The sequence below is a fragment of the Schistocerca americana genome, chromosome 11 (assembly GCF_021461395.2).
Source record: "Schistocerca americana isolate TAMUIC-IGC-003095 chromosome 11, iqSchAmer2.1, whole genome shotgun sequence".
Lineage (NCBI taxonomy): Eukaryota > Metazoa > Arthropoda > Insecta > Orthoptera > Acrididae > Schistocerca > Schistocerca americana.
The window spans coordinates 68650894-68722982 of record NC_060129.1 but is presented as its reverse complement, the minus strand read 5'-3'; the positions used below and the strand labels follow the sequence as shown (position 1 = coordinate 68722982).

Below are 72089 nucleotides of genomic sequence, written 5' to 3'. Positions count from 1 at the left end.
TCTGCAATACTGATTGGAAAATTTTCATCACTTGCATGATCCAAGCAAACCGATTCTTTTTTGGAAAAATGTTTTATACAAATGAATCCAAAAATTAGGTCTTCATTTTCCACTTGTAAATATTTACAATTTTGAGAAGTACAAAAAATATGAAGCTATTATTCATTGTATTCTTTATGATCTCTTTTTTTTTTCAAATGAGAAGAGTTTCATGCAGATGAACACTTACGATAAAAGCAGAAGGCCTACTTCTCGTAGTTTTCAAGCTTTTCTGACAGTCCCATTGCCTACTTACCAGATCTTTTTATTTCAATTATTCAAGGCACTAATAAACATTTATTAGGCATAATAAAAGGTTTCAGGTATAATTTGAGTGCCAGAAAAATGTGTTCAAACTTCAAGTGTGCCTCTTTGATGATGCTACTTTTTGGGGCCTTATATGCTTGCATTTCAAAACCAAATCCACTTTTCTAGATAGTTTAGAATATGTTCTTTCTAATGACCATAGTTTAGAAGAGTTTGGAGAAAACACTTTTTTGAAAAATTTGACTAAATATACCCATTTTAGCACTTTTTGAAAAATCGTCAAATTCACCCTAGATTTGTGAAATAATGGAAAGCAATAGGAGAATGAAATTTTATATTCTAAGACCTTGTGTTAGTGAGTTATGGTGTGCAAAGTTTCATGTACATCCCACAATTACTTTTGGAGATATAAAAAACTAAATTTCGCATTTTTTTTTAAACAGCTATTTTTTTGCCTAACTTTGCTTCAAATTATCTATATGAAAATTGCTCAGAAATCCTTTTCTTAATATTTTACTTTAAAGACCTCTGAAAGTTGTATAAGATGTTTCTTTCATGCAAACACTTACAGAGATATCTCATCTCAAAGTTGCTGAAAATTCAAGGACGCACTATAGAAAGCTGTGCTATGGTCTTAAACAAGTGACTGTATCTCCGAGAGTATTGAATTTCTGAAACTGAAACTTTACCAGTGTTCATTGAGAACATGTGTGAATGTCCATACAAAATTTCATCAAAATCCATGATGTTCATGTGGGAACGTTTCTCGATATTAAACCACTTGGCACGGAATGGCCCTTAAGTGTCACATTTTTTGAACATCTGACAATACCCAGGTAGTTAACAAACACCGCGAATTCCAACAGCGTTTCCCTATCCTAGACTTTTTTCTTTGAAATCGTGAGAAACTGCGTGATTTTCCAAACCTTTTGGAAAATATTTCTGCATATAGCTCTATAACTATTGAAGCTAGATAGTTAACTCTTGTCAATTGAAAGCACCTGAACTATGCGTTAATTACTGTGAGATTAAATTTTCCTTGCAAAAACTGAAGACAAAATCTATTTGAAAATCTCAAAAACACACTTTTTATTTGTCTAAGAAAAATGTATTGCTGCCGTATTTCTGTTTGCCTTTGATAAAATTTGAAGGTGAGGAGAGGATGAGTAGAAAGGGGAATTGATTTTTAAATGCACAAGTCTACTGCACTACATTGATTTTCCTTAAGTTACAAAGGATCATCAATAATGAGGAGTGGAAGTTTTGGTGTAGCTTCTATTCTACTTTTAGATGATAGTTACGCTGTTATGTTATTGGAGAAATTTTTTGGAAATTTGTGGTAAAGTCTTATGAGACCAAACTGCTGAGGTCATGGTTCCCTAATGTTATTAAGGGGCAATCAGTTTTCTTATGATACAAGATGACTCACAAGTTCTCATAACATATAATTTTGCTGAAAATTACGCATTTGTGCTTTGATGTATGAAATTCAGTCTTACAGGTGGACTGTCGGCCAATCCACAATGTGTCCTTCGGTTGCATACTGTAATGAGGATAATACTGAACTCGGATACATGTATTACACATAGACATTTTAGAATGCGTAAAATGCAACACAGTGATATTTAATGTTTTCCATTCAACAGCCTATCTTAAAATGGCAGCATTCACTAGACTTCAACAATAATGAAGCAGAATTCACTGTCTTCTCATAACAAATCGTAAAAGTGCTTATAGCGTATTTATGGGCCAGTGACAACAGACTTTCTGCTAATGCGGTGTTGATTTGAAAATGAAATTATGACACACCAACAGCTGTGCAATAATAGCTCAAGAAACCATTGTCGGAATCTGATTTGAACAAAGGAATACCGTCAGAACCAAGCGATTCAGAAATCATCCCAGGGACTTCCCTCTCTCATTCCAATGTGTTAATTTTAGGTTGCATTTAAGCCATATGCTGTGAATGATAAATCAGGTCACAGACCATAGACCATTCCTAAACAGAAGACCTCTACAGAAAATGTGTCATTGAACCTCGATTGATTGCATCTGCTTGAACCAAGATGAGCCCACCATTTTTCAAAGTTGATGGTATGTTGCTTGCAAACATTCAAAGAAATTAAAAGTTAGTGTTCTGTGCCCAAAAGGATCAGCTGCTTCATTGCTTTTCCTTATCTATATCTGGAAGTATCTTACACATCTTAACTGGTTGTATTCTAGGGTAAGCTGAGCCCAGTACGGCCACTGGGAGAGTCTGTACTTTGATGTTTGATAAAGTATCATAATAACCACTTTGTTTGTTCTTGTTTACAATTTGTTGTAAAATCCAAACAAAAGGCATCTTACAAATGAGACTTTAGGTAACATAGCTCAAGTGACTGCTTTGTGTAATCTTATTTTATTCATTTTTATTCTCTTGTGGGAGAAAAGGATTGCTTAAACCTTTCCAAACAAAATGCAAATGATGTTCATTAAAGTCATCATTAGCCTTTGTTTCTACGGTGGGTAACTTTTATTACTTAAATACATCATCATATTCATACTATATATAGGATTGATAAACATGTAGTTCAGTTCTTAGTAAGACTGATACCATAGCTTTGCTTCTGGAGGAAAGTTGTTGGTTTGTCGATTTGGGAGAGGGGACCAAACAGTGAGGTTATCAGTCCTGAAGAAAAGCCATCATTTCACGGCTTGTTACTTAAACAACTTCAAATGTACATAATAGAATGGTCTTAACATTGTATTTCAAATACCCTTGCTTTCTTTATCTTGAAATTTAACCCATTGTATGTAAACAAAAGGACTGTTTTTGACACTTACCAAACTTTTTTAAAAAAAATAAAAAATTGAGCATCACTTTAGATTTCTAATCAAAGCTCAAACCTAGACATTTACATTATTTATGTTGATGGTAATTGACAACTGTTTGAAATTAATTCGCTAAATAGGAATAACTTGGTGCCATTGTATTAGGTACAGATGTTGTACCTTCTGGTGTTATATGGAAATATGTGACAGACTGGGACTCGAACCCGGATTTCCCGCTTATCGCAAGGAGTCCTCTTACCATTAGGCTATCTGTTCATACCTCCTGGACCGATCCAAACACTGCGTTGCTATACTGTAGTCTTACTTTCATCACTGAATGCCTGCAGCTTAATTCTGTATGCCTGCATTAGTGGGAATAAGACTGTATAGAATAGAGACCTATTCATTATAATCTAGGGCCTGCACCAATATGGAGTATTACATTAATAATGATTAACAGCCACTTGAATTCAGATCAAAATAAATTAACTGAATGTGAATTACTTGGTGTCAGCTATTTTAGGTACTAATGTTTTACCTGTTAGTGACATTTGAAAATTTGCACCGGACTGGTACTCGAACCCAGATACCCTGCTTATCGTGAGCGGTTGCCTTAGAATGAAGCTATCTGTGCACACCTCTTGGATCGACACAAACTTCTATACATTACGTTGTCTTCATCCCGACACCATAGGTGCTGGTCGGTCTGGGAGGCAAGTACAGACAGCCTAATCCTGAGGCGAGCACATGTGATAAGTGGGAAAACTGGGTTCGAGTCTCCGTTGGGCACAAATTATCACGTGACCATCTGGTAGGACATCCGTATTGTAACAACTGATGTCAAGTTACTTGGATTCGGTGAATTTATTTCGATCTAAGTCATTTATGTTAACATCACTTTCAGATTTCTAGCAACAGTAGTTTTGAAGTTTCATGGCAATCTCAAAAAATGCTTCTCTTGTTATTTGAAAAACAAATAACCTGTGCTTCAACAGAATATTAAATTTATTAGGCCTACTTTTTGTTTACTCTGTGGGTATATACTGTAAATAAAAAATAATAAATACCTGACACTCTGGTGTCAAAATCTTTTGGCGATTTGATATAAACTAGCCCACAGGTACCAGAAGCACAGGTGATAATTTCCACGTTATCCATATTGGTATCATATATCACGTTTAATAATGATTACGATAAGATATGTAATAATAGTCCTAAGCCTCGATAGTACTAAGAAGAGGAATTGACATTTTGTATTAAATAGTAACAAGGGGACAAGATCACAATAAAGTGATGGACAGCACTAGATCTGCTGTTCCAAAAAGCTGACAAAACAGAATGGGGAAAAATAGCACTGTATTGCACCACATGATCAAATAGTGTTCACTCAGTGACAAACCCCATTGCAGTATCCTTGCTAATCAGTGAAATTACATTTTCACCTGTCAGCACCAAACACACACACACACACATTGATTACATTTTGTGTAATGTAGAATGGAGTATATGGGAAGCGGTCTGTTCTTTTCAGTAATCACAAAGTTTTTCATGCTCAAATTGTAAACATTCTTAGTGTGGTATCCACATTTGTAGTGTCTCTCAACTTATCTTCAACCATGTTGTTGCTATTTGACCTGACTTATATCCCTAGCTGTATTGCTTAGCAATCTCCCACCACAATCAAGATTTCAGGTGAGAAAGAGTGCCTTAGTGTTGGCAGTAATAACTCGCATTTAGAGGGGTGCATAAACATTTTCAGGAAGCTGTTTCTAGGAGTTCTATGTGACACGGTGGGGGTGGGTGGGACTAGTGAATACAAAAGGGGGGGGACCCAAAATCACTGGAATTTCTTTGTAGAAAACATTTACTTTATTGTTTTTCAAACACAACCTTGACCTCCTTCTAAGTAAACTCCATTAGCATTAATGCACTTGTCCAAATGTTCATTCCAGCGTTGGCAATACCTTTTAAAATCGTCCTCTTTGTGAAGTGCTAATACCTTCGTGACACTGTGTCTTACATCTTTGATATCGGCGGAAAACTTCCCTTTCAAGTCTCTTTTTATCCTCGGGAACAGGAAGAAGTCAGAGGCTGGTAAATATGGCGAATAAGGCAGGGGGTCAAGGTAGTCAACTTTGCTGAGGACAAAAACTGGTGAACACTGATAGCTGTGTGTGTGTGTGTTAGTGTTGACAAGATGCAGGGACCAATTGCTGGAATCCCACAAAGTTGGACGTTTTCACACCAAACTCTTGTGCAGACTTTTCATAACTTCCATATAGAATTGGTGTTCACTGTATGGTCTTGAGGGACAAATTATGAGTGTGAAATCCGTTTGATGTAAAAAAAAAAAATAAATAAAAAAAGTGACAGTGTCTTCACGTTCGATTTCACTTGCCGAGCTTTTTCTGGACAATGTGGGCCAGTTAACTTCCACAGAATTGACTATAGCGTACTATCTGGATCATACCGATAGCACTGTTGCTCATCACCTGTGATGATTTTGCTGAAAAAGTTTAGATCGTCTTTGAATGTATCCTTCAGTTTGTGACAGGCTCAAACGTGATGATCCTTTTGATCTGTGGTGATAATTTTCAGCACAAACTTTGCTGCCTCTTTACACCTCCCCAAATCAACAGTCAAAATGCACTGAATTGAGCTCCAGGACAACCCTAGCATGTCTTCAAATTGGTCAGTTGCCTGCATAGATCTTTGTTAATCAGATCACGCATTTTGCTCACAATGTCCTCGCTTCGAGCAGTCGAGGGGCGATTGGAATGAGGCAGATCTTCAGTGGCCATTTCTCTGATTTTGAACTGAGAAAATTGTTTATACACTTGAGTTTTACTGAGAGCATGTTGTTTGTGCGTTGTTTTAATCATCACATCTGTTTCCGTTACTTGTCAAGAACATAGCGGAAACAGCTATGATGATGCAAACAGCTCACAAACAACATGCTCTCCGTAAGACTCAAGTGGTTATGTGAATTTTGAAAATAAAATGAAAATGATAGTAATGATGAGGAAAATAATAAGAAATGATAATAGCAAGAAAAAAAATGCATATGTTTACCTTATGTATCAGGAACGTATGCCTTTTAAAAAGCAGACATAATTAACATGAAAGTTTAAGTAAAAGGAATTGAAGAAAGTATGTTTAAGGTCAGAAACTGATTATTTTCCTTGACTTCAGTAAGTGTGGTAAAACTGCAATAAGCCTGATCTAAACTATTTGTACTGACATTGTTTCACTACTTCTGTGGACTACACTGCAAAGAGAGCCAATTAGCTGTTAGCATGTCTTGCTTAATCATTAATCTATGAATATAATAGATGGAAACATTCCACGTGGGAAAAATATATCTAAAAACAAAGATGATGTGACTTACCAAACAAAAGTACTGGGAGGTCGATAGACACACAAACAAACACAAACATACACACAAAATTCAAGCTTTCGCAACCAACCGTTGCTTCATCAGGAAAGAGGGAAGGAGAGGGAAAGACGGAAGGATGTGGGTTTTAAGGGAGAGGGTAAGGAGTCATTCCAATCCCGGGAGCGGAAAGACTTACCTTAGGGGGAAAAAAGGACAGGTATACACTCACACACACACACATATCCATCCACACATACACAGACACAAGCAGACATTTGTAAAGGCAAAGAGTTTGGGCAGAGATGTCAGTCGAGGCGGAAGTACAGAGGCAAAGATGATGTTGAAAGACAGGTGAGGTATGAGCGGCGGAAAATTGAAATTAGAATTTAGAAATTAGAATTAGAAATTAGGCCTTTACAAATGTTTGCTTGTGTCTGTGTATGTGCGGATGGATATGTGTGCGTGTGCGCGAGTGTATACCCATCCTTTTTTCCCCCTAAGGTAAGTCTTTCCGCTCCCGGGATTGGAATGACTCCTTACCCTCTCCCTTAAAACCCACATCCTTCCGTCTTTCCCTCTCCTTCCCTCTTTCCTGACGAACCAACGGTTGGTTGCGAAAGTTTGAATTTTGTGTGTATGTTTGTGTTTGTTTGTGTGTCTATCGACCTGCCAGCACTTTCGTTTGGTAAGTCACATCATCTTTGTTTTTAGATATATTAATCATTAATCCTTTAGTTAAACCAGGTTAAGCAATTAATGTAACTACGTGAAGTAAGTTAAATTAACCTCCCCCGAAAATCCATACCAATTAATATTACTGCCACCCAGTATAAAACAGTATAAACCCAGTTTTGTCATGTAGCAGATGAAATATACAAAACCCATTTTAACTTATACAACATAAGAACTTCTTATGTAATTTGTTGTTGGAGAGACCTAATCATTTATTCACATAATAACCTTAACCTACACTTGTTAAGGCACCAACATCAGTAAATTATAACTACCTCTCATAGATGACTTAGAGGATGTTCCTTTTCTTCAAGCATTTTGATTACTGTTAGCATTACCATTTCTGGAGGATACTCCCTTCTGAGCAATTCCAGCCAAAAACTAGCCAGTGTCTGTAGCAGGGGGAAAAAAGGAAAAGAATTGTGTCTCTTCAGAGAAAAAAGGGTTTAATTACTATTAGATACATGGGTAAGTCAATTGTTATCCACAATTTAGTTATATTTTTGTTTATTTTGGTAGTACCGTCATTTTATGTTGATGACGCATGCTTTGTTCATTGGCTGCTCCGCTGTCTATTTGCACCAAAGAAGAGCAACATTCAGTGATGCGTTTTTTGTGGTCAGAAGGCGTATTGAGCCGAAATTCATCGAAGTCTTTCAGTGCAGTACGGGAATAGTGTTTTGCCACAACGGAGTGTCTAGGAATGGATTGAAAAAATTCTGAAATGGTCGCACAAGTGTTACACACGATGAAGGAGCCGAACAACCGTTTACCGCCACAAATGAAGAAACCACTGAGCGTTCATGTGAAATGATTCTCTTAGATGGACGATTAACTATTGATGACGTGGGACATCGTCTACAAATTAGTCACAGTTCTGCCTATGTAATCATCCACAACAGACTTGTGTTTCATAAAGTTTGTGCAAGATGGGTCCCAAATTAACTCACACAGTTGCATAAACGAATGCGCTTGGACACCTGCAAAAAATATTTGGATTGCTATGGTAATGAAGGGAACAACTTCTTAGACAAGACCATTATTGGTGATGAAACATGGATGCATCATTACAAGCCGGAAAGTAAACAGCAGAGTATGGAATGGAAACAACCAAATTCGCCATGCAAGAAAAAGTTCAAGAGACAACCGTCCGCAGGAAAACTGATGCTTACTGTTTTTTTCGACGCACAAGGCCCAATACTGGAACATTATGGGGAAAGCGGCACAACAATAAACAATGTACGTTATAGTGAGATGTTTACTGCCAGGCTAAAGCCTGCAGTTCGAAGCAAATGCCCAAATGCTGAGGACTGCTGTCAAAAGGTGTTGTGTTGTTGCACGACAAAACCCTTCTGAATACTGCTGCCCACACTGCTGAAACGCTCCAGAAACTCAAATTTGAAGTACTGGATCATCCTCCATATAATCCTGATCTTGCCTGTTCTGACTATCACTTGTTTGGTCCAATCTAACAGGCATTAAGGGGCCGTCGATTTGCCTCGGATGAAACAGTGAAAGAAGCGGTGCATTCCCGGTTCACAGCTCAACTGAGAACCTTCTTTTATGGGGGAATCAGGAGGCTTATACAACAATGGACCAAGTGTGTTGAAACGCAAGGAGGCCATGTCGAAAAATGATGTTCTTGTTAAGTTTCCTGTTTGATTACAATAAAATTTTGTAATTACTTTGTGTATAATAATTAACTTACCCTCGTAGGTTCTTCCTTGTAGCAAGGGGAGAAAGATTTCGCACTACATTAATCTACACCAGGTAGGTGCTCACCCCCTCCATCCTTTTTTAATGAAAAGAAGGAAGAAGAAACATTACTTGACCACAATACTAATGTTAAGATTCGTCATGAATTTTTACATCATTTTGTTCATCATAATAGACCCTAACAAATGGTACCTTCTAATCAGGGTACAAAGTTCTTAGGCCACCATCCAGTCACACTTATACAGGGTGTAAATGATAGAAGCTGCCATAATTATATAGCAAGTACATGTCATTGTGCTTGACAAAAAAAATCTATTGAGGTATCACTGTATCACATTCTTTATTTTTGTATTACTAAAAGGCAGATATTTGTGGGTTTGATAGTTGATGCACTTCTGTTTACATTGTCATCTAACGGCATACAGCGTTTCTTGTCTATTACAGACATTGACACAGTGGTGAGAGAAAGGTAATGGATGAACCAGAGCAATGTAAGCATTGGACGTGTACAAGAATGCTGCGTGGTGTCTAGGTATTAAAATACTACTGAAACAAGCAGTTTAAACAGTCACTGGGTGGTTGACAACGTATAATCCATTTTACATAATCAATGAATTAAGTACAACCAGATTTTTCTCTTTTACAACATTACCGTAAAGGAGGTCATGGTAGTAAAGAAAAGCTACATAAAATAAAATGTGTTTCCCGTAGTACAAAATGAACAAATTATTATTTGTTGTGCATTAATTACAATCAACTGTTTTCTCTTTTTACAATAAAACTGCAATGAAAATTAAATGCAGGTTGTTTCCCTTTGCTACAATAGTACTGTAATGAAACCCACATTACTTTGTTTAGTGTTACACCAGTGTTCAAAATGCCCGCCATTCATTTCAACACATGCTTCATGATGGTGAACCCAGTCTTGTCACACTCATTCACACGTGTGCTCATTTGCCTTCACGGTATTGGCAGCATCGAAAATCCTCTGTGTAAGTTCATCCACACTATTTACTTTCTGGACATAAGTAATTCCCTTCACAGGGCCCGAAAAGGAAAAAAATCCAGTGGATTTAAATCAGGACTGCATGCTGGCCATCAATGTGCACAAAAACATCCTATCCATTGTCCTAGAAATCGTCCATTCACAACCTCCATACTGTGTGACCAGTGTGGGGTGGAGCACCACCATGGGGGAACCATGTGTTGTGACATATGGCTAATGGAACATTTTCCAATGAAGTTGTTAGCAATGTCTCCTCTAGATAGTTTCGGTAATTGTTAGGAATCCATCATGCAGGTAAAACGTAAGGCCCAATAATTAAATCATCGATTATACCTGCCCGTACATTTACAGAAAAGTGGTACTGAAAATGTGTTGCTGCTACTTGGCATGGATTGTGTTCATTCCTCTTGTGCACATTATTAAAATTAGTTATTCTGTCGTGAGTCAAACACGGTTCAATCTGTGATGAGTATTTTGTTTACCATGTGATCTGTTGTTGCCTACCTGTTTCCGATTCACTCTTGCTATATCTTTATGCGCAGGGGCAGGGGTGATCCTAGAAGTCGGTCAAGGGGGGTTTTGGGGGAATGGAATATCACTTAACTAAACGAGAGTTGGGATCCTCCACCTACCAATTGTTAAAATTTGGTGTTGCTTAAAGTAGTTTTTGGTAATAGTTTTTGGTAACATGTCTACAGAATGTGTGTGCTCGTGAAAATAATACGATTTGTCCCAGATGTCCGGCAATTTCGAAGTTTTTTGTCTGGGGTCAGCAGTTTGTGTTGGTAGGCATACCCAGCATAGGCCTATTTAGCTTCCTTGATTATTGTAAGTGGTATTCGTACATTAATATTCATCCAGTGTATATTAATAAATAATAAGATGCCCTTTTTAAGTTAAATGATATTGATTGGTTTAGATAGTAAGCTATTTGCTACTCTTATTCTTTTGTTGAAATGTGTTTGAAATACATTGCAACCTATATTGCTATATAATCATAAAAATGGTTGAATCTGTTGAAGTTATGTATTTGCTGATTTCTGAAGCCATTTTATCCAGTGTAACATGATACCCCATCGGGGGGGGGGGCTATAGCCCCATAGCTAACCCCTTGCCACCGCCCCTGCACAGCAGTAAATAATGCGAACCGATTAGTTACATAAGCATACCTGTGTTGGAGGATGTGTGGGACAGGCTCCCTTAGTTTTTGATTCTCTTTAATGGATTCTTCCAGTCTACTACGCATAATGTTTCCACAAGTCACATCTAATCCATGTGCGCTGTCCAGTGTCAACTTTTCCAAAAACATTGTCCTGAGTCGAACACTTTTTTTTTTTTTTCCTGGAACATTTGTAGGAAATGGACAAACATTTTACTAGATGTTTTAAATCATTTGGTTGTGATTTACTAACATGATTTTTTTTTGGCAGCTTATACCAATTACATCTTGTATGTCAGTTCGTATATGCCTAAAATACTTTTCCTTAACTTTCTGCCAGTTATCATCTTGTTCCCATTGTGATAATCTAACTACTTCTCATCTTGTAGCAGACTCTTACAGTTAATGAGACAAATGTATTGTCATCTATGAAACTTCCAAAATAAATATAATCTTAAACCATTGCAGTGCCAGATGTTTTATCTGCCAAGTGCCTAAACCTAGTCTGAAGAGCCAGTAGTTACTCAGATACCCTGAATTTTGAAACTACGTTTTGGTCAGTTGATAAGACTGTCAGGTTTTCCATGATAATAGCTTACCCTTACTCTTTGTAGGAAGGTTCTCCCACAAATTGATGTTATTTTATTCCTTATTTGTCTTCCACATGTACACTACTGGCCATTAAAATTGCTACACCAAGAAGAAATGAAGATGATAAATGGGTATTCATTGGACAAATATATTATACTACAACTGACGTGATTACATTTTCACGCAATTTGGGTGCATAGATCCTGAGAAATCAGTACCCAGAACAACCACCTCTGGCTGTAATAACAGCCTTGATACGCCTGGGCATTGAGTGAAACAGAGCTTGGATGGCGTGTACAGGTACAGCTGCCCATGCAGCTTCAACATGATACCACAATTCATTAAGAGTAGTGACTGGCGAATTGTGACGAGCCAGTTGCTCGGCCAACATTGACCAGAAGTTTTCAGTTAGTGAGAGATCTGGAGAATGCGCTGGCCAGGGCAGCAGTCGAACATTTTCTGTATCCAGAAAGGCTCGTACAGGACCTGCAACATGTGGTCGTGCATTATCCTGCTGAAATGTAGCGTTTCGCAGGGATCGAATGAAGGGTAGAGCCACGGGTCGTGAAACATCTGAAATGTAACATCCACTGTTCAAAGTGCCGTCAGTGTGAACAAGAGGTGACAGACACTTGTAACCAATGGCACCCTATACCATCACGCCGGGTGATACGCCAGTATGGCGATGACGAATACATGCTTCCAATGTGCGTTCACTGCAATGTCGCCAAACACGGATGTGACCATCATGATGCTGTAAACAGAACCTGGATGCATCCGAAAAAATGACATTTTGCCATTTGTGCACCCAGGTTCGTCATTGAGTACACCATTGCAGGCGCTCCTGCTTGTGATGCAGCATCAAGGGTAACCAGAGCCGTGGTCTCCGAGCTGATAGTCCATGCTGCTGCGTCGAACTGTTTGTGCAGATGGTTGTTGTCATGGAAATATCACCATCTGTTGACTCGGGGATCGAGACGTGGCTGCACGATCCGCTACAGCCATGCGGATAAGATGCCTGTCATGTCGACTGGTAGTGATACGAGGCCGTTGGGATCCAGCACGGCGTTCTGTATTACCCTGCTGAACCAATCGATTCCATATTCTGCTAACAGTCATTGGATCTCGACCAACGCGAGCAGCAGTGTCGCGATACGATAAACAGCAATCGCGATAGGCTACAATTTGACCTTTATCAAAGCCGGAAACGTGATGGTATGTAATTCTCCTCCTTACACGAGGCATCACAACAATGTTTTACCAGGCAACGCCAGTCAACTGCTGTTTGTGTATGAGAAATCGGTTGGCGGCGTTCCTCATGTCAGCACGCTGTAGGTGTCGCCACCGTCGTCAACCTTATGTGAATGCTCTGAATAGCTAATCATTTGCGTATCACAGCATCTTCTTCCGGTTGATTAAATTTTGCGCCTGTACCACGTCATCTATGTGATGTAGCAATTTTAATGGCCAGTGGTGTAATAAAATAATCTTCAGTCTTGATAAATTTGCTACAGGATCAAAGTCCATACAGAAAAGGGTAATAAATTCCTGTAGTAATTTCTTGATGCAAATACTTAGCCTCCTCATGTATTATAAGTTTCAGTACAGTCCAGATATCTAACTCCAAGGCATGAGATGACAAAAATATAGTAAATTTTGATTACAAATATGTGTAGCAAGTTGTTAGTAATTATTTCTATTTTAACTGTCAAACCAAATTTCTTCCATTCCAGATTCATGTTACACTCCAGGACTGCCATGTGAGAGAGTCTGCTGTATGTAAAATCCATTAAAATTTTGTTACTCATAAAGTATTTTCCTTTTCACTATATTCTTTACTATTATTTATCATTATTATTTATTCCTTCATACTGGGAAATAGTTATCAACAGAATTAGATAACAGAGTACCTTGTTATATGCTACCCCTGTATATACATCAGAGCAACTTTTAGTACTCACTGTCAGCTTTTCTGTACAAGTTTTTACAGAAGCATTTTTGCGTGTAGCTTTCATTGACAGTGTTAGATATCTCTTACTCTGAGGCGCTCCTTAAGACATCCATGTAGAGTTGGAACCTCTGTCGTGTACTTGGTGTGACATAAAGGCATTTGCTGACAAATTTCTAATGCCACACATCGCCCAAGGAATACCTCAAATAAACAATAATACAACACAAACAAAATATGTGTACTAATATGTAACAATACATGCAAAATGTGGGCCTATGTGCCTTACATTATTAATAAACTGCACAATCCCTCATTTTTAGAGTTCCCTATCTCAGCTGATAAAAATGGAACCCATACAAGATCACTATGTTATCCGTCCGTCTGTCTGCCTATCCATGCGGCCATTTTTATTTTATTTATTTATGCGTCAAGTTCTGTAAAACCAAATTGAGGAGCAAATCTCCAAGGTCCTGGAACATGTCAGTACATGACATTACAACATAAAAGTAATAACAGATAAAAATAAAATGTGTATGAACCTGAGAAACGTCAAGCCATAAGTTTCAGTAAACCCAGTCAGCAATATAACGTAAGAATCAGCTTAATTTTTAAGGAACTCCTCAACATAATAGGAGGAGTGACCCATGAGGAAACTCTTTAGTTTAGATTTGAAAGCGCATGGATTACTGCTAGATTTTTGAATTCTAGTGGTAACTTCTTGAAAATGGTTGCAGCGGTATACTGCACACCTTTCTGCACTAGAGTTAAGGGAGTCCAATCCAAATGCGGGTTTGATTTCTGCCGAGTATTAACTGAGTGAAAGCTGCTTATTCTTGGAAATAAGCTAGTATTGTTAACAACAAATGATAGTAAGGAATATATATATTGAGAGGCCAATGTCGAAATACCCAGACCTGTGAACAGGGGTCTACAAGAGGTTCGTTAACTTACACGACTTATTGCTCGAACCACCTGTTTCTAAGCCAAAACTATCCTTTTAGAATGGGAATAGTTACCCCAAAAACATAATACCATACGACATAAGTGAATGAAGAGCAGAGGAGTCTAATTTTCATGTTGGGCGATGACTCAGTTCAGATTGCATTCGAATCGTAAAAATTGCAGCATTAAGTCTTTGAACAAGATCCTGAGCGTGCGCTTTCCACGACAGTTTACTATCTATGTGAACACCTAGAAATCTGAACTGTTCAGTTTCACTAATCACATTCTGTGAAATTAAAATGTCAGGTTTTGTGGAATTGTGTTAGAAACTGTTAAAACTGAGTCTTACTGTGATTTAGCGTTAGTTTATTTTCTACAGGCCAAGAACTTATGTCATGAACTGCACTATTTGAAACCAAGCCAATGTTGCGCGCAACATCCTTTACTACCAAGCTAGTGTTATCAGGTACAGAAATATTTTAGAGTTACCCGTAATTATTTATTTATTTACATAGTTTATGCCCACATTGGAGCACTAAAATCAAACATAATACAACAGAGTCTACAGTGATTAAATTTAGGTCTTAGCAGTCAGCAATTCCTTCGTTTTCCAAAACTTCTTCATTCACAGGGATCTGGCTGCTCGTTCTTCTGCAGGTATGACATATTTCTTCCATTCTGATGGTTTGAATCTCAGCCGTGTGTATTTGTTCTTCAGAAGCAGTTTCTCTTCACTTTGTTGAATTTGGTGTGTGGTGATGTTTGGTTCATCCAGATCACTTTGTACTTCTTTAAACCAGATGTTTTTGGTTTTACTGTTCCAGAAGTAGTCAAAAAGTTGCTTCAGGATTCTAGTATTTGGAAGGTGAGATATGTGGCCGAAAAATTCAATCATTGTTTTTTTCATTTTATAAAAAATGGATTCACTTTGTTTATACACTACTGAATTTGGCAAAAGTCTCCTCTGCCCATTAACTTGATGTTTCTTACTGATAATTGTTAGGAGTATTCTTATCTCAACTTTCTGCAATTTGTCAGTTGCTTGAGTATTTAGTCGGAATAGTGTTTCACTTGCATATGTGTCTTCCAGTTTAACGATGGAGGAGTAATGTCGAAATTTAGCATTTATTGAGAGAGATTGTTTTCAGTAGGTGGCCACGTTGTTCTCTGCGCTCACTGAAGTTCTAATGTTCTACTATCTACTGATGCTCTTCTGATAATCTCACCAAGATATTTAAACTTTATTTTAATTTTTTGATCATTATGGAGTATGATATGGGATGTGTCAACCGAGAAAGCTGGGCATCATTTCTGTTTTCTCAAACGAAATTTGCAATCCGATCTTTGCCGCTAGTCGTTCTATTTCTTCTGTCTGAATCTTTGCTTCATTAATATTGCTTGCTAACAGTGCCAAATCATCTGCAAATGCAAGGCAGTTAAGTCGAATCTTTCATCCAGTCTTAACAGGTGGTGGACATATCTTGTTCCATTTACACATGATTTTATCCAGCACCCAATAGAACAATAATTGAGACAATCCATTGCCTTGTCATAGGCCAGTATGGATCTCAAAAGGTTTAGAGAATTCATTTCTGAACCTTACTCTAGCTTTAGTATTTTGAAGGGTGACTGCAACGAGGTTGACACGTTTCTGATGTAAACCAAATTCTTTAAGAATTGACAGTAGAGATTCACGATGAATACTATCGTAGGCCTTTTTAAAATCGACAAACGTGATCACTAGTTTCTTGTCCCTGACCCTTCGCTGTTTCATTATCCATATGAGACTAATAATTTGATCAGGACAGCTTCGTCCTGGATCAAAGCCTCCTTGATATTCGCCTAGTTCACCATCAAGCTCTTAATGAATTCTGAAATACAGAACCTTGGCAGAAATTTTATAAGTAATATCCAGCCGGGATATACCCCTATAATTATTTAGATCCAATCTATCTCCTTTTTTGTGTAGTGGATGGATTATCCCAACATTCCATTCCTCTGGTAACTTCTCAGTATTCCAAATGTCAGTAAGATGTTTGTGTAAGTTCAGGTTAATTTGTACATTTGCATATTTCCAAAGTTCTGCCACTAGTTGGTTCTCACCTGCTGCTTTATAATTCCGAAGTGAGTTAATCACTGCTTGTACTTCATCTGGAAATGGTGGTATAAGTCTTTCTAAATGTGTTTTGTTTCTTGGATAGGGGTCAGATTCAGAATGATGTTCAGGTTCCAAACTATTTAGTAACTGTTTGAAATATTTAGCCAATATCATTGATTTGTCATAATTGTTGTGTGCTGCCTTTCCGTTTGTATCCTTCATCATGAGAGTAGGTGGAGTGTATTTCGACTGGTACTGTTTGAATGTCTGTTAGTAATGTCTGGTTTTGTGGTGATTGAAAGCACCCTCAATAGATTTTTAGCAATTCCTTATGAAATTTCCTTTTAACCCAACTGATTTCTTTGGCAGTTGATTATCTAGCATTTATTAATTCCTCCTTGGAGCTTTCAGTTCTCTTTTGTTGGTAATTTAACCAGGTCTTACATTTAGATTGAATCACTACATCGCATTCCTCATTCCACCAACCATGTTTCTTGCGTTTCCTTACAGGAGCTACTTCTTCAGCTAAGGCTTTTAATCAATTGACAGTGGCTTCTAGATTGTCACTTAAAGGTATTCTTGATCTCTCGTAATATATTTGATTATTAATATTATGACTAGGATCATATGTTCTCTTTGTATGTAACTTTTGAGGTTTGCTTTTTCTTTTAGGTGTCAGTTAGATTTTAATTTTAGAAATGTGGTGGTCTGAATAAACATCAACGCCATGCAGCACTTAAAATAGACTTCCTTATGGTATTTCTGATCCATGGCCACATCTATCTGGAACTCTACTAGCTTGACGTTAGGACATTTCCCTGTCATTAACTTATGTGATCTTCTCTTAAACCTTGTTGTCTTCAACACCAATCCATTTGTAGAATAAAATTCAATTAACCGTTCCCCATTCCTGTTCATAAGTTTATGAGCTGGCCATCGCCCCACCACACCTCGAAATTTCTTCTCTCGTCTTGTCTTCGCATTACAGTCTCCAAGCAGAATTTTAATGTTAGTTTCTAGTATGGTCCTTACTAGTTGATCAAGTTCATCCCAGAATTTTTCTGTTCCATCCTTGTCAGTTCTATTTTTAACATTAGTTGGAGCATGAATATTTATCAGTGTGTATCTTTTGTTTTCCACCTTAATAATGCCATTCTTGAGGAATTGGACGAAAGATCGTCAATGGAATCAAATATTCTATTGTGTACCAAGAAACCCACACCAAATTGGGGAAGATTTTCTATTACCCTTTCTCCTGGTGGTCCCTTATAAATTCGATATCCCCCTGATTCGATAGTGTCTCGGTTAACTCTTGAAGGGCTGTGATAACTATGTTCTGTTGATCTAAGACACCTGTTAAATGTTTCAATTTATCAACTTTCCTTAAAGAATTAATTTTAGCACCTTCTTATGTGGAATATGTTGCTTGTTTGTTCATTCAGTGCATTGCTAGGTGCTCAGACTCCCCTTTGTACGCTACGTGACACCCCACCGTATCCGAATGGTGTCTTCGCCTGGATAATCTCTACGTGACTGTCCAAACCGGTGGATTCTTTTAATAGAAGACTCCTCATATTTGTTCGATTATCTGATCAATGATTAAGTGTCTGACCAAGGTCAGGGTTTACAATTCCAGTTACCCGTAATACTAGAGGGAATATCATTTATATAAATAAGGAACAGGAGTGGCCCCAACATTGATCCATCTGTTGAGACTCCTTTTTTCTGGGAATGGGTACAGGTATCAAGTGTACCAAGTTGAAATTTTTTGTCAGCTACTATGGTTCCTTGGCAATGTAAAATATTTAAGCTTCTCCAAGTCAGTGCAGTATGGCCACTTATTTCGCATATTTGACACCCACAAACCCACTCGTCAAATCCTATAGCGTGCATTACATTGACTTACAATAGTAAAATTTAGCAAGAAGCACGGTTTCACAGTACAAGTAAAGGAATAAAATCCAGAAACTGTTGAGTTCTTACTATGTCACATAAAACAATATTTTTTTGCTATTTATTGGCCCCAGTCTGCTGTTCGCCTGCCTGTCAAGACACCTTTTCCTCAGGAGCAGGTATAGGTATGACAATGAAAGTTATGTCAAGTACTAAGCTCTATGGTTCCTTGAGTGTGTAAATAATTTAAGTTTCTAATTAATTGCAATCAAAAGATATCACCATATATGTCACATTTTATATATATATATATATTTGCTATCTGTAGGTGAACTATCCAAGTACATGTTGGACCTGGTGGTTTAATGGTAAAGTGCATGCCTAAAAACCAAGAGGTGTGGGATCGAATCTCAGTTGAATAATGGCTTTTTCAGTCTTCATTTTAAAATAGCCTTCACCTCCCAACAATGTGAGAAGTCTCCAGAAAGCCCCATATCTAACTACAGTCGGGAATAAATCCAAGATTCAACAGTGGGACTGGATTGTGTACATAGCATACACTTATGACACCACTTCCAGCTGGTTCATACCAACTTGTGTCAAAAATATACACAAAGACAAAAATGGTGAACAGTTTAGAGTCAGAAAGGAAAAAGTTGCACAAAAATACCACACTCAGTTTCCATGAAAACAGTTGGAATTTATGGATCTGCTATGTGATATAAGGCATGCGCATATGTAGTGTATGTGTGTTCGCAAAATGACTGGACAGAATTCACACCCACACTCAGAAATACACCTCCTATTGTTGTAGTCTTTCCAGGATTGGAAGGTAACTGTTGATGGTGAATACTTTGGAACACCAGCTCCACGCCAGACAGCACTAGCCTCCTCCTGCAAACCCTACAAATGCTATCGGTCGACTCCTCGATTTCAAGAATTCCGAACTGCTTTCACCCGATCGATTTAAGCAACAGAATTCAGGCATTTCCATTGCCTGTTATTGACACCCACTAACAACACGTACTGCTCAGTAATTCGTGGAACGTATATCGAAGAGACATTGATAAGAATATTTTCTCTATTGAGTTTTAATTAGAGTGTGATGATGAAGTTGTCTGGTCCTGTATAAGGACCAGACATGCCTCGGGCATGGATGTGTGTGATGTCTTTAGGTTAGATAGTTTGACCACTGCGCGGTCCCTCATATGGAAGATACAATAACAGATACACTACTGCTAATTAATTTCAGTACACCCAAGAAATGACATCTAGATTCTGTAGATAAGGTCTAATACCTTGGGTACGGTTGATGAAGCAAACGAATAGTACAACAGTTGTACACATGTCATGATTTTTGTTTGTGGTCATAGAGATACAACAGTATCCAACAAACAATGTTGTATAAATAAATATTATGTACCTATCTGATATGTTTGTTTACCTATTTGGTGACAGATGCCGCATTTAGTGGACCTGCATTTTCCCTGTAGTGATGTGATGTCCGCAGTGAATGGCAAGCGTTGCTAAGATACATAACATGTGGTTCCTGCATTTCAGTTCCTTCGTGACATTGAAGTGTGCACACTGCTAGTATGGCTTCACGAGTGGAGATGTCCGTAGAAAAACTGGCTGGTATTGTAGCACTTAGCCAAGCAGGTTTCTCTATTCGCCAAATTGTGAAACAGTGTAGTGTGTCTGTAGGGGGAGTGCAATACACCTTTCACTGCCAGGAGACAATAGGTAGCAATAAGGACATACCATGACCAGGACGACCTCGTAAAACAACTAAAAGTGAGATAAATATATCAGAATTACCAGTAAGAGAAACAGATTCAAAACAGCACCCCAAATTCATGCAGAATTGGTAGAAGTGAACACGACAGCAATATCTGTTGCAATAGTAAAAAGGAGACTGACTGAAATGGGTTTGAAAGGATATTTCACAGTAAGGAAACCCCTTCTAAGGCCCATAGATAAACAGAAGAGATTTGAATGGACTAGAAAACACCGTAGTTGGACACTGGAAGAGTGGCTGAAGGTGTTATTCACCGATGAATCAGAGTTAGAGATTTTTGGAACCAGAAGGATAATATTTGTTCGCCAATTTGTAGGGCAAACGGTAGCCCAGAAGTGTGTTCTACCTACAGTTAAACACGGTGGAGGTTCTATTATGGTTTGGGGATGTTTTGCTGTGGATAGAGTTGGTGACGTAGTGAAAATAGAGGGGTGTATGGATCAGAAGCAGTACCACCGCATACTTCAGTATCGGGCAATATGAAGTGGATTGCACTTAATAGGGAAGGGGTTCACCTTAAAACAGGATAATGACCCAAAACATTGGTCAGCATACTGTAGAACTACATTGCATCAAGGGAAGAACAGAAAGTACTGAATGATATGGTATGTCTGTCTCAAAGCCCTGATTGTAATCCCACTGAAATAGTCTGGGATGAAGTGTACAGATATATCATGCAAGTTAATATATCCAGCAAGGAATATCTCTGGAGTACTGTTAAGGATGTGTGGAATCATATAGATCCACGATACCTACAAAAACTGATTGACCGCATGCTTCGACTTTGTGAGACATTCATTAAATCCAAAGGAGGGTACTTTAATGAAAGTAAAATATAATGATTGCGATTGTATTATATATGTGGAAGTTAATATAATAATATTTTGTGAAGAATAATGTTCGATTTGTGTTGTAAATATGAAATAGCACGGTGTATCGAAAATAATGAGCGGTAGTGTACCTCTGGCATAGAGAAACAAGGGAAACAGCTGAAAACAAGTGTCGCCAGGTTGGTTTCAAAGAGTACTCTATGGCATTGGTCCTGTACTTAGCTTGCATTTAGCTTGAATCTCCTGCCCAACTCAAAGTCCATAGTGAGTGGAAAAAAGCGTAAAGGGCTCCTGTATGTAAGAAAGGTTGAAGGACCGGTCCACAAAATTACAGACTAATATCTTTAACATTGATTTGCTACAGAGTTCCTGAATGTAATTTCAATTCAAATGTAATAAATTTCCTGAATACTGAAATGCTTCTGTCCTTCAGTCAGCACAGTTTTAGAAAGCATCACTCATGTGTCATGTGAAACTTGGCTTTTCCTTTTCCCATATGACATCCTTTGAACTGTGGATGAAGGGCAGGATGTAGATTCCATATTCCTGGATTTCTAAAAAAACATTTGACACAGTGCCTCACTACAGACTGTTAACTGAGATACGAGCATATGGAATAGGTTCTCAAATATATGAGTGGCTCGTAAGTAACAGAACACAGTATCTTGTTCTCGATGGTGAGCGTGTCATCAGGAGTGACCCAGGGAAGTGTAATAGGAGCTATGTTATTTTCTGTATACAAAAATGATCTGGCAGATAGGGTGAGCAGCAATCTGTGGCTGTTAGCAGATGATACTGTAGTGTATGGGATAGTATCATCACTGAGTGACTGTAGGAGGATACAGTATGACTTAGACTATATTTCTAGTTGGTGTGATGAAAAGCAGCTACCTCTAAAAGTAGAAATATATGAGTTAATGTAAATGAGCAAGAAAAACAAACATGTAATGTTTGATTATATTATTAGTAGTGCATTGCTTGACAGTCATGTTGTTTAAATATCGAGGTGTAACATTGCAAAGTGATCTGAAATAGAATGAGCATGTAAGGATTGTAGTAGGAAAGGCAAATGCTTGACTCGAGTTTATAGAGAGAATTTTGGGAAAGTGTGGTTCATCTGTAAAGGCGACAGCATATAGGACACTAGTGCGATCTGTTCTTGAGTAACCTATTCTAGAGTGCCAGGGATGTGCACCAGGGAGAATTAAATGAATACATTGGAGCAATGCAGATGTGGGCTGCTAGATTTGTTACTAGTAGGTTCGATCAGCCTGCAAGTGTTATGGAGATGTTTCGGGAACTCGAACTCAAATGGGAATCCCTGGAGGGAAGGTGACACGCTTTTCGAGGAACACTGTTGAGAATATTTAGAGGACCGGCATCTGAAGCTGACTGCAGATTGATCCTACTGCCACAAATGTACATTTCACGTAAGGACCACGAAGATAAGAGAAATTAGGACCCTTAAGGAGGCATGTGGACAGTCATTTTTCCCTCGCTCTGCTTGTACATGTAGAAGGGTTATGGATATCTCACCCCTCTCCCTGCGGAACCGTATCCCCTATCGCCAGAATACCAGAAACCTAGTGTAGCACCCACAATGGCGAACACGACAAGGACACGTATGTGGCCAGGAAATGATACGCAACAAGGCTTTTTGCTACTGCGTGTTTCTTAAATATGAAAAGGTTTTTGGAATACTGCTACCAGTCACAAAATTTGTTTGGCTACTGAAATTATTTAATTAGCAACATACTTTGAGGTTAGGCATCATCATTGAGCTGCAGTGGCAGTAGAAAAATATTTAGCGCAAGGGTGCGTAGATGTTAAAGTTTATGTGTGTAGTCTTGGCAGCTGCTGTGGGCATCCTGCAGAGAAACAGAAGGATAGCTTAATAAGAGGCGATGCCTCTTTGTTTGTTGGTCTGCTGTTCACATGGAAAAATTTTAAATAACAACTCACTTTGTTCATCTGAAGTGGCTCTCTTCTTACGGTGTGTTCAGCAACCTCCATTTCTATGAACATTTCTATGAATTTGTTAGCCATCATTGACAAATTGCTGAAGGTAACTCGAAACACGATATCGCAAAAGAACTTGACTCTGGAACAAAGCAACATGGCAGTCAGAACAGACTGTGTTTTGATCTACCTATCAGTATGTCTACCCGGCTGTTGGCAGTCACTTGCGATGCATTCTACATATTATACTGTCACATCACTGATATTTCTCGACAACATATATTACAGAATGGGAGACTGTGATAATTTTATTGTAGAAATGACACTATAAAATTTTATTTTAAAGAATTTCAAAGGTGTTGCTGGGACCTAGGTTTGTATATGATCTTAATGTGTATATGTTTTCTATTGAATTGAAGTTGGTCAAGAAATGTGAGTTCTTAAACTCCACTGTTTCATTTACGATCTTGTTTTTCAACTTTTAACGTGGATGACTCATCCATTTCCTCCGAGATTGCCATTTTCCAGCTCTTTTTGAAATTATGCTGTAGCAACACTGTGGCCTGTTTTGTCCATGTGTTTTGCTGTGGCTGACTTCTTAGGTTCATCAAGTCTGAAACGGTCAACAAGTTCTTTAAAATGGGTTTTAAAATTTCTGTCCATTTGATCATTGTAGTATTACAGTAGTTGCAATGACTGCATATAGCTCTGTAAGTTTGTAATTTGCTCAGTTCTTCTGTTGATTGTGAGATGTCATGAACCAGTTAAGTTGTTGTTGGCAGAAGTGATCCTGATACCTCTGCTTTCGAACAGGTTGGCTGTTTTGTATAAAATGGCTCTGAATTGTGGTATAGTTACACAGTTGGGTTTTTGTATGTTGGCTGATGGCCCTGTCAGTTTGTTTGCTTTTGTTTTCTGGTATGTGTTTTGATAGCGCACCTAGTTCATATTCATCATAGCCATTGTTTTGTGAAATCTATTTGATTGTGTGTGTTTGTGGGTCATTGTCGCCAGCACGAATTAGGAATTTCTGTATTCTGTTTAAGAAAGCAGTGAATGCAGATTGTTTTGCATGTGTTGGTGTGTGTGTGTGTGTGTGTGTTGGGGGGATTTGCAGTGACAGTGATTGTTTGTGTTGGTTTCTGTGCACATTGATGTTCAGGGTCTGCTTTGTATTTGTTATTGTCATGTGAAAGAAGTTTATATTGTTATCTTTCTAGTGTTCTCTCTGTGTGAAATGGCTGTTCTTACGAAAGCTGTTGAATCTACATAACAACATTTCTATTTGCTCTTCAATTTGATTATATGTTCTGAATGTGCCATCTACATATCTGCTGATTTTTTTACTGTTAAGTCAGGTATATGTACAGTGCTTAAGTTGCAACATAAGCAGTAACAGCATGCACTAATAAGTACCCCATGTGCATACCAAAGGAACCAACTTTACTTCCCCACCAAAGGGGTGACTGAACAACCTAATGAGTAGCAGAAAGTTCATCTACGGAGGGGAGTGGTTGTCCACCATTGCAGTTATGTCCTTAAGTGCACATTTTAATTTTAAACAAGTAGCCAATGAAATACAGTCAGTGAATTTTTAAAAAATACATTGAGTGATATATTTAAAAAGCTGGAATCAGGGCAAATCTGATGAATGTAAACAAGACTTTTGAAACACTTGATTTATTCACAATATTTCAGATTTCGAGCTCTAACACCTAGACACAGAATTCGTTGACACCAAATATAAAATGAAAGATGAGATCTTATGATATCGAGATGCTGGAACTTGTTCAATATTATAACAAGAACAAATGAAATAGGCCAAATGGCTTACAGTCTTTGGATAAACTATATACGTGAATCTAAAAAAAAAGTTAAGTCGTGCACAAAAGGATGCCATCTACTGATATCTCAGAACCACTGAACGAAACACTGATATGTTTCAGTTTGAACATTAAAACATTAACTTCCAAAATTCTTTACTCAACACTCGTGCACGAGTAGCATTTTGCTGCCTAAACAACATTACCAGATTGGCGTCCACTGACAAAAGACCCCAAAACACCTCACATGCTCTCGGCTCAGCAAGTCACCTGAGCAAACTGCCCTAGTCAGAAGTCCACTGTGGTCAACCACATTTGGTAGCAAAAAGTCATTTATGCTTAACATTTAAATTATAGACTATTGAAAATTATTAATTACAAATATTGAAACGTCCTTTCCTTTCATGCATAATTGTTATAAAACTCTCTTATTTTTTTATATCATTACATCACTGGAATACACACAGTAGACAAAACTCTTACTTTAAAAATGAATTAAAAACAGTTTCGACCGCAATAAAACATTTGTTTACAATGTTTATCAGTTTCGGTTGCAATGTGACCATCTTCAAAAGATTTATACCACGATGCTAGGTAGTGGCAGTGAATGGAGCTGGTGTTATTACTCCATGAATGTCAAAAACTCACTTTGTGGAGTCATAACACCTGTCCCATTCAGCACTGCGCCATCGCCTACCGTCGCCATATAAATGGTCTGAAGATGGTCACAATCTGACTGAAACCGGTAACACTTTTAAATAAATGTTTTATTGTGGTTGAGACAGTTTTTTATCCATTCTTGAAGCACTGTTAGCCAGTCTGATGTTTCTCCATGAGAATTGTTCTCAAAAATTTGTAGTAGTCTTTACTAAGTTTACTCCTACCATTTCCAAACTGTGTTATTCAAATATTATCTTTATCTTTATCATACCAATTTCCAAATTTTTGTTCAATAAACATACAGTCAAATCTTGTCAGGATTAGTGCAGAACTGCAACTGTTTCTTGGTGGATGACTTGTCTCGGCACTTAAGTTTCGAAATCAGTTTCCTCTTCTCTTCTCGGAAAATTCTCAGTAAAATTCATGCACATTACACAGGGTCAGTGGACAGCAATGCCACAACTATGATAGCTTTGCTATCTTGTTACACTTACAGAGTCACTTTCTAAAAACGGATATTGAATTAAATTAAAATTTAGGTTCTGTAGGGAGTAATTCAACTCTTAGAAAATGGCTTTTCGTGACTGCTTCACGAATTACAGCTCTGTGGTACTGACAATGGGGAGATTGAGTCACTAATTAAATTGCCAAAGACTAAGGATTTCCGTGGATTAAAATGGGATGTGTAGCAGAATATGTAAATGCTGTGGCACATATGTTAGCCCATTAATCAGCCACATTTGTAATTTTTGCTTTGGGAATGGTCAGTTGTATGAACTGCTCTATGAGAAAAGGATAATGTAGGGAATTTTAGACCCATTCCTATGCTATCTGTGTTCTCTGAAGTTTTTAAAAAGGATGTGACAAACAGCACTTGATTTTCAGTGAGCTTTAAGAGCACGGAGGGAACTCACAGGCTGTGAGTTTGTGAATGGGTGCAGAGGCTACTATGACCATCACTAGGAGGATAGGAAATGGGGGGCTGGGTAAACATCATTGAAAATTCCAATATTATCAGGGTTGACACAGATTATGGAAATCAGTGAATATCAGGGAATTTCAAACACATGAGGGAAATATGAAAAAAACACTGGAAATATTTGGATTTTGTCTCAGAAAATGAAATGGTTTGTTTACTGAGGTGTCGTGCATCATCGCGGCTGGGTGCAGCCGAGTGTGTGCGCCGCTTCCTTACTTCCTCATTCCCACTGCTTCTTCCCTTCCTACCACTCCCCTCAGCTTGCAGTCAGTGCTGCCACCACTTCTTGCCCCTAGCCTAGCAGCTGCCAACGAGAGCCAAGGAGGCAAGAGTAGTAGTTTGTTTGGATCTGATTCTCAGAAACTGCAGATGCCGTGGCCGGAGACAGAGGTTATGTGTGACTGAGTTGTGTCTGAGTGGAGAGAGAGAGAGAGAGAGAGAGAGAGAGAGAGAGAGAGTGAGTGAGTGAGTGAGTGAGTGAGTGAGTGTGTGTGTGTGTGTGTGTGTGTGTGTGTGTGTGTGTGTGTGCGCTCTCATTTTGTGTCAAATACTTAGGATGAACATTTAGTTGTGAGAGTGTGATTGTTTTTTCTACATGTCTGTCTGAGCCTCAGCAATCATCATTATGGTGAGTTACCGTAGTACCTATCCTCATTATTATTGATTCTCAGAGTATTTGAGCAAGTTACCTATTGCACGGATTGATCACCATGGTCTCATTTCTTCAACTAGCTGTCTGTTGCTCGTGAAGAGCTGGCCGTGCGCAGGATTTCCGAGGTGGGCCAAAAGTGCAGGCTGCTCCTGTGGGTATCTGTAACAGATCGGGCCTGCCGACCTAAAGCCATTTGGTTCCCACTGAGGTGCAGGCCCTGCCTGTCGGATCTAGTCTCACCGACCTGCCCGCAGGCTGGTTCTGTTTGTGTGTGACGTAATGCAGCAGATTTTCACGGTTTATCCGTGGGCCCAGGACTGTGGTGTTCCCCGGCAGGCCAGAGGCCGTGGGCGATGGACTTCAGGAATTACAACTGTCTCGTCATAAGTATGTTGTACAGAGTGGCATTTTATAGACATTTTATTTGTTATAGTTCATTTTGGCACTTAAAAGTACTGTATATGTTAGAAAGCGTGGAAAATAAGAAGAAAAAGATTATGCCAGTTGCTGGCGGTTTGTGCTTATATATTTCTCGAAAGAAAAATCCCTGAATACCTGTAAAATAATAGATATAGCACAGTGGGTAATAACCGACAATAATGAACATTGTAGAATCGATATTTCATTGGGGGTCCCCTGCAGTGTTGCTTTACACAATTCTTTCCCACCTTATACACTTCTTTCAAAAGGCCAGCTTTTTCCTGAGGTTATTTCTGAAATCAGTGTAGGTATTTTAAATCTGTCTTGCAACTCCAAGGAAATATGCATTTTTATCACAATGTGTGTTTTGTTTTATTGAAGTAAAATAATATCAGTGGGCCAAATGAAACACACATACTATTTGGCTTGGTTTCCCGATCTAAAAACAGTTCATTACAAAAGAGTTTGATGTTAGTACTTAAGACTTTTGCTCACATCAGGAAACCCCATCTGATTGCTAGATTTTTAAAATATTTCCTCATTTGCACTATTGTACCATACCTGCAAAGACAGATTGTCAACTTACGTCTTAACGTACCTTTGAGATCTCAAAATTTGTCATGGAAAAGTGCTAAAACTTGTCCGGAAATCAGGGAAATATCTTGGAAATTTGTGGCAACCCTGATTATTGTCTTTTAGAATTTGGGGCTGATGTATTGCACTTTTAGTTACAGGTATGGAGAATGTTCTAGAAGTGTTGAAATGTAGAAGCTTTTTTCTTTCTTTCTTTTTTTGTTTTGTGGTATTTTCTGAGAAATTGTTCATCTTCCTAAACACAAAGAGGCACAGGCAAACCTCCATTTATACTGCATCTAGTTGATACAGGGTCTGTGTTAAACAAGAAACTATAATCAAGTGGGGAAGTTGGTTTATTTGAAAAACTATATGGTGTGTCCTCAGATGGAAAACCAGTCCTAAGCAAAGAGGGGAAAGCTGAAAGGTGGAGGAGTATGTATAAGGTCTCTACAAGAGAGGTGAACTTGAAGGCAATATTACAGAAATAGAAAATGACGTAGATCAGATGAGATGGGAGATACTATACTATGAGAAGAATTCGACAGAGCACTGAAATACCTAATTCGAAACAAGGTCCTGGGAGTAGATGAGATCCAACTACTGGTAGCCTTGGGGGAGCCACACCTGACAAAACTCTATCTGGAGTGCAAGATGTATGCAACAGGCAAAATAACCTCAGACTCCAAGTAGAATGTAATAATTGCAGTTCCAAAGAATGTAGCTACTGACAGGAGCGAAAATTATCAAAATATCATTTAATAAGTAATAGTTGTAAAATGCTAACAGGAATTATTTGCAGTAGAATGGGGAATCTGGTAGAAGCCAACATCGGGGAGGATCAGTTTGGATTTCGGAGAAATGTAGGCACACACGAGGCAATACTGACCCTATAACTTATCTTAGAAGGTAGGTTAAGGAAAGTCAGACATACATTTATAGCATTTGTAGATTTAGACAGTGTTGACTGGAATACTCCCTTTGAAATTCTGAAGGTAGTGGTGATAAAATACAGGCAGCAAAGGGCTATTTACAACTTATACAGAAAACCAGAGAGCAATTACAAAAGTCTAGGGGCATCAAAGGGAAGGAGTAGCTGGGAAGGGAGTGAGACAATGTTGTAGCCTACCCTTGATGTTATTTAGTCTGTACATTGAACAAGCAGTAAAGAAAACCATAGAAAAATTGGGAGTAGGAATTACAAGTCCAAGGAGAAGAAGTAAAGACCTTGAACTTTGTCAATGAGATTGCAATTCTGTCAGAAACAGGAAAGTACTTGGAAGAGGAGCTTAACGAAATGAGTGGAATATACAATGAACAGCAACAAAAGCAAAACAAGGATAGTGGAATATGATCAAATTAAATCAGGCAATTGTGAGGAAATTAAATGTAGTCAAATTAAATCAGGTGATGGTGAGAAAATTAGATTAGGAAACTGGACACTGAAAGTAGTAAATAAGTTTTGCTATTTAGGCAGAAAAATGACTGAAGATTGTCATAGTAGAGGGGATATAAAATGTTGGCTGGCAATGTCAAGAAAAGCTTTTCTGAAGAAGATTATGAAAAGAAAAGTTGCTACTCACCACATAGTGGAGATGCTGAGTCACAAATAGGCACAAAAAAAAGACTGTCACAAGTAAATAAAGCATATCTAATATATGGTAAGTAGCAACTTTGCTTTTCATAATATTGTTACATTCCATCCTGGATTTTCCATTGTTGAATTTTCTGAAAAAGAGAAATTTGTTAACATCGAATACAGATTTAAGTGTTAGGAAATCTTTTCTGAAAATATTTGTCTCGAGTGTAGCCATGCAGGGCAGTGAAAAATGAACTGTAAACAGTTTAGACAAGTATAGAAGCTTTTGAAATGTGGTGCTACACATGAATGCTTAAGATTAGATGCGTAAATGATGTAACTAATGAGGAGGTACTGGGGAGAAAAGAAGTTTGTGGCACAACTTGACAGAAAGGCACAATTTGACTGAAAGAAGGGATCAGTTGAGGGGACTCATTCTGAGACATCAAAGGATCACTAAAGTGTGGTGGGTAAAAATCATAGAGGGAGACCGAGAGAGGAATACAGTAAGCAGGTTCAGAAAGATGTAGGCTGCAGTAGTTAGTATGAGATGAAGAGGCTTGCACAGGATAAAGTAGCATGGAGATGTCCATCAGACCAGTGTCGAGATTGATGACTCCGAGAGCAACGTGTTGCTTCTGTAAAATTAAATTTGCCCAAAAATTTATGTATTCTTCTCCCAGAGAGGAAGCTAAAAGTACTGTTTATAGTCAGGTTTTATGTTACAGTGCATTGAGCGTGTAAAATATGTTGCTTTATAATTGGTAGACAGTACTTGTACTTTTCAAAATTTGTTTAATAGAGGACTTGCATAAATAAATAACTGTGCAGTTGTGAGTAATCAGCTGGCTTGTTATGAGAATGATAAGCCTTGCCTTAGATATGCCAGTGCCTTTATCAGAGCAACTAAAATATTCAGTCCTGTAAGTTCAGGATTTTTAGTGTAAAATGAGATGGAAGAAACCTATGCAATATAAGAAGAATATTTCAACAATTAAATGCTGCCAATCAGACTACTAGGTGTCGTACTTGTCATTGACATCTACATCAACATCTACACTCTGCATACCACTGTGAGGTGCATGACAGAGGGCATGTCCCATTGTATCAGTTGTTAGGGTTTCTTCCTGTTCCATTCACATAAGTAGCATGGGAAGAATGGCTGTTTGAATGCCTCTGTGCATGCAGTAATTATTCTAATCTTATCCTCACAATCCCTGTGTGAGCAATACATAGTGGGTTGTAGTATATCCCTAGAGTTATCATTTAAAGCTGGTTCTTGAAGCATACTTAATAGATTTTCTTGGGATAGTTGATGTATATCCTCAAGAGTCTGCCATTTCAGTTCCTTATGCCTGTGTCTCTGTGACACACTCCCGTGGATTAAACAAATCTGTGACCATTTGTGCTGCCCTTCTCTGTGCACATTCATTATCCCTCGTTAGTCCTTTCTGGTACGGGCCCCACACACTTGATCAATATTCTAGAACCAGTTGCACGAGTGATTTGCAAGCAATTTCCTTTGTAGACTGATTAACTTCCACAGGATCCTGTCATCTGCTTTACCCGTGACTGAACCTTTGTGATTATTCCATTTCATATCCGTACAAAGTGTTGCACCCAGGTATTTGTATGAGCTGGCTGATTCCCGACGGTGACTCAATGATGTTATAGTCGTAGGATTCTACATTTTTTTCATTTAGTGAAGTGCAAAATTTTACACTTCTGAACCTTTAAAGCAAGTTTCCAATCTTTGCACCTCTTTGAAATCTCGTCAAGATCTCACTGAATATTTATGCAGCTTCTTTCAGACAGTACTCCAACATAGGTAACTGCAGCATCTGCAAAAGTCTGATGTTACTATTAATATTTCCTACTCACCAAATGGCGGCAGGGGAACACACACACAAAAGGATTTGACTTTTGCAAGCTTTCAGAGCCAGTGGCATTACATTGTATTATCAATAATTGATTATTTCCATTGTTATATTAATATTGTCTAAAAGGTCATTAATGTACAACACATATAGCAAGGGTCCCTACAAACTTCCCTGGGGCATACCCGAAGTTACTTTACATCTGGCGATGACTCTCCATCCAAGATCATACGCTATGTTCTCCCTACCAAAAAGTCCTCAATCCAGTCTCAAGTTTCACTTTATACACCATATGATCATACTTTTGACAATAACAACAGTCATTCTTATCCACTGTACCCATTGAACACTGTGTAAGAGAATTTGTAACTTCATGTCTAAATGCCCTTATAATATTGTGTAATGTTGATTTTTTTTTTTAAAGAAAGGGGAAAAAAAAGAACAACAAAACCGTTTGTAAGATGGCTGTACGAATAAAACTAATTTAAAGGGAAAAAAAAAGAGGAAATAAAGAAAAGAGGATAGATAATTGAGTGACCCTTTTTTTCCGCTTTCAGATACCTGGCCAGTGAGATGGAGTTGTACCACTTCTATCAGTCCAGACATTTGTCAAAGAAGTGCAGTTTGTAAGTATTCTGAAACATTGACTGTCGAGTATGCACTGCAGTAATGTGAATATTGACTGAATTCTGTCATGTTGAGAACTTGGATGATGCAGTCTGTGTTTTGTGAGGGGGAAAAAGCTTTCATTAGCAAAGATCACATAAGTTAGTCTGTATTGTTGACAGACGGTTTCAACAGTTGGAGCTGTCGTTTTCTGGTCTTAAGAAATTTCTGTGATGAAACATGTGCCATTGTGAATTTGTAGCTTATGGATAAAACCCAGCACATAGGTTTTTCAAAAACACAACCATTTACAGTTAAAAAAGCAGCTTGTGCACACGAGCATGTTCACATACATAGCACTCACAGAGGCTCGTTAAGTCTTAAAATGTACAGTATACATCAAACTGTAGTTGCACCATATACTTCGGCTGAGGTGTGGATCCACAATGTGTGGAACATTTCTGCAAACATAAACAGATGTGCATTTTGCTGTATATCATGTGCTTCAAGAATTAACAAGCCTCTGTGAGCACTACTTATGCAAACGTGCTCGTATGTACGAGGTGCTTTTTAACTGTAAATGGTTTTATTTTTGGACAATATTATGTATAATATCCTGCATTTTAAGCAGTGTGGCATAAGGTACAAGCTCACAGTGGAACATGTTTCATAACAAACTTTTTTTGAAGACCAGAGGATGACAGAACTGTCAAAACTGGTTGTCCACAATAAAGACTAATTTATGCAATATTGGGTATTGAAAGTTTTGCTCAAGGAATAAATATTACTTCTGTTCCTTATAGCTATCGCAGAGAAGCTGTATGGATGCAGTTTCATATCATATCTGCTACAGTGAAAGACTGAAGTTGAAACAAGGCTGCTGGATAGACATGGGGTGTATATACCCCAGGCTAACTGGGAAATCTGGGGAGAACACAGGAATCTTTAAGATTTCTGATAATTTTTCATTGTTTTAGTTTCCAGTTAAATTCTTGTAATTTTGACGAGTAAGAGCTGATATTCGTAACAAAAATTTTACTTTGGCCCACTAAAGCAGGATAATATTGCAGAAAGAAAACATAAATGAGAGAATAACACCAAAATAAAATTTTAGTTGCAAAGAAAGTGCACCATTTACTACAAAACAAAGTGCACACACAAGTGTCTGCCAACAGCAAAATGTGTTGAAGGCTTTAGGATGAAGACTGTGTTATATTTTGTAACAACAAACTGCTTTCAATGAGTATGATGTCACAAAAGATTACTTTTATAACAGGTCATGGGAAAATATTGAGGATGGCGGTTTGAGAAGCGTTATTTACGAAGTAAATTTCCTATTATGCAAGATGACTTACGTCACATGTGAGAATCTGTGATTAATTTCTTAAATCACAGAACGTTTGACTGTCACTCAAAACTTAACACTTTGAGGGACAGCCGTGTAGAAAAAATTTGGATCTAGAAGACCAGCCATTTATGCCATTATTTAAATATTTCCAGCATATTAGACTGAGTAACTCCTTACAGTGGTTAGCACACTGGTCTCCCATTCGGCAGGACGACAGTTCAGGCCTGCGTCTGGCCATTCTGATTTAGGTTTTCCATAAAAAAAAACTCTCCGAACAGGCCTCGGAAGGCTCAATGGTACCGAACGGCCGCCGTGCCATCCTCAGCCCACAGGCGTCACTGGATGCGGATATGGAGGGGCACGTGGTCAGCACACCGCTCTCCTGGCCGTATATCAGTTTACGAGATGGAAGCCAGTACTTCTCAATCAAGTAGCTCCTCAGTTTGCCTCACAAGGGCTGAGTGCGCCTCGCTTGCCCACAGGGCTTGGCAGACCAGATGGTCACCCATCCGAGTACTAGCCAAGCCCGAAAGCGCTTAACTTCGGTGACCTGACGGGAACCGTTGTTAACGACTGGAGCAAGGCCATTGGCTAGGTTTCCCATGATTTCCCTAAATCGCTTCAGGCAGATGCTGGGATGGTTCCTTATAAAAGGGCATGGCCGACTTCCCCACCCTTCACCTATCCGATGGGACTGATGATCTCGCTGTTTGGTCCCTTCCCCCTAACCAACCAACCAGCCAACCAACCAACCAATCAACCAATCAGCGTATTTGTGTTTGATATATCTTGAAAGGTAACACACTAAAAAAGGACAAGCTTAGTTTTTCATATCTGTTTTATTTCTGTCATAGATTACAAATTATGCAATAACGGTGGCAAAAAGTAAAATTATCCTTCAAAAGCAGTTCGAGGTGAAATCTTGAGCAATTTTCCATGTAATTGGCTTTTCTATGGAAAAGTTGGAGTGCTTGTCAAAGGATCCATAGCATCCTTAAAAAAAAAAAAAAATGGCAAAAAGCTTCCGATGACTGGTATATTGTAGGTGATAGCTTATCTTTTCATGTAGCTATACTGAATGGATGTTAATTTAAACCATTAACTTTTCCTATTTGCATATTCGCTCTACTTAACAGTGATGTTGCTATTGGCCGACTACAACACAAGTCCTGTGCTCTGAATATCTGCTGTCATTGGCTGGGGAGTACTGTAACTTGAGCTATGATTGGTGGCAATGGCACATCGCAATCTCGTTTTCGGTGCTTCGAAAGATACCGTGCTTTAATTGGTGGAATTCGTATTTATACTTTTGTAATTTGAAAATATGCGCTGTACATGATGCTGTGCATAAAATATTTTTCCAAAACAAGTTATTTTTTGCTGAAGTACCGGCAGATCAAAACTGTGCGCTGGACCAGAGCTCAAACCAGAGATCTTTGCCATTCTCAGAGCTTTACCTCTGCCAGTATATCTCCTACCTTCCAAGCTTCTCATTCAAAACCTGTGGGACTAACACTTCTGGAAGAAAGGATGTTGAAGAGACATTGTTTAGCCACAGCCTTACTCAGGAAGTTTCGTAATGGCATACACTCCGCTACAGAGTGAAAATTTTTTCTGGTTAATAATTCATGATATTGTCACAAATAATTTACAGAAGAATGGAAAAATTGGTAGAAACCGATCCCAGGGAAGGTAAGTGCAGGTTGTGGAGAAATGTAGCGGTATGTGAGGAAAAAATTATCCTGTGATTTATATTAGAAGATTGGTTAAAGAAAGGGAAACCTGGATTTATAGCATTTGCAGATTCGGAGAATGCTTTTTACAATGTTGACTGGAATATACTCTTAGAAATTCTGTAGATAACAGGTATAAATTATAGTGACCAAACAGGTATCTGCAACTATTACAGAAATCAGACGGCAGTCACAAAGAGTTGAATGACGTGAGAGGGAGATAGTGGTTGTTAATGGAGTGAGGCAGGGTTGTAGCCTATCCTCGATGTGTTTCAATATGTACGTAGAGCATGCAGTAAAGGTAACCAAGGAGAAATTCTTAAATGAAATTAAAGTTCAGAAAGAAGAAATAAAAACTGAGGTTTGCCGAAGACACTGTAATTTTTTCAGAGTCGACAAATTAATTAGAAGAGCAGTGTGGTGTGGGATGTGTAATATCTTCATCAGAGGCTGTAAGATGAACACCATCGAAGGTAAAACAAGGTCAGTGGAAGGTAGATGAATCATGATGTTGAGGGAGTTAGATTAGGAAATGAAATGTGTTTTTCTATCTGGGCAACAAAAAGCTGATGATGCTCAGTGAAGGAGAATATAAAATGCAGACTGTTAGTAGCAAGAAAAGTGTTTTGAGAAAAGAGAAATTTGTTAATATCAAACTAAAAGTATAAGTGTTTGGAAGTCCTTTCTTAGGGTATTTGTCTTGTGTGTAGACTGGTACTGAAATAAAACATGGTTGATAAACAATTCAGATAAGAAGAGAATAGAAACATTTGAAATGTGGTGCTGTGGAATGATGCTGTAGATCAGGTGGATAGATGGAGTAACTAATCAGATTCGCGAAAAAAGAGTTTTGTGGCTCAGTTTCACTAAAAGAAGGGTATGGTTAATAATACTCATACTGAGCAATCACCAGTTTGGTAATGGGAAAGTAACTGGGGTGGGGGGGGGGAGGGGGGGTTAATAATTGGAGATAATGACCAAGGTTTGGCTACTGCTAGCAGGTTGTAATGGATGTAGGTTGCAGTATCATGCATAGATGAAGAGGCTTGCTCAGCATGGACTAGCATGGAGATTTGCATCAAACCAACCTTTGGACTGAAGGCTACATCATCAACAACAACACACTTAATATTGAGGAAATTTAGAAACCACACATTATAATAACGGCAGAGTCTTCTTTTTATTTTTGTTTCACCCGACTTTGCGATATGTTAAATTAATCACTTTTTAATGTTTTGTGCCTATCTGTTAGCAGCTCAGTATTGTTTCATTCTTTTGATCTTGCTTTCCTATCTTCATCAGAGATGTGGATGTTCGTTTGGATTTGATTTTGGAACCTACCCCCCCCCCCCCCGCAACCTCTCCTTCCCTCCCTCTCTCCCATTGTGTTCTTCTCCTCCTCTCTCTTTTTCTCCATTTTATTTTTGAACATAGCTCTTGTGATTTGGGGTTATCTGAAGTCCTTTTCCATTTCAGTAATCCATTTTTTTCCTGCAGAAGTAGTCATAATTTATTCAGTTGATCTATTTTCATTCAGAATGAAGATGTATCCATAAAAATGAATTCTTTTTGTCCTAATTGTGTCTGAGAGTTTTTCGGTAGTTTGGTAAAGGGTTTCATTTTTGGTGCGGATTAATTGTTGTGAAATCTGGGGTCAAGAAATGTTTCTAATATCTTTGTTTCTTCTATCTCCAGTCTTTCAACTAGGCCATGGTTGGTGATAGTGTTTCAGCTGCATACAGGGCTTCTGGTTTGACTACTACACTGTTACAATGCTTATTTTTGTGTGCTGTGAGAGGGACCTTTTGTTGTATGTGTTTTTTGCGAGATAGAAGACCAGATCAACTTTACTTCTAATTTCCATTGCCTTTTTCTCGAGCCCATTCCAGCCGATGGATTCTCCAAGGTATTTGAGTTCTTTTATTATCTCTACTTTTTGTTGTTCCATTTTAAAATGTTGTGATGGGTTTTTTATGTTTGTTGTTACATTGGTCTTTTTGAGGGTTTTGAGATCTGTTTTTTCTGTTCAAGGGTCTGTTCTTTGGCTATTTCCCAGGTCTAAGCTAGTAGGGTTATATCATCTGCAAAGGCTAGATAGTTGGCTTTGATGCCTTTTGTTTTGTGCTCCTAGGCAGATTCCGCTATCTCTGTGTTCCAGTCTCCAACAAGTTTTTCTTTGGAGCACTTAACTAGCAGTGGGGGATTCCATCTCCTTAGCTTATACCAGTTTTTATTTCAAAAGGGGTAGTGTTCTCCCATGAATTTGGCTTTGGAATATGTGGTGATAAGGGTCTCTGTGATTGGATTTATATTTTTTGTTATCTAGGGCTAATTCTTTTAGTATATATAAGGGATTCCTGGTGTATTGAGTTGCATGATTTTAAAAACTCAATGAAAGTCATAACATATCATTTTGCTCTTCATTTTTGGTATGTCATGAAGTTTTTGAGGTTTAGTGTTTGTTTTGGGCAGGCTCTTCCTTTCCTGAAGCCAATTTCATATACTTCAAGTTAATTGTCTAACTGGGATTTTGCTCTGTTTAGTAAGACTATGGAGAGTATCTTGTATGTTATGTCTAGGGGGAGATTCCTCCATAGTTGTGATCTGCTTGGGACACTTTCTTATGGAGTGGGTGGACGAGGGCCGTCTTCCATTCATCAGGGGTTTTTCATGTATTCATATTTCTTCAAAAAAGTTGTGGTGAGCGTCTGAGACATTTTTTCCTCAAAGTTCAGCTCGATTCGGTCTCTCTGAGACCTTGTGGTTTTTGAGATTTGAAATGACTGTAATTCCTCAGTGATGGACGGTTCAGAGTTAGGGCTGGTTGTCGAGCTCTTCAAGACCACTTTTCTGTGTTCTTCGTAGTTGAAATGGTTTTGGAAATATTGGAAATTGTTTGCACATATTTCCATTTCTGTCTTCAGTTTCCAAGTTCAGTGGGCTGTATTTGGTTATTTCTCGTTTAAAATTCGTATAAAAGTTCCTTGTGTTGTTTTTTTTTTTATGAAGATCATTGACTAATTTGTTTTCCACTTGCAGATGAATGACCAAGTGGATGAAGCGGCCACACTCTCACCGGTCCAGATATTCCTCAAAGAAGAAGAAGGTGTAAGTATTCATGAAATACTGACTGTCAGTTACACACTGAAGTAACGAGATAACTCTTAATTGTATTTCATTTACCAGTAGTAGAAAATGCATATACATAAAATTTCTTTTATACTATAGTAGAAAGTCAAACTGGAGAATACGCATTATAATAAGCCACAATTGTACTGTGTATACACACACAGATTAGGTAGATATTTCTAAGGGACTCTTTGCAAATGATACAGTTGTGTACAGTGATTTCACATAACTAGAAAATTATTGTTAAATGCTAGAGGACTTGATGATGATGATGTGCATGTGGTTCAGGGACAGGCAAGTGAAGTACTGTAGATGTGTAAACAGATGAAAAGACTGTCATTGCTCAGTTACTGGGAAAGGACACAACCAGCAATAGCTGCAGTTTCAGGATAAATCAGATGGCAGAAAATTCGTGCTGGACTGGGACTCAAACCCGGATTTCTGGGACTCAAACTCGGATCTCCCGATTTATGTGTTAGGTCGCCATAACCACTTTGGCTATCCATACAGGAGTCATGACAAGAAACACTTCCATATGTCGTCATCTGTGCGTCACAACCTGCACTCTTGCACTTAATTTATAGGGATTGGAAAAATTTACGTTTCTGCTTCAAAATGCAAAATTACGTTTTAGATGCTATTTTGTAGTAAATTGTATCCAGATGAACTATTTTATCAGAGATAATTTGAAATAGCTTGATTCCTGCATAAAAATATTGAAAATGTAACCAGTTTTTGGTTAATGGTATTGTGCATCTTCTGGTGAAGGCCAATTTGTAAAGGTAATGTGTATAAGAACCTTTCTGCAAAATGAAAGTGTACAAATGCAACGACATATCAGTGCACTAAATGATCTGATGCCAGGCCAGTTGTGGGCGGTTGAATGGTCTATTTAAGATACGTGCTGTGTAACACAATGTAGTACTCAGCTGTGGGACCTAGTATTTTATAACAAAGAAATGTGTACATTTGTTTGTTAAAAAAGCCCAAAATATGGTTTAATATGGACATTTCTAAAGTGGCGAATTAGGTGGAGTATGTTTTGAGCAGTGGTTGTATCGAATACTGCTAGATATCAGGCCTGCACTGAGTCGTTAACAATAGTCCGCTAACATCAGCAAGCAGTTGAGCTGTAGCTTTCCCCCAAATATTTTGTGTCACGTGTTGCTTATCATTTTCTGATTTTGAAATAGGTGAAGCTACTAATCCTGATCTGTTACGGATTTCGATTACGAACCTTACAACGTTAGAGGAGATGGGTGATCCCTTTGACAATACTGTTGGCTGTTGCCATGTGAAAGGGAGGCGGGGTTTGTTTCTGCACACCACCCTTCTTCCCTCTGGCAGTCAAAATTCTAGTTTGTTTATGCTTGTGGTCATCTGTCACTATAGCCTGTAGTGTCTGCACTATGTGCCAAAATTCTTCTCCTAATGTTAACATAGCATTATGATATGTTCAGTTCTGCTTCTATGCTAGCTGCCTTGTCTGCTCTGTCTGTAGCATTGTAAAGCATGTGTCGCACACCTATGAATGCCCACAAAAGATAGAAATTAATAGTTTGTAGATTTTGTTATCATCGAATTGTGTAGAAAAGAGAGATAATGTCCAGAAACACCTTAAATTAGAGACGCATTCAGCTCACTGTTAGGAAAAAGCTGTGGCTTTTCAACAGAACAATCATTTTTAAATTCTTAAATATAGCCAAATGAAGAAAAAAAAGGCTAATTTGGAAGAAGAAGGTTTTGGAAGTTTTTGCAAAAGCAAACATTACTGTCACAAAGTTCCCAATCAGCACCTTTCTGTAGCAGTCAGTTTCAAAGAAATAAGGCTTTGTTTATTTTCACTCACGTGACAACCTTTGAGGTAGGTGCATCTAATCATTAAAAGAAATATGAATCTCAACAAAAATAGATGCGAATTTTGCCAAACGAGAGAGAGAGAGAGAGAGAGAGAGAGAGAGAGAGAGAGAGAGAAAGAGAGAGAGAGAGAGAGAGAGAGAGAGAGAGAGAGAAATTGCAGTACGTGGGGTACATATAGAAGTTTGGGCCTGGCCAAGAGTTGTGCACAGATAGCCAAAACAGTTAAGGTGACCGCTCGTGTAAAGCAGGAAACCTAGGTTCGAGTTCCAGTATGGCACAAATTTTAGTTGTTTCCATTCCATTATACAGCTGATGGTTGTCCATATTTGCAACTGCAAATATGTTTTGTGTATTCCATGTGGGCTGTGGTCAGCACAGTGCTTATTCTTTTGGGCATGCATGTATGTCCAAAGGAACATTGCATCATACTTTTAACAACACAGGCACTGCAATATCATAAAATGTCTGTGTTTATACAGTGTCTGCATCGTCACAATATAATGCTCTTCAGACACGCATGGCTAAAAGCTGTGTATTAACATTATGAAATAAATCTACTTACTTAATATCTGCATCGATGTCAGCATTTTGTTACACACGAAAGTTTGTGCCGGACCAAGACTCGAACTCAAATTTTCCACTCGTTACGAGCGTTCACCTTAACTGCTTCGGCGATCTGAATGTTCCCCCGGGACTGATCCAGACTTCTATATATCGTGTAGTCACATCCCGTATGCCCACACAATTTGCGATTCTTGTGCAGGGAGAGAAGAGTGTTATATTGTCATTTTAGCCTCTCATTGGTGCATATTTGTAATATTTGAACTTTTTCACAACATTATATTATTGTATATAAATTAGTTGTCAGTTGACAGCTCCCACCAGCAATACACGAATGGGACCTGTGCTGGTTTTGCAGGCTCCAACCTTGTTGGCAGTTCCACTGTGCAAATCATTGTTCTTGCTGGTACTCAAGTAGCAAATGTATTTTAATGCGAAAATGTTGTCTAAATGAAGAAAAAATGTAACCTTGGCCCTAATGACAATTAACAGCACTACGGAGGTCTAAATCGTAGTCAACTTAGAGAATTTTTATGTACTTTTTGTAGGAAGTACAGACATCAAACTTAATACTTGTTACAAGTTAAATGTTGACAAAATTTCAAAACGATGTCTTCCTCGAGCATTATGCACGAGTCTCTATAGACCGTATGCTGAAGCTGTGGCGCAATCCCAACTGAGGGATGTTTGGTGAAGACTAGGGACCATATTATACGCATTTGCATGCTGCATATGCATTTGCATATTTCGCTCCTTTTCACCAGTTATTGCATATTTTAATAAAAACTGGTGACATTACATATTTCACTCTTTTTACAATATTTTAAAAATTGAGATGGGTAGTCTCTAGCTCTATCTAGTTTCTATGTCTCACACATTCACTGCACCTAAAACTGCGTGTAATAGCTAACCGAAAGCCCACTGCATGGCGAAATCATTACAGAATAGGAACAGGAAGAGGCGTACAGCGTCAGTGCTCCTGCGCCTGTGCCCCCCGGTTAATCCCCCCCACTCTCCTGCCGTATGCGTTCACAACAAATAAATTAAATTACGCGAGCTTTTAGTCGCACATCCGTTGTTTCAGTTTAGCTTTCTGCTTACTTGTACACAGTTGAACGTGTTAATGATGTGCAGTGTATAACATGTCGTGTGCCATACCACCCGAAAAAAGAATGGTCGTTTCGTGGATAGCTGACCGTCCCGGAACATTTACATATGACGGAATTATTTTATGTTGTCAAGTCTGTGAAAAAAATGTTTTGTGCAAAAAAGAAAAAGTTTCAAGTAGATCAGCATGCCGAGACAAATCTTCCTATCACAGGAATGCAGAAGAAAGGTGATGACAAAAATTTCTGATAACAGCAAGTTGCAGTAGCAAAGACTTCTCCAGAGGTAACCAAAAAAGTCTGTTTAACATGGATCTGTGCAGAGCATTCATTGCAAGCAATATTCCTCCTCACAAACTTATAAACTCTATCCTCTAAGGCTTCCTGCAGAAATATTGCTTAAATCAAAATATACCAGATGAATCGACATTGTGTAAAAATTACATACCGACAATGTGCGTAAATGTTCTGGAAGAAATACGCAATGAACTCGAGGGCAACATGATCTGGATTTCAGTTGACGAAACTGCAGACAGTTGTGGCCTGTACTTTGCAAATTTAATTGGTGATGTTTTAAAAGAAGAGCCTTCTTCTTCCTATTTAGTGATCTGCAAAGAACTTGAAAAAGTAAATCATTCTACGATCACTAGATTTGTGATTGAGGGTATTAGAAAAATATATCCAGAATCTTCTGCAGATGCAAGTGTGTTTGTGTTTGAGATGCTGCTCCCTATATGAACAAAGCAGGAAAAGCCCTCAGAGTATTTTATCGTAATTTGATTCGTGTGATGTGCTTTGTTCACTGAGCACATCGCCTTGCTGAATGTAAGTAAACTGATTTCACCCACAGAGAAAGTGTTTCTAAAGGCTCCTGCTCGCATCAAGACCTACAAAGAAAAACTACCAAATGTGCAATGATTATAACGAGTCCGCCTCGTTTGCAAATAGAAACAGGATGTTCGCCTAGGTTTCGGTGCAGATAATGATGCCTTCTTTGGAACACACTAAAACTACAAACTGCGTAAATAGGCATCGCCCAGCATTAATACAGTTTGTACTTTTAGTGTGTTCCGAAGAAGGCACGGTTATCCGCGCCGAGACCTAGGTCAACATCTGGTTTCTATTTGCAATTGAGGCGGATTCTTAATAATCATTAAATTATTCCAGTCATAACTCATTGGGGTACGTAGGTTGAAGCTGTGTCATTTTACAATAAAAATTTCAAGGCCATTAGAGGGGTAGTAAATGAATAGTGCAGAGGCTTTGGCAGTTTGCCAATCCAAGGAAGCTTTTAATGATTCCGGTATTAAAAAAGACATTGCTGTGATTAGCACTACTTTTCCCATATGCCTGCAAGTATTAAAAAGCTTGAAACTCAATGTATGGCATTGAATGAATCTATTCAGTTAATGAATGAAATTATTCTAGTGAACTGCTCATTGCCGGAGGTATTTCCGAGAAAACTTATAGAAAAATTTGAAAACATTTTATACAATAACCCAGGCTTTGAACCCTTGTACCATATTGATAGTTTTATTAATGGGACGGGTGAACTTTTACCAGAAACGGTAAGTGCCAACATAGCATCCAAATTCAAATACTGCCCAGTCACCTCAGTTGATGTAGAACGGTCCTTTTCTACTTATAAAAATGTTTTGAGTGATCGAAGACACAATCTTACCACCAAACTTTTGGAACAGTACTTGTTTGTATGTATTTACAATACTAGAAAAATGTAAAATAAATTGTAAATGATGCTTTGGTCCAATAGTATTAATTAAAAGTTAATGATGTTAAAAAATTCATGATTATGTGTTGTTTTTTAAATAAAATATTACTGGGTTTTTGAGTGTGCCCCCCCTGCGTGCAGTATATCTCGAAGTTGGTCCTGTACGTATCGATTGTTTTGCCGTGACTTAACTCACATCGCGTCTGTTTGTTACCGACAACAATAGTGGAGAAGGAACAACTCTTGAAATACAGTATGAGTCCCCATTTTGCAAATTTTTAGAAAATAATCCCAGAAAGCCTCCCTCCCCCCCTTCCTAACCTCTACCAGAAATTATTCAGAAAGTATTATCAACATTCTAAATGTACCGATGTTTGGCATGGCTGGCACTCTTCCTCGTAATTGATATGCACAGGTTCGACTTTGAGATGTAATGCACGCAGTAACTCCTATGTTTTTTTATTATTTGATCTTGCAGATTTCTGCACTTTTTGTGCATTTTTAAGCATTTTTCATGCATATTTTAAGATTTTTATGATGCATATAATCCAGTGATGACACACCCACAAGAATAGCATTTTAGAGCAGTTTTGAAAAAATTGTAAGCTTTCATCAACCTGAAGGTGGTTTTGAGCAGCACAGTGCTCTACTAGGGACAGTCCTACTCAAGGCCATACACCATGGCCCTCCTCTGACCTTTAAACTCATTCATCTACAGTTTGTCAACTCCAAACTGTGGTTGAACTTGCCGTTTTTCACAATAACAGATCCATCAGGAGGTTAAGGAAGTGATTAACGGCAAATAAAAACGTGTAGCTACCTCAGCTTTTACACCACTCTTCACCTGTCTGTCAGCAATGTTGCGAATGACCGACGGTGGAAAGATGGTGTGCTTCAGCAGTCAGTACCTCGCTACCTGCCATGGCACGAGCATCAGTGTGTGTGCAGATAATGGATGTGTGTTACTTAAAGTAACAAGTGGGATTATGATATTACGTGTGTTATCAGTTGCTTGTCTTATTACTGTGCTGACTAATAAAACATTATTATCTCAAAGTGTAGTGTTTGATTAGCTGCAAAGGTGTTACTCATACTGGCACGCTGCCAGCTTCATACTGTATTTACTTGAGTGTAAGACGCCCCTGAATATAAAATGGCCAAATTTTTAAAATTTTTTTATTTATTCATTTTTTTAATGACAGGCTCCTTGAGAGAAATTTATTTTTAACAGATTCTGATTAACTAGAATTACAAACTCTTTTATTGACATAAAGTATCTGCCAAAAAGGTAACCTTATAACTATTCTAAACTTTTGCCATTTATTGATTGCTAGTATGCAGGTCATATGTAACAACACCAACTAATATGTAAATAAAAGATTGCATTTAAGATTGCGTTCCACTCTCGAAGTTTTGCTCATCCCGCGATCTACTGATGTCTGTCGGTGCTATCTCCACAACGGGTCTTGCGACTGTAATTTATTTTTGCTTTGACAATTACAGTCTGTTTAATATGATATACTTCCTTTGTTAGCCACGTCATTCTATATTAATTTTCCTTCTTGTTTCAACTGAATTTCACCAATGTGGTATACAGCTGAGTAAAATCAGGTAATGTTTTTACATGGTATTGTAATACATGAACAGTGGTCAAATTTCTCATTTGCAATCTACGTAGTAAATCATTACAGTGTCTCATAACCAAATAAAATTTTGATCTGGTTTCTGAATCAACTAATGTTCTTTGAAGGACAAAAATTTCTATATTTGAATGTTACCTTTACTTAAAAAATTGCATTAATGTTTGTGTAGAATATTTATACATGTATGAGAATGTTTATTGGAAACCTGTTAAAATACAACAAAAGCTTGTAAGTTGATAGACTTAAATTCTATTTCCTCCTGTGTTTCACCAAACTGTCAAATGTCAATCAGAGCAATAGACTGTTGTGGCTAGTTCATTATTTCTTGTGTATCTCTTGCACTAGTCAGTGTCACGTGATCGTTCGAGTAACGCCGATACTGTACCGAGCACTTCAGTGTATTGGGAACTCTCGAGCTTGTCGGAATGTATCATTTGCCGAGCCCTGCCCTTCAGAATTATTTAAAATAAAATTGCACAAAGCTTCATCTTCATGATGACCACTGTAAATGTAATACTACTACTGTGCACATTACTAAACAATGTGATAATGGTGACCTCAGAAAAGTAGTTCAATCAGCCAATTTAAGACAACCCTGTAGCTTTTGAATGACACATTTGGAAAGAAACCTCATCTTATAATTATGTAAATACTCTAGATGATGCAGGGTTTTCAATATGTTATCTGCTGATACATATTTCACCATGAGTGATCTGAAGATGATTGTGTGGTGAACTGAAATTAGTCTTCACATTTTAATGTTTTATAGTGCACGGGATCTAGATAGTAAAAAAGTTTTTACTGACGTGAGCTATTAATACCTGCTGGGTCGAAATGGAAACACAGTTTCCTTCTGTAATGTGTTTCTGTTGTTTTAGAGGAGGACACCAGACAGCGAGGTCATCGGTCTCATCGGAATAGGGAAGGACGGGGAAGGAAGTCGGCTGTGCCCTTTCAGAGGAACCGTCGTGGCAATTGCCTGGAACGATTTAGAGAAATCACAGAAAACCTAAACTGGGACGGCCGGACGTGGGATTGAACCGTCATCCTCCCGAATGCCAGTCCAGTGTCCAAACCACTGCGCCACCTCACTCGGTGTGTGTGTTTCAGTCGTGGCAAGATTGACGGTGGGTCGAGTGGTTTCGCTAAATGACTGCCCCATCTGGGAGTGTGGTGGCTCATCGGTTTGCACAAGGGCCGCACTGTTTTGGAAGACTTGCAGTGTTGAGGGCTGCAATGTGGCGGGAGCTCTGTGTCTAGTGGTAGCCTGCATTGAGGTAGGCTGGCTTGCACCAGGACGTGGACAGTGCTGTGTCTACCCCTTTAATGTGGAGAGTGAGTGTGCTAGTGTTGTGTCCTGTGAATGGATTTGAGCCTCAGAAGGGCGGTTCTACTGCTCCACACAGTGGACCGTGTCAGAGGAAAATGTGGTACGTCATTGCCAGCTCTCTGAGAACAGAAGTAGTCCGTTTTCAGTGCCGTGTTGTTCCACTCGGTAAGTAAGTGTGGAGGGTAAGAATTGTAGAGGGAAACCTATGTGTAACTACGGGAAGCAGGTCCAAAAAGATATAGATTGTGGTAGTTGTGCATGAAGAAGAGGTTTGATCGGGATACACTGATGTGGGAAGCTGCTTATCTGTTGCAAAGCCATTGTACAGCAGGCATGTGAATCGGTACTGAGGATGTTATGCCACCAGTTGTCAGACATGTGATACTTTTACCGCAATATGTTTGGGACTATGTTACCTCATTATTGAGTGCTATAAAATATGGAAACCAGTTAAGAAATCACAATACTACACATACTGACCCATATAAAAATATTTATACCTCCCTTTAATGTAACATACCATAAAGCTTCTGTGCCATTAGGCATCATCAGCAGTAAAATCCAGCAGCAAATGTGCATTGTCATACATAAAACTCTTCTCAGAACATCTCATATTGGCAGGTTACACTCTCGAGGCACAGTTTGCGTGTTAAATTGGACGACATTAGTGTCACCTTAGCGATATCTCCTCAGGGAACAGCAACAGATTTATTCGAATTAGCGGCATTAGGTTTAATGTTTTCAGTTGCCTTCCATATGGATGCACACAATGAAACACAGGTGTAGTAATTGTTTTTAGAATTTTTAGAACTTTTGATTTTCATAAATTTTACTGTAGAAAGTAACATTGTTGAGGGCTCTGACTTATGCTTTGCAGTCGAGTGCTATTTTTGGTAGGTGACAGCGGCAGTTTTAGTTTAACAACTGTGCCTTGAGAGCATAACATACTAACATGAGATGTTCGAGGAAGAGTTTTGTGTTTGACAGTGCATGTTTGCTGTTGCCTTTTGCTATTGATGATGGCGCCTAATGGCACAAGAGCTTTGAGGTACATTACACTGTGGGCCGACATAAATATTTCAGTATAGGTCAGTAGGTAGAGTGTTGTAATTTATTGGTGGGTTTCCTTGTTTTATAGCACTTGATAAATGCGTTGTGGTAAAAAGACCAGATATTTGACCACTCATGGTGTAACATACTCAGTACCATTGGGGTGCAGCGTAAAACAAAAGTCTTTTGAATGAAGACCACAGCAACATGCAGTTGATATTGATGAAGTTATAATAAGTGACAGATAATTATTACTCACGTATGGGCCCAGTAGGACCACGCGAGGTACAATCCATCAATGTCACGTTTGATGGTTGGCCTTTCTTTGTGCCCAAATTTGTTTCATCCTTTCAGAATGAAGTCTCTTTCTTTCATCAGACCACGGTGTTCCAATCTGTTTTCTAATCAGTGGCAGATTATTGACTGATTTCTCCTCTCCCCCCCCCCTCCCCCCTCCCCTGTTGACTTTCATCTACACTCTGAACTAATGAGATACCTATTAATTGAATGTCCTTTAGCTGTAGCAGAGAAAGCCTGTGGATGCAATTTCTTATCTACTACAGTTGATAGTGAGTGAATTGGAAAATACACATTGTATTTAGTCAAAATTCTACTGTGCAACAACCGAGCGAGGTGGTGCAGTGGTTAGACACTGGACTCGCATTCTGGAGGGCGACAGTTCAATCCCGCGTCCGACCATCCTGATTTACATTTTCCATGATTTCCCTAAATCACTCCAGGCAAATGCCGGGATGGTTCCTTTCAAAGGGCGCGGCCGACTTCCTTCTGCATCCTTCCCTAATCCGATGGGACCGCTGACCTCGGTGTCTGGTCTCCTTCCCCGAAACAACCAACCAACCTACTGTGCATAAGTGTACAGGTAGGCTAGCTTGCTAGCTCTGTGAAGCTCTTTGCAAATGTTGCCATTGTGTACAGGGATTTCATATTGTTAGGAAATTATTGTTAAATGTAGTGAGTCTTGAAGATGATTTGCACATTGTTCAAGGACTGACAAATGATGTAATATAAATTGTAAATTGCTCGATTACTAGAAACGAACACAACTGTCAATAGGTGCAGTTGAGTGTGTGTGTGTGTGTGTGTGTGTGTGAGAGAGAGAGAGAGAGAGAGAGAGAGAGAGAGAGAGAGAGAAAGAAATTGGGAGGGACGGGGGGGGGGGGGGGTGTTCACCCTTAGTTATGTGGGATTTGAAGAAGGGAAGAGAGAGATATAGAACTAAAAGTACTGTCTAATTGAACTTTCCCAAAAATTTTGTAATGCAGGCTACATTCGATATTTGCTTTTCACCAGGATAATGTGTCATACTTATAGGTACAGCCCGTATTTGCGTGCTGCCTATTGTGGATAATGAAGTCATAAATATTGTTTGATATCACATACAGTTGTACTGTTGTCCATAAGCATTGTCATCATACCAACTCAAATGCTTTTTGAAAGTTTAGAAATAATCTGTTCAGCTGTTTGGCCCAATCTGTGGCTCTCACAATGTCATAAGAGAAGAATGAAAGTTGGGTTCTGCACTGCTGATCCTTCTGGAATCAGAGCTGGTTGACACAGAGAAAGTAATTCTGTTAGAGACAGCCATTGTAATTCTACAAGACATAATGTAGGGTAAGTTCATATGACTCTGTTGTGGACGTGGGCTGGTTGCCATCACGCACTCTCCTGTCAAAATTGTGTACAGTTAGTACCAATTGTTCGTTGGTAGGACTGAGGGTGTTGCTCAATGTGTAGTTGCGTATGTTGCCTAACTTTGCATTTTTTATTTTAGTTGTGATTGAATTCCCTTTTGTTTAGATTAAAGTTAATGTTAACTAGTCACTTTTAATATCTAGTGTACAGAGATACAGGTTCAATTCTTTTTTCAGGCATATTGTAAGGCAGAAGAGCCTGTGCTGGTCTCACTTGTCCCAGTGCTTCTCAAAGAAGAACATGTGGTAAGTTTTGTTATTAAGACATTTGCATTTGGTAATGAATTGGCTTAAGTTGAGACAATAATGACCCATGATCTATCTTAGAAGATAGATTGAAGCATACATTTTAGATAGATGTGTTAAATCTCTGACACTGTGGACTGGAATACACTATTTAATATATCAAAAAAATTAATCAATTTTTGAAAATATAATGTAATTGAATAGGTAAAAAATCTACTCACCAAGTGGCGGCGGGAGGAAACATGTACAAAGATATTGAAATCTGCAAGCTTACAGAGCCAGTGGCTCATTCTTCTGACAGAAGAGTTGAAGGGGATGGAAAGAGGGGTGAAGGAAAAGGTCTGGTGAGCTTTAGGCACCAGAGAGGAGAAGACACTGATTCCAAAAGCCTGCGGATTTTAATACGTTTATATTTTTCTCCTGCTGCCACTGCTCAGAATGCACTATTTGGAATTCTTAAGTTGTCACGCATAAAATACAGGGAGCAAAAAGAAATGTCTTGTACAGAAACAAGACTGCAGCTGTAAGAGTCAAATTGCTGCAGCGCACCTATCACGGACTGCTGGCAGCCCAGTGTCTGCCAGCTGCACAAACCACGGCAGGGCTGAGAAGTCGGCAAGTAGATTGTGTTAAGAGGGCAGTGCCAGTGGCCGCACCAAAATGACACTTGCTGCATGCTGTTAGCATTGGCGTTAGGCGATTGAGGCTGTGTTCCGCTTCTGTGACCCGGCCGAGCAGCCAGTCGAAAAGCTGTAGTACTCTGCACACTGAAGATTTAAGTTCGTGCTATGGTAGCAGCCAGTCAGGAACTGTCAAATTCACCACAGCCGCTGCCGTCCAGTTTGCCGTCCACTGCCACTCGCAACTGAGATGTCGCACGCCCTAGGAACGGTCTCCGCCAGCTTGGCGTATCAAATGCGTTGCCACAGTTGCGAGCAAATCGTTTCTGAAAAACAGAAATTTTTAATATTGAATATTAATTTAAATCTTTGGGAGTCTTTTGTGAACGTCTTTATATGAAGTATAGCCTTGTATGGAAGAGAAATTTGGACGGTCATCATTTCAGGCAAGAGGAGAAGAGCTTTTGAAATGTCATACTACAGAAGGCTGCTGAAGATAAGTGGTAATGGATAATTAGTGAAGTAGTTCTGGATCAAATTAGAAAGAAAAGAAATTTATGTCACATCTTGGCTAAAAGAGGATGTATGCTGGGGCATCAAGGGATTGTCAGTTTGGTGATGGAGGGGATAGGGTTATAATTGTAGAGGAAGAACAAGGTTTTATTGCACTAAGCAAACTGAAGTGGATGCAGGTTGTTGTACCTATACTGTGATCAGGAAAGAGGCTTGCCAAAGATAGACTTCACGGAGAGCTGCCTCAAACCAGTCTTTGTGCTGAAGGCCACAGCAGTGTTGAGACCCTAATTTTGTGTGAAAGGTCAAATTGAGTGAGTTCGCCATAATGTTCCAAGCTATAGTGTAATTAGTGGCTGCTTAGAATGTGTGAACTGTTTCAAGAAGTGTTTAGGCCATACGGTATATAGTGCCGCACTTAATGCTGGAAATGGGTACTGCACTCAAACATGGTGGCAACAGAAGTACACATTAATGGCCATACAGTAAAGGTAACACTGTTCGTAGCATCTTCCACTGTGTAAATGTAAAACAAATTGTTGGCTTGTTTTATGAAAATGAAAGTTGCTACTCACCATATAGCGGAGATGATGAGTCGCAGATAGGCGCAACAAAAAGACTGTCACAAATAAGCCTTTGACCTACAAGGCCTTTGTCAGAAACACACGCACACACACACACACACACACACACACACACACACACACACACACACACACGACTGGTGGACTTTGGCAGCTGAAGCCACACTTATTCGTAATATATCATTTGTTCTGAATTTTACATTGTTTGATGTTGGCTTACCCCCCCCCCCCCCACAATAGTGTTCGTAAGGAGTTGTCCTCTGGGAGAAAGCACATAAAATAAATAGCTATGGGCACCCACATGGGGTCATTCTATGCCAAACTATTCATGGGCCATCTAGAGCAATATTTCTAACTGCCCAGAGTCCAACCCCTCACCATTTCAGATTCATTGGTGTCACCCTCATGGTCTGGACTGAGGGTGAGGTCACCCTAGCCACATTCCCCCAAAACCTCAACACCTTCCTCAATGCTGACCTCCACCTCAAGGATAGCTTCATCAGTACCTCCGTCCATACCAAACCTTCCAAACACCGACAGTACCTCCACTTTGACAGCTGCCACCCATTCCGTACCGAGAAATTGCTCGCGTACAGACTAACCACCCGTGGTCATCCCATCTGCAGGGACGAGCAGTGCCAGAGCAAATATACCGAGTATCCCACCGAGACCTTCGCAGACCGAAATTACCCTCCCGACCTTTTACAGAAGCAGATCTTGTATACCTTGTCTCTCCAGCCATCTACCACCTCCTACTTACTCACCATCTGGCTACAGAGCAGCATTCATCTCGTGCCTCGGAACCACGTACGACTGGAGCAACAGTTCTGACTACCTCTCACTGTGCCCTGAAATAGACCTAGAGGTAAGACCTATCCCGTACATTCTCCCAACCACATACTCCGGTCAGACATCTTCTACCCAATCAGAGGTAGGACTACCTTGGAAGCAGTTTTTCTGAACTACGCAGGTGGGAACTCTGCCTGCAATATATCCTATATTACCGTAACCCCCCTGGCCTCAGCCTTCATTAGTCCCTGTCCTCCACTTACCTATCCCCTTCCCTGCTCTCACTCCAGCAATACACGGTCTTCTATTCCACTAACACACCCATTAGTCACTAGTCTTTTTCCCCATCTCTTCTTCTCTCCTCCTTTCCCCACTGCCTCCCCTCCCATCCCCCTCTCCCCCCCCCCCCACTCCCCACACATACAAACCTCTCAACTGCAGCTAAATACCCTACCCTATCCCCAATGCGCCCTTGCAAGCTCCCACAAGCAGCACGACACCTTCCCCCACCCCACTCTGCACCCCATGCCGCCTCCTTACCATCACAACTGGATAGCTGCTCCTGTCGGGCGCATATACGACTCAGCTCAGCCACAGTGGTCACAGGTGGCAGAGAGAGAGAGAGAGAGAGAGAGAGAGAGAGAGAGAGAGAGAGAGAGAGAGGGGGGGGGGGGGGGAGAGAGACAGAGAGAGAGAGAGACAGAGAGAGAGAGAGAGAGAGAGAGAGAGAGAGAGTCCATCTGTCCGTCCATCCTCTAGTCCTCTGTATGGCTTTTCACAATATTGTTAAAATAAATAATGTTTTTATTCAGGAGAAATGAGCAGCAAGAATATTGTGTAAAGTAGATAGATGGTGGTGCCCCTTGCAGAGGCTGCTTTACGGATCTCGAAATTCTTACACTCACTTCCTGGTACATTTATGTCACAACGATTTTTGTTGCTTATAATAAAAATTTCCTTCAACTGAAAAGTGATTTGCACAGGTTCCTTTGGGTCTAGTATTCGGAGTTAAGTTACATACTCTGGTGCAAAGGATTTCAACATATACTACAAACAGAAAGCAAAGATATTTGGGCAGGAACATTTGGCAGTTAATAAGAAAATGGAAAACATTCCTTGTTGGCCATTCCTTCTAAAATTATCTGAATCTGTAGATTTAAGAATTGAAAATTCATATTAGCTACATGACAAATTACAATGTTCATATGAATCTACATCTACATCCAGATTCCGCAAGCCACTGTATGGTGCATGTTGGAAGGCATGCTCTACTACTACTAGTCATTTCCTTTCCTGTTCTAGCTGCAAATGGAGCGAGGGAAAAACAACTGTCTATATGCCTCCATGTGGCCCCTAATCTCTCTGAGCTTATCTTTGTGGTCGTTACAAGAACTGTACATTGGCGGCAGTAGAATCGCTCTGCAGTCAGCCACAAATGGTGGCTCTCTAAATTTTCTGGATATTGCTCCTTGAAAAGAACGCTGTCTTCCCTCAGGTGATTCCATTTGAGTTCCTGATGCATCTCCATAATACTTGATTATTGTTGAAACATATTAGTAACAAATCTAGCAGCCTGCTTCTGAATTGCTTCGATGTCTTCGTTTAGTCCGACCTAGTGTGGATCCCAAACATTCGAGCAGAGCTCGAGAAGAGGTTGCACTAGTGTCCTACATGTAGTCTCCTTTACAGATGAACCTCACTTTCCTAAAATTCTCCCAATAAACCAAAGTGGACCATTCGCCTTCCCCACTACAGTCCTTATATGCTCATTCAATTTCATATCGCTTTGCATTACGCCTAGATATTTAACTGACATGAGTGTGTCAAGCATCTCATTATTTGTAAACTGTGGGTTTGTTTTTCCTACTCATCTGCATTAACTTACACCACAGCAACATTAGCTAACAACCGCAGACTACTGTCCACCAAATCATTTACATATGTAGGAAAACAACTACTTTCCTCTCACATTTTCCCGGAGCACTCCTGTCTCTGATGAACACACACCATCAGGCGCAATGTACTGGGTTCTGTTACTCAAGAAGTCTTTGAACCACTCGCAAAATCTGGGAACCTATTCCGTATGCTCGTACCTTCATTAACAGTCGGCAGTGTGGTGCCGTGTCAGATGCTTTACAGAAATCTAGGAGTATGGAATGCTGCATGACAAACAATTTTGTGTTTTAAACAGCATTGTTGTTGACCCCTCTGGTTATCTCAGGGTGACTGATCAAAGGTGTACACTCTGGTGTTTTGCTGAGTTGTCGTTTTCATCTCGTGCACAATATTTCAACAACTGGACGAGCCTTCTTCTTTAGGTGCTGTGAGTTTTACTGTTTTGTGCACTTGCGGGGTGGACTCCACTCCACACAGTCTGGTTGGAGTCTGGGAAGTGAGTAACAGCAAAACTCATAGCATCCGTGGAAGACGGCTGCATGAGATGTCGAAATATTGTGCATAAAATGTAACTGACAACTTGGCAGAACGGCTGGTAGCACACAGTTACAGATTTTGTTCTTAGGATCTGCAGCTGTTTTCTTTTAAAACTGACAGTGTAATCAACTAAATGCACTCACAGAAACAGCAAGTGTCATATCGTGAAGCACCAGTCTAATACTTGTCAACCTTCACGGTGATGTTTATCATGTAACAGTTATTTTGTGATTAAAATTTCATTCCATTTTGAACTTATTCATCAATAAAAACTTATCTGGTTTTGATGGTGTTCCAGTAGAGTACTAAAGATTTATTCTCATAAAATAAGCCTCATGTTATTGGAAATATGTAATGCATCAACTGAGTCAAGACATTTTTCCAGAGAAACTGAAATACACCATTGTTAAACTCCTCTTTAAGAAGATGATAGGAGAGGTCAATAACTGCTGACCTGTTTCATTGTTGACATCATTTTCCAAAATGCAGTTGAATACCAGCAGCTGCCAGTCTTGTGATGGCTTTTGTTACCACTGGAAAGTTGGCATTGGTGATGCCAAGTTTCCAGACAAGGTGTGTGTGTGTGTGTGTGTGTGTGTGTGTGTGTGTGTGTGTGTGTGTGTGTGTAAAGACCTCTTTCACAGTTTTGGTAGCACTTGATTCATAGCTATTGAGTTCACAAAAGATTACCTTTCTTTTAGTGTGGATCATCCAGTAATATTCAGCAGCATTAAGACAGGAATCCAGTCATCTAAGCACAAGGTGGGGGAAGGAGGGGCAGTGAAGGTGCTCATTCCTTGGATTTCTGTACCTGTAGCAGGACGTTCACATTAATTATTATGCCACAAGTAATTAATTTTCCTACATCGGAGCAATTTGATCACACCTCTTCTGCAACTCTGCGTAACGCATGAATGAGTCAAATGACATAAACCATACTGCGGTAGAGAATTTGGAGCCCTTGGCTGCTTTAGCCGTGTATGAAGCACCATCTGTTGCCAGAAGCAAAACATTTTCTCTGCTCACAACATCTTGTCACAGTAGCTTCACAGAGTTGTGAAACAAAATGGCAACTGTTGAATTTTGTACTCTCTCTCAAGAGCTTCACGCATTAGGAGGAACATTTTTCCAGGCCTGTCAACTTTCAGAACACCCCATAACATCTGCAACATAATGTCCCCCCACATTGGTACCTTTGTATAGGGACGTTGATCTTTAGTTCAGCAACACTAATTCATTTTTTTTTTTGAGCTACTCTTCGTAGCACACTGATAAATAGTTCTTTCTCAATATAGATTAACCTGGAACAGGATGTTTTGTGTACTTCTCAAGAACTGTCTGAAATGTGGATTCTTCAGCTTCTCAGATGGGATGTTGCAAGACACCATCATTTCTCCTGTCTTTAAATGTTTGTACAATTGAAGATGAACCTGTCTGCTCAACTAACAGCATTTGTCTGCTGCCATTTTCAGCACTTCTCTTCACACAGCTGCTGTATTTGGTGGTATTACAGTGCTATTGCACATTAAAGTGCTTTTCTGCACTAACTTTGACTTCACTTAATTAACAAAATAACATTTCCCCACCAGTGCTAAAGAACTTATCATCAAACTCACGAACGAAACCTTGCAACTCCATGCTGATGGACCGCTTTTGTTGAACCACTTGAGTTTATATTCTGACTGAATAGTGTGACCACGTGTGTGATGTTTATCATGTCGGGAGGTGCCTTTGTTAGTTTTGAGAATGTTTTGTTGGCCCCACCCAACAGTGTCTTACATCAGCAAACTGACTAGTGTGTAATGCTACTTGTCTACTGTTGTTGTGATCTTCGGTACAGAGACTGGTTTGATGCAGCCCTCCATGCTACTCTATCCTGCGCAAGCTTCTTCATCTCCAAGTAACTACTGCAACTTACATCCTTCTGAATCTGCTTAGTGTATTCATCTCTTGGTCCCCCTCTACGATTTTTACCCTCCACATTGCCCTCCAATATTCAATTGGTGATCTGTTGATGCCTCAGAACATGTCCTACCAACCCAGCCCTTCTTCTTGTCAAGTTGTGCCACAAATTCCTCTTCTCCTCAATTCTACTCAGTACCTCCTCATTAGTTACATGATTTACCCATCTGATCTTCAGCATTCTTCTGTAGCACCACATTTCAAAAGCTTCTATTCTCTTGTCTAAACTAATTATTGTACTTGTTTCACATCCATACGTGGTTACACTCCATACAAATAGTTTCAGAAAAGACTTTCTGACCCTTAAACTTATACTTAATGTTAACAAAGTTCTCTGCTTCAGAAACACTTTCCTTACCATTGCCAGTCTACATTTTATAGCCCCAACCATCATCAGTTATTTTTATCCCCAAATAGTTAAACTCCTTTACTACTTTAAGTGTCTCATTTCCTAATCTAATTCCCTTAGCATCACCTGATTTAATTCGACTACATTCCATTATCCTCTTGTTTTGCTTTTGTCGATGTTCATCTTACATCCCCCTTTCAAGACACTGTTTATTCAATTCAACTTCTCTTCCAGGTCCTTTGCTGTCTCTGACAGAACTAGTATGTCATTGGTAAACCTCAAAGTTTTTATTTCTTCTCCGTGGATTTTAATTCCTTCTCCAAATTTTTCTTTTGTTTCCTTTACTGCTTGCTCAGTATACAGACTGAATAACATTGAGGATGGGCTACAACCCTGTCTCACTCCTTTCCAACCACTGCTTCTCTTTCATGTTCCTTGACTCGTATAACTGCCGTCTGGTTTCTGTAAAAATTGTAAATAGCCATTTGGCCCCTGGCACCTTCAGAATTTGAAAGAGACTATTCCAGTCAACATTGTCAGAAACCTTCTCTAAGTCTACAGATGCTAGAAACATAAGTTTACCTTTCCTTAATCTATGTTAAGATAAATCGTGAGTCGTACGTCAGTATGCCTCACATGTTCCAACAAGAATCCAAACTGATTCTCCCCAAGGTCGGCTTCTACCAGTCTACTAAAGTCGTGATAAATAAAGCTTTGTAGTAATTGTTGTGTTTATTTGTGGCATTATAATCTGAAACATTGTCATGTGAGAAACATTTTCATGTTTTTATTCGTGTGTCCATATAAGATACAACAAATATATAAAGTTTTGCAAAAGTTGGCGGAAATATGACCTGTTACTGAAAAAAAAGATGTAAATATGGCTTTGGATGTATAATAGAAGTACATTTATCTATACTATATCACCTGAATTTATGCATAAATTGTTGTTAAATTCACCATGAAGTTCAGGAAAAAATATGACTTGTCATAAAAATGTGGGCCCTTCTTATGATTACTTGAAGTGAAAAGTGAAGTGTCAAAAGTATTCAGTAATGTACCACAAGGAAACAGAGAATTAAACCTCTTAAACATAATTTCTGTCATGTAAATTTCATACACCACGAAAACATTATAAATCTGACATCTGTTGTAAATTTTTCCAGCTTGATGAATCGCCGGAGGACTTTGAAGTTGGCAGTCACCCATTGCTAATAAATCTGGTGAGTCACTGAGTTTTATAATATTTCAGTACTTACGACTAGAATACAAGTTGCAATAAGCTCAGTAAGAAGGCCTGACTGCAACTCATTTTCTCAATGAAATTGTGGTTCTGTTGTTTGTCTTCTTCTTCTTAGTTCTTCAATCGTCAGGTTGGTTGTCGGCAGGGCACAAAGCTTTTCTTTCTTGGGCCTTCATCTTGAGAGTGGTATGTGGTGCAGTCGTTACTGTCCATGACCTAGGCAAAGTATTCCAGTCTGGGTCTGCCGCTTGTGTCTTATCTCATTCTGTACAGCGAAACATTCCAAACATGCCTTTATGAGGTCTTTCCTGAAATGTCTGTCTATGCAGCTGGGTGTGAAAAGGTTCCGCAGTTTATAAATATTTTAGCATACAGTCACTAATATTAGGAACAAGTCGAGAGCAATGTGTTTCGAGAGTCGAGCTCTCATCATCAGGCTGTCTAAGTTAACCCTACATAAAATGCACTTCAGAAGCACTGGAGGTCAAAATATAAGATTATTCAGACATGGAGACTAACATCTTACTTTAAAACTGGAAGCACCAGATTCCCTGCATCCTTATCTGCATATTCTTCAAAACATTGTTTATGTAAGGCAGTAAACATCAGTCACACCAGCTGCCTCTCAGTGCACGTCAGAGCTGCACACGTGTTTATAAATAAGTGGTGCCTTAAAAGCAGCACTTCGAAGGATGTGTGTTAACATGGATAAGGAAGCAGGGAATCTGATGCTACCACTTTTCAAGTAAGACAAGGACTTCACAGCTTAGTAATTTCATTTGTTTTTCTGTTTTTACCTTGAATGTTTTTGAAGTGCATTTTATGTAGGATTAATTTTGAAGCCGGATGATGGCAGCTTGACCCCAAAAACATGTTGCTGTGGATTATGTTCCTAAAATTAGTGGTTGTATGCTAAAATATGTATAAAGATTGCCTTAAAAATAGCTACCTTTGGTGCTTAAAATGGACAATATTAGAAAGTTTGTTCTCTTGTTAAAATCAGTCTTTGTGTGATAGATTTGGCTTGCAATATTCTTCTTTGATCTTCCATTTGATGTAATTTTACTCCATCAGTAGGTGAAGGATTCGGTGGTTTACAGTTGCTCACTGAGCTTTGAGCAGTGATATTTTGCTTACTCACCACAAAGATCTTTTTTTTAGCTTCATTAATTTCCATGTTATAAGAAAAACTGAGTGTGGTTCCATCTGGGCCAGCATCACTTCTAATTGAAGGGACTGGTGGAAGAAAGTGCTAACTCACAATAGCATAATTTGGGTTGTTACATGTTGTTCGATTAACCCTTTTGTTACAGCAGTCTGCTTCGCTGTGCTGGTGCCACTGATCGGTGCAGCGTACCGCGAACTGTGCACATTGCGCGTCAGAAAGATGATGTGCAGGTTACTGTATTTAAGTGTTACATAACAATATATTTGGAGATTTTATAAGTATTATAAGAAAAGCCATTTAGGATCATTTGAAAGATTCTTAATAATGTAATTCAGTATGATAAATTTGAAAACAAGGTTCAACACACAAACCCACATTACAATTTTTACACTTGTACTTAGATTCTCATTTTCTGTCATTTGCACTTCAAACAACACACCTTCTATTTAAGTTTCTTCCTACTAGTTTGTAAACCGAAGAAAAGTGTCTTTCTGTTAAGCTCAGTGGATGATTATTGCCTGTTCGGTGTTGATATTTTATGCTTCGATGATACTCTTCCAGTATCTCCCTAATTAACTGCAATTGAAGTTTTGCCATGGATACCAGTTCTTTCCTTTTGTGTTTATAAAGACAATAGGCATTCCACACACAATTGTCCAGCAAGTGAAAGAAATGTTTGTGATGCCATTGCAGAGATTTGAGTGTTGATTCCACAGTGCTTATAACCGTGTCAGCTTTATCAACTGCACCCATTGAATTATTATAATCCAATACGCATACAGGTTTTTGGATAACTTTTACTGTATCAAATTCATCTGAGTGCATGGTAGAAAGCATATAGACTTCTTTTTTATCCAACCACTTTTTGAATATTAAATTTTTGCACGATTGACAGGTTGCCTGTCCTCATTTTAATCATTCACCAGTTTTAGGCATTCCTTTCCTTCTCTTTCTTATGGTCCCGCACACATTTGTGCAATTATTGTGTAGCTTTCTAAATAAAGCTGCACTGAAATACCAATTATCTATGTGAACAGTATAGCCCTTTCCTAAATAGGGCTTTACAAGTGCTTCAACTATCGCTCCTGACTTTCCAGTATCCTTATTTTTGGTATCCACCAGGGCAGATGATCCCATGTAAACAATTAAATCTTGTACAAATCCTGTCTCACAGTCACAGGGAAAAAAAGATTTTATTCCAAATCTGTTTCTTTTTGACGGGATGTATTGTTTGAAAGACAGCCACTCTTTATAAAAAAAAAGTAAACTTTCATATATGCACAGCTTTTGGAATGGCTGAAATGACTGACAAAATTTTTTTTTTTGTAATAAATCAGTGATGATGTTCTGTATTTTGTATAACAATCATTGGTAGAACCGACATCATGGTTGAAATGCAGCATTCATAGTAATTTGGAATAGTGGTCTCTAGCCATTACTTCTCCAAAAATATTGCTTCGCAGAAGTTTGTCTTTACTCCAGTACTCTACTAAATATAATTTCTTGTTCCACGTCATTCAAAATCATATTGCAAAAAAACATAGTTTGGCTACTCCAGTTCCTTCTGAATTGTTTCATTTGCAATTAACTCTACGAGATCTTCAGAGATAATCACATTTCTGTTTTTCCCTTGGTCTTAAGAATGAAAGCTCTCTTCAGCTTCTATCTGTTCCTTCCACAGAAAGAACTCCGAAAATAAAATCACACTGCATAAGTAGCGCAAACGGAAGTGCAGCATTTATGTGTTATTCTGAGAAAATAATTTAGTTGAAATACATAAGATAACGTAGTAGGTGAATACGGATTGGGGCTAAGAAATGAAAGAGGAAGCTGCCTGATAGAATTTTGCACAGAGCACAACTTAATCATAGCTAACACTTGGTTCAAGAATCATAAAAGAAGGTTGTATACATGGAAGAAGCCTGGAGATACTGACAAGTTTCAGATAGATTATATAATGGTAAGACAGAGACTTAGAAACCAGGTTTTAAATTGTAAGACATTTCCAGGGGCAGATGTGGACTCTGACCACAATCTGTTGGTTATGAACTGTAGATTAAAACTGAAACTGCAAAAAAGTGGGAATTTAAGGAGATGGGACCTGGATAAACTGACTAAACCAGAGGTTGTACAGAGTTTCAGGAAGAGCATAAGGGAATAATTGACAGGAATGGGGGAAAGAACTACATTAGAAAAAGAATGGGTAGTTTTGAGAGATGAAGTAGTGAAGGCAGGAGAGGATCTAGTAGGTAAAAAGATGAGGGCTAGTAGAAATCCTTGGGTAACAGAAGAAATATTGAATTTAATTGATGAAAGGAGAAAATACAAAAATGCAGTAAATGAAGCAGGCAAAAAGGAATATAAACGTCTCAAAAATGAGATCGACAGGAAGTGCAAAATGGCTAAGCAGGGATGGCTAGAGGTCAAATGTAAGGATGTAGAGGCTTATCTCACTAGGGTTAAGATAGATAAGACTGCCTGCAGGAAAATTAAAGAGACCTCTGGAGAAAAGAGAGCCACTTGTATGAATATCAAGAGCTCAGATGGAAACCCAGTTCTAAGCAAAGAAAGGAAAGCAGAAAGGTGGAAGGAGTATACAGAGGGTCTATACAAGGCGATGTAGTTGAGGACAATATTATGGAAATGGAAGAGGATGTAGATGAAGATGAAATGGGAGATATGATACTGCGTGAAGAGTTTGACAGAGCACTGAAAGACCTGAGTCGAAACAAGGCCCCGGGAGTAGAAAACATTCCATTAGAACAACTGATGGCCTTGGGAGAGCCAGTCCTGACAAAACTCTACCATCTGGTGAGCAAGATGTATGAGACAGGCGAAATAACCTCAAACTTCAAGAAGAATATAATAATTCTAATCCCAAAGAAAGCAGATGTTGACAGATGTGAAAATTACTGAACTATCAGTTTAATAAGTCACAGCTGCAAAATACTAACACGAATTATTTACAGACAAATGGAAAAACTGGTAGAAGCTGACCTCGGGGAAGATCAGTTTGGATTCTGTAGAAATGTTGGAACACATGAGGCAATACTGACCTTATGACTTATCTTAGAAGAAAGATTAATGAATGGCAAACCTATGTTTCTAGCATTTGTAGACTTAGAGAAAGCTTTTGACAATGTTGACTGGAATACTCTCTTTCAAATTCTAAAGGTGGAAGGGGTAAAATACAGGGAGCGACACGCTATTTACAATTTGTACAGAAACCAGGTGGCAGTTATAAGAGTCGAGGGACATGAAAGGGATGCAGTGGTTGGGAAGAGAGTGAGACAGGGTTGTAGCCTCTCCCCGATGTTATTCAATCTGTATATTGAGCAAGCAGTAAAGGAAATGAAAGAAAAATTTGGAGTTGGTATTAAAATCCAGGGAGAAGAAATAAAAACTTTGAGGTTCGCCGATGATATTGTAATTCTCAGAGACAGCAAAGGACTTGGAAGAACAGTTGAACAGAATGGACAGTGTCTTGAAAGGAGGATATAAGATGAACATCAACAAAAGTAAAACGAGGATAAATGGAATGTAGTCAAATTAAGTCGGGTGATGCTGAGGGAATTAGATTAGGAAATGAGTCACTTAAAGTAGTAAAGGAGTTTTGCTATTTGGGGAGCAAAATAACTGATGATGGTCGAAGTAGAGAGGATATAAAATGTAGACTGGCAATGGCAAGGAAAGCGTTTCTGAAGAAGAGAAATTTGTTAACATCGAGTATAGATTTAAGTGTGAGGAAGTCGTTTCTGAGAGTATTTAAATGGAGTGAAACATGGACAATAAATAGTTTGGACAAGAAGAGAATAGAAGCTTTCGAAATGTGGTGCTACAAAAGAATGTTGAAGATTAGATGGGTATATCACGTAACTAATGAGGAGGTATTGAATAGGATTGCCAAGATCAGAAGTTTGTGGCACAACTTGACTAGAAGATGGAATCGGTTGGTAGGACACGTTCTGAGGCATCAAGGGATCACCAATTTAGTATTGGAGGGCAGCGTGGAGGGTAAAAATCGTAGAGGGAGACCAAGAGATGAATGCACTAAACTGATTCAGAAGGATATAGGTTGCAGTAGGTACTGGGAGATGAAGAAGCTTGCACAGGATAGAGTAGCATGGAGAGCTGCATCAAACCAGTCTCAGGACTGAAGACCACAACAACACACACAAGATAACACCGAGCAAGTATTATCCGCTCTCTAATAATTATTATAAGCAAGGTGCTGGAGAAATTGTGGTAATGGAGACAGTCTGCCCCATTCATGTGTTGTATAATCTGAAAATGGTTGTGGTATGTAAATACAATCCATGTCAGAATGCTTTATGCCATACTTCCAACCTAACCTCAGCCTAGGGCTGCACCACAGATCAGCCTGTCACCACAATGAAATTTAGAAACATGTAGCATGCTGGGGCAAATCCAGATTAACAATTTAATAAGTCTATCTGACACTGTAGAGTTGTTTAAAGTTATATTCTGAAAATATATTGCCAGTCATGGATTACCCTAAATACTTTCTTATCTGTATTTAGATTAATAATACTCAACATAAACACTAATGATTACTGTTGTTGTTGTTGTTGTTGTTGTTGTTGTGGTCTTCAGTCCTCAGACTGGTTTGATGCAGCTCTCCATCCTAATCTATCCTGTGCGAGCTCCTTCATCTCCCAGTACCTACTGCAACCTACATCCTTCTGAATCTGCTTAGTGTATTCATCTCTTGGTCTCCCTCTATGATTTTAACCCTCCACGCAGCCCTACAATGCTAAATTTGTGATCCCTTGATGCCTCAGGACATGTCCTACCAACCGATCCCTTCTTCTAGTCAAGTTGTGCCAAAAACTTCTCTTCTCCCCAACCCTATTCAATACCTCCTCATTAGTTACGATATACCCATCTTATCTTCATTAGTTACGTGATATACCCATCTTATCTTCATTAGTTACGTGATATACCCATCTTATCTTCAACATTCTTCTGTAGCACCACATTTCGAAAGCTTCTATTCTCTTCTTGTCCAAACTATTTATTGTCCATGTTTCACTCCATTTAATTACTCTCAGAAATGACTTCCTCACACTTATGTCTATACTCGATGTTAACAAATTTCTCTTCTTCAGAAACGCTTTCCTTGCCATTGCCAGTCTACATTTTATATCCTCTCTACTTTGACCATCATCAGTTATTTTGCTCCCCAAATAGCAAAACTCCTTTACTACTTTAAGTGACTCATTTCCTAATCTAATTCCCTCAGCATCACCCGACTTAATTCGACTACATTCCATTATCCTCGTTTTACTTTTGTTGATGTTCATCTTATATCCTCCTTTCAAGACACTGTCCATTCTGTTCAACTGCTCTTTCAAGTCCTTTGCTGTCTCTGAGAGAATTACAATGTTATTGGCGAACCTCAAAGTTTTTATTTCTTCTCCCTGGATTTTAATACCTACTCCAAATTTTTCTTTTGTTTCCTTTACTGCTTGCTCAATATACAGATTGAATAACATCGGGGAGAGACTACAACCCTGTCTCATTCCCTTCCCAACCGCTGCTTCCCTTTCATGTCCCTCGACTCTTATAACTGCCATCTGGTTTCTGTACAAATTGTAAATAGCGTGTCGCTCCCTGCATTTTACCCCTTCCACCTTTAGAATTTGAAAGAGAGTATTCCAGTCAACATTGTCAAAAGCTTTCTCTAAGTCTACAAATGCTAGAAATGTAGGTTTGCCTTTCCTTAATCTTTCTTCTAAGATAAGTCGTAAGGTCATTATTGCCTCATGTGTTCCAACATTTCTACAGAATCCAAACTGATCTTCCCCGAGGTCGGCTTCTACCAGTTTTTCCATTCGTCTGTAAATAATTCGTGTTAGTATTTTGCAGCTGTGACTTATTAAACTGATAGTTCGGTAATTTTCACATCTGTCAACATCTGCTTTCTTTGGGATTAGAATTATTATATTCTTCTTGAAGTCTGAGTGTATTTCGCCTGTCTCGTACATCTTGCTCACCAGATGGTAGAGTTTTTTTCAGGACTGGCTCTCCCAAGGCCGTCAGTAGTTCTAATGGAATGTTATTTATTCCCGGGGCCTTGTTTCGACTCAGGTCTTTCAGTGCTCTGTCAAACTCTTCATGCAGTATCGTATCTCCCATTTCATCTTCATCCTCTTCAATTTCCATAATATTGTCCTCAAGTACATCGCCCTTGTACAGACCCTCTATATACTCCTTTCACCTTTCTGCTTTCCTTTCTTTGCTTAGAACTGGGTTTCCATCTGAGCTCTTGATATTCATAAAAGTGGCTCTCTTTTCTCCAAAGGTCTCTTTAATTTTCCCGTAGGCAGTATCTATCTTACCCCTAGTGAGATAAGCCTCTACATCCTTACATTTGTCCTCTAGCCACCCCTGCTTAGCCATTTTGCACTTCCTGTCGATCTCATTTTTGAGACGTTTGTATTCCTTTTTGCCTGCTTCATTTACTGCATTTTTGTATTTTCTCCTTTCATCAATTAAATTCAATATTTCTTCTGTTACCCAATGGGTTCTACTAGCCCTCATCTTTTTACCTACTTGATCCGCTGCTGCCTTCACTACTTCATCTCTCAAAGCTACCCATTCGTCTTCTACTGTATTTCTTTCCCCCATTCCTGTCACTTGTTCCCTTATGCTGTCCCTGAAACTCTGTGCAACCTCTGGTTTAGTCAGTTTATCCAAGTCCCATCTCCTTAAATTCCCACCTTTTTGCAATTTCTTCAGTTTTAATCTACAGTTCATAACCAATAGATTGTGGTCAGAGTCCACATCTGCCCCTGGAAATGTCTTACAATTTAAAACCTGGTTCCTAAATCTCTGTCTTACCATTATATAATCTATCTGATACCTTTTAGTATCTCCAGGATTCTTCCATGTATGCAACCTTCTTTTATGATTTTTGAACCAAGTGTTAGCTATGATTAAGTTATGCTCTGCACAAAATTCTACCAGACGGCTTCCTCTTTCATTTCTTAGCCCCAATCCATATTCACCTACTATGTATCCTTCTCTCCCTTTTCCTACTGTCGAATTCCAGTCACCCATGACTTAAATTTTCGTCTCCCTTCACTATCTGGATAATTTCTTTTCTCTCATCATACATTTCTTCAATTTCTTCGTCATCTGCAGAGCTAGTTGGCATATAAACTTGTACTACTGTAGTAGGCATGGGCTTCGTGTCTATCTTGGCCACTATAATATGTTCACTATGCTGTTTGTAGTAGCTTACCCGCACGCCTATTTTTTTATTCATTATTAAACCTACTCCTGCATTACCCCTGTTTGATTTTGTATTTATAACCCTGTATTCACCTGACCAGAAGTCTTGTTCCTCCTGCCACTGAACTTCACTAATTTCCACTATATCAAACTTTAACCTATCCATTTCCATTTTTAAATTTTCTAACCTACGTGCCTGATTAAGGGATCTGACATTCCATGCTCTGATCCGTAGAATGCCAGTTTTCTTTCTCCTGATAACGATTACTGCACCATATCATTAACTCATTGGAAAGACCTACACATACAAACAATGTACAACATTAGTTACCTGGCAAATACTTACATACAATACAGTACACTTTAGTTTCGTCACCTTCCACAGAATTAAATGTGATTTCTTTGAACTCCATTTTTTGTTGTGAACACTCTCCAAGTGGTATATCAGTTCTTACCTCTGAGAGCATCAAAACATATTGCACTCAGTAAATGTCATCTAAATAGCAAAGAAAATGGGTTTTTGCTTAATATCTTAATATCATACTGTGATGGAAAAGGAACGTGTAAACAGAATTAATGCACTTATTCATCCATCATGTTTAATACTGCCAATTATGAAGCAGAATCTTCAGGGATGTGGAACAACACAGTGAAGGTGCAGTGAGAAACTAGGGCCTGCATTACTTAAATATCTAAAATAAGTTATTTGTGCTTCATGAAACTACTGTAAAAATTCAGGGGAAAGGCCGCACCTCCAACTCTTCGGAAACGCTCTATCCAGAGGGCCTACATCACAAGTGACACTTTACTTTGCTTAAGTGTACTAGTTACCTGTTAATTGTCAAAGAGTTTTACAGCAGTTCTGGCATTCGCCTCCCATGACTTGCATAGTAATTAACCCTCTCAACCCTTTCATTTATAGCCTTAGCTTGGACCCATTTGTGGGCTTTTTGTGATACATGAACGTTTCTGCTCAGTCTGCACTGCACAGAGGGTACTGCAGACGTTCACACTGGTGATATCTCCATAACATTTTTGCTAATATAGCACACTTGACTATAAACCAGCCATCTGGTTACGGCAGTTGTGTTACATTATTACATTAAGGTTAACACAGCATTTAAATGGTGACTGAGAGGTAACCAACATTTCTCCTACTTTTCCTGAAGCAGAACTGTGTCTCTTCATGTGTTTGTTTACGTCTGTCACCAGCTTATCATAAATATGTAATATTTCTTTCCTAGGCTCTACTTGTATATTCTTGTGATGCTTCACCCCCATACGTCACACAAGCCTGCCACACCACCAGTCTGTGCAACATCAGCCATGGTGTAACGTACAGTGAGAAATTAAGAAAAGCACAACACATACACACACACCAAGATAGCTCCTGGGAAAATCATAATAACAAAGCGTTCAAAGATCTACATACCGGTAGCTACAACTAACTGGCTCTTACGGCCAACCAATGAGACATCGGTGCCAGTTGAAATAGCTATGTATAATGCCTTGTGGCTGTAGAAGGTGTAATGACAAGCGGCTCGCAAGCCCTGAGGAATCATGGGGTCAACAGAAGCGTCCGATTCCACCTGTCTGCATTGATGTAAGGGTGTTGTCGTGGATGATGTCATTACGCCACGGTGTTTATGAGTTGGTTGTGTTTGTAGATGTTGTCTTGTTGTGTTTCATGGTGCCCTCCCGTGTGTGTTTGTTTGTTTGTTTGTTTGTTTTTTTTTTAAAAAAACCTCTTATATTTAGCTTGACCTCTCCCTAAAACCCACAATTTCCCCCAGTTGTCTCATTAATTTGATGGAAGTTTTGGATGGAGATGTTATTGTCTTATTTATACATATTTTCATGTTTGTTGCCATGTGTATGTAGTAACATCACAGGTGCCATATTGGAGATGCTTAGAATAGCAATTTCTGCCATATTGATGATGTCATGGGTCAAAGCAGACGGCTGGAATCTGACACTTCTGTAATCCAGGGATCATGACGTCATCTCTCCCGCTAGTCAATATCGCTGGCAGTTTTCAAACCACGGATTTCTTTGAACCTAGCCATCCTTTGCAGAAGCAGCTCGCAGGCCCTCAGGAATCTTGACGTTATATCATGACATGAGGTCATCTCTCACGCTAGCCAGTATCGCTGGTAGTTTTTGAACCCCAGATATTCTTTGAGCCAAGCCAGTCTTTGTGATGCTGTGTGGGTGTATGTACAGTGCCAGATTTTGTGTTGCATGTGCGATAAAGCATTTCTATTATGGAAAACTTTGTATCCTTCATTTTCCTTGTGTGTGCATATAGAGCCAAATATGGAAGTTACTGTGAAGTGCCTGCAGGATGACTGCAATTTTTTTCAACGTCTTGGCAAATTTGAGAACACATGCTGCAAAAGCACATGCTTGCAGAGGAGAAAGGAAAGTTTATATTCCAGACAATGGATGGTAAGTAACTTCGTATAATAATTTTATGATGTGCAAGAAAAGTAAAGTGTCTGGTAAATCTACAGAATTTCCTTCTTTGTGGCTATAGTATTCTGATGCACTGTGTTACCCTGTAAAGTTTCTTTCAGTACAACTATGAGGATTATTTGTGGTAACAGCATATTATCATGAGAAATGGCTTCGGTATTTAAGTTGCAATCTTTGTAACGTTTGTTGGTCAGAATTTGTGTAGTAACTGTATTCTAACTTCAGTATCACTCTAATATTTTGTTTCAGTAACATGTTCCTTCACACTTGAAAATTTCTGAATGTTCAAAATGACATCAGTGACCATAGTCAGTATTTTTACAGTAAAATTGCTATGAATTGCAGTGACAGAATCCAGATTTGTGAGTGATGTTACCTATTTTTGTAATGGATGTTTCAGAGTTTCTGAAGTGAAAGTCCAAAGAAGAGAAGACAGCAAGAAGTAGCTATTTGTGTTTTTCATGGTTTATAGGCCTACTGGCGAAACTTGCTACGTAAAAAAAAAATGAGTAACGCATCAAGCTTGGTACCTCTATGGTGATGTGGAAATCCGAGCAATGTTAATAAAGAAATTAATTTTGTGTTTTTTTTCATTTGATTCCTTTATCGTGTTGCCTATAGTTCACAAAATTTAATTGAAGTACCAAGTTGATAATTTCAACATAAATTGGACTATGCACATAGCTGTCTCTAATGGCTTTGCTGCTTTTCACAGGTGAAGTATGATTATTCACTAGTCCTTCAGTTTGCATGTTTCTTAATCAATTGTGGCAAAAGAAATCACTGACTCAAAGCATAATTTGCTTGGTACACATAATTGGAAATTGCTTATTTAGTTGTAATTTTACATTTTTAGATTATAGTATTGTCTGAGAGTTTATCTTGCTGCCTTTCTTGGGTGTGGTTTTTCTATATTTAACAAGTTTACTGATATGGTTAATGACATGTTTCACCACCAGGTAAGGTATACAGCATTAAGCGTGCTGTGCTGTTGTCGCTGGTGGCAGCAGCATGGTAGTCAATGTGTTAAGGGGGCACTTAGGAACCTTGAGAGTAAAGTATATGCATCTATAATAGTCTTGGCTAAAAAGATACAGCTAGAATGCTAATTACTGTCTGAGCAATTATCCTTTAGACAGTTAATATCTTATGCCAAATATGCATCTAAAACTGAATTCGTAAACAACTTTCTAGTCATTTAATTGTTTTGCTTTGTAGAAATTGAAATAAAAATACTGCAGACCCAAAAATCGCCTGGAAATGGTAAGGAATATCAGATACAAGTAAGTATTTTTGCTCAGTAAGAATAAAGTGTAAAAATGCTGCTATCTGGTTATTACCATGAGACCACTGCACACAAAACAGGGCAGTGTAAGACTTTGTTCCCTAGTTCTCATTGGCTGAAGCAACTAAAATTAAATTTCTGAGAAATGCGGAAACTTTGTTATCGGTATATCCCCAGCATGATTTAAAATTTTTGCAGTGAAATGGCACTGATAGTGCATAACATATTTTGCAACTGAGACTAAGTACTTAAAAATTGATGTGGGGTACGTATTTCAAGACACACTTGAGAACCAAACCTGACATATGTATTGACACACAAGTAAACACATCTGAAAGGCACACTGGGTTACACAAGCATTAGCTGTAGGTATGGAATGGGTAATTTACTCAGAAAACTTTCTGTATGAAATTTATTGTAAAGCACACTAAAGTTAAGGGAAAGATGCAGTGCACAGATGAGATACACTTGGATGGGCATGAATTGGTTTTGCTTAGATATATGGAAAATGAACTGTAGTATTATATTGACATATTTGGTGCAGTTTCCTGTGATAACAACATGTGTGAGGTGCAAATTTGTGGACAGGAGAGATTACATTGAACCTGTCATGCATGGTGCACTTTTAGTTGCAGTGCAAGGATGATGCCATCCAGATTTGAAAATTAGGGGCCTAGAAATGAAACTCTCATCAGTTTTAATATTTAAAAATAAACATGCATGAAAATGGAAGCTTAATTAGGACTTTCAAATAAATTGCAAAAATTTTCTTGTTTTGCACAGGGTTAGTGGCTTATGTTGACATTTATAAGTGTCGGCCACAGCTAACATATTGAAGATTTTAAAGTAACAAAGTAGTTTTTGACATTCTGATATTAATGAATAACAGTAAGAACCACAGCAATGAAATGATGTAAATTACTTAAACCAGGAGTTAAACAAATGTACATAGTCATCACACCCACTTGGTAGTCACTGCATATTTGTGTGCTATAGCTAAGACAGTAACCTTTTGTTTTCTTGTCCAATCTGGGACACATGTCAGATCTTACTTGTTTTGCTAGATCAACTCCAGGTTTACAAGTTTCACATTTCAGAATTTTGGTAATTTGTAGTCATACCTCCAGTGGAAAGTGGGGTTGATAGCTGTCTTTTCAGATATGGTCTCATCAATTGCCATTTAAGGAACTTTAAGCAAAAATGTGATTATTCAATTTTCTGTCAGTGTAGAATATACCACTAATGTATTTACCAGAGAAATATTCATGATGGCACAGAACAGTGAGAGTCCATCTTCTAGAGCACCTGCTGTGTGGAGTAAATTGTGCACTTCACATCCAGTGGTGCATCAATTTCTTCTTAGGTAGTATCACAGTACTCTACTATCTCAGGCTATTTATTGTGATGCTCGGTGGAGCAGCATTATGCCTTGAAGATACTAAACTAACAGCCTTCTTAAGCTTTTGGATGTAATATATCCAAAAACAAATGACTTTTACATTTAGCTGTCAGGATCTCCTTTGAAATCTTTCTTTTTATTATTATTGTGTGTGGCCGTTTTGTGTCCTCTTCCCAGTTGACATGTACATCTGATAAGCTTAATGAGGATATTTATGGCTACAAA

At 38.8% G+C, this 72089-nt stretch overlaps 1 protein-coding gene across 2 annotated transcripts; it reads left to right on the top strand.

Moving 5' to 3' along the window:
• The first annotated feature begins 27539 nt into the window (after positions 1-27539).
• Positions 27540-69634, top strand: LOC124553916. 2 transcript variants are annotated; one of them, XM_047127937.1, is made up of 7 exons: positions 27540-27672; positions 32292-32360; positions 38461-38529; positions 49719-49787; positions 58204-58260; positions 69049-69153; positions 69581-69633. In XM_047127937.1, the coding sequence occupies exons 3-7, from the start codon at positions 38461-38463 to the stop codon at positions 69587-69589; spliced, it is 309 nt and encodes a 102-aa protein (XP_046983893.1). In that variant the 5' UTR covers positions 27540-27672; positions 32292-32360; the 3' UTR covers positions 69590-69633. The 2 variants fall into 2 exon arrangements, 1 of the variants encoding a protein (XP_046983893.1); XR_006968165.1 differs by lacking the exon at positions 69049-69153 and having other exon boundaries at positions 69581-69634.
• The last annotated feature ends 2455 nt before the right edge of the window (positions 69635-72089 follow it).

Coding starts and splice junctions, on each gene's coding strand:
- LOC124553916 (XM_047127937.1), top strand. CDS start 38,461: ATGAATGACCAAGTGGATGAAGCGGCCACACTCTCACCGGTCCAGATA. Junction 38,530..49,718: donor TCCTCAAAGAAGAAGAAGGT/GTAAGTATTCAT, acceptor TTCTTTTTTCAG/GCATATTGTAAGGCAGAAGA. Junction 49,788..58,203: donor TTCTCAAAGAAGAACATGTG/GTAAGTTTTGTT, acceptor AAATTTTTCCAG/CTTGATGAATCGCCGGAGGA.